Raw genomic sequence first — 70,847 nt, forward strand, 5'->3', positions numbered from 1 at the left:
TCAACCCCATGCTGCTTTTTCTCCTAGTGAGGGTAGAGAGAAGGAAGTGATGTCGGTTGCTTATGTACTACTCGAACTGTCTCATAGCTTTGTGAAACACTTCTTTATCCCCATTTTTTAGATTTATTTTTAAAATTTACGTATGCATACAGGGTGCGGAGGATAAGAGGGTTTGCCAGAGACAGTGGGGAGCAGAACAGGCGGATCCACTGAAATACACTGTTGAGGGGAGCAGCGGGCAAGACAGGAGAGGTCTGCTGCACCATGTGGGTCACCTCCCTAGCCAGGGGAGCAAACTCATGTTGCGGGTAGCTTGATAGTGCTGAGACTTAACCCCTTGTGCCACCAGGGAGGCCTGTATCCCCATTTTTTGATAGGTGGTTTTAGTGCCAGGGAGTGAAGTGACTTGCTCAAAGTGGCATCAAAGACTGCCTTTTTTTCTTTTAAGTTTAACCTTAATTTATTTGACTCCTTGTTAACTTCTAGTTGACTGCTTTGGGTTTCTGGTCTTGATCATGTGAGACCAGACCTTAACTGTTCTAGTTCCTAAGCTTTTTAGGATGACAATAGCTAATAGTTTGGGTGCTGGAGGATACAGCAATCAAACACACACAGACATACGTTCACCTCCTGGAGCTTTTATTCTAGTCTAGGATAAAGACACTACACAAGATAAGTAAGTATGCTAGTGATGCCTGGAAAGAGTTCACCAGGGATCAGATAGATGTGAAAAATGAGCAGGATTGAACTAGTAGATGGGTTCACCAGAGAAGGCCAAATTGAAGTGATAGTTGATGTGAAAGATGGAGCTATACTAATATAGCTGGAAAGAGAAAGTGTATTCCAGGTGGATGGATCCGTGAATATAAAGGCTCTGACTTTGGGGCATATCCAGCTTTTTTTTAAAGATTCATTTATTTATGCGTACAAGAACTGGGGTATAGGCCAGAGGTGTAGGGGGTGGTGAGAGGATTCACCACAGACAGAGTGTACTTGTAATGGACAGATCAGAACAGGCAGATCAACTGAAATATACTGCTGAGGGGAGCAGCAGGCGAGTCAGGAGAGGTCTATTGCGCCATGTGGGTAGCTCCCTGGCTGGGGATCGAACTGGTGCTGCAGTGGCTGCAGATAGCTTCATAGGTTGTGTCTTAACCTCTTGCGCCACCTGGGGAGGTCCTGTGTCCAGCTCATTTGAGGAACAGTGTTTTTTGTTGAGTGTATTAACTCATTTAAGTCAAACTTGAGGGTGCTGCACTATCAGTATTCTGTTGATGGAGAAACAGGGACAGAGAAGTTGAAGGCCTTTTAAGAGTCAGCACTTGACACTTGCCTAGAACTGACCTTGTGGATCCCAAACATTTCCTCTCAGCTTGAATGGGGTTGGGAATTGTAAGACCTCTAGAATTTCACTTTTCTCTTCCACAGCTCCCTTTCCTTTCCTACTTTACATACAAATTTTTACCTTTGTGGAGCTTATTCTAGTATAGTATTCCGATGGTAAACAAGTAACCACATAATGCATATATGTTAGTGATATGGCTCAGGTGAATAATTTAAGACTGGGCATAAGAATATGTGGGAGTTTGACTTATTTGGGAATCTGAGGTGCACACCTGGTTTTTCTCTGTTGCTGGGGCACTGCCCTCTGCACACCATTGTTTGGCTAAGGAAACTGAAGGTGCATTTGTGTTCTAGAGTCACTTTGTACTGGAGATGGGAGGAGTTTTGAAGGGATGCCATGTAGCCCAAGTGCTCCAGACTGGACATGAGAATCTCCTGAGGAGAGCCCTGGCCCCATCCCAGAGCTGCTGATTCAGAATCTGGAGGGCAGGATTCTGTTGTGTAGCTGAGGCAGTTCAGGCACAACGTGGTTAGTTGTCTTGTCTGCTCCCCTGGGGAGTTGGTCAGAGGAGTGGTGTTCTTTGAGTAGTTTGCCATGAGGTACTGATGCCTTACTCTTGAGATTTCAAAGGTTGTAAAAAGGGGATGTTGAATTTTATCAAATGACATTTCAGTTCCTGTTTAATTGTGTTCTTGGGGCTTTTCTGTTGTTTGTGTGACCCTGGGTTTTATGCAGTACCCAAAGAGGAATGCTTTCTCAAGTTGCCTGGTTTTTTGTAATTGAGGTTTTGTAATTTGTTGGAAATTGGGAGACTTTGGTTAGCCAACTTTGGTTTTCCACTGAAGTGATTTTAATCATTTTAGGAAGAGCAATTTCTCTCTGAAAGGTGGCTGGTGAAAATGCTCTGGTTGAGAAGGAACTTCATTAGTTTGATGCTCTAGCTGCCTTAGTTAAGGGCTCTTTCTGGAAGCAAAGGAAAAATAAAAACACCAGCCACCTGGTTGTGGTTTTTCGGGCATGCCTCTTCTGGGTGGACAGCTGTGAGGTGGTTATTGCAGTTGGCTCTCATCTGTGCTTTTTACTAGATGATTGAATGGCTCTTATCCTTTGGTCTCCTTTTCCTACCCTTAGTGAGTTTTCTCTGATCTGGAAGGATGATGGAGCACAGTGACTTGAATATATGTGAGCCAGGGAGAAAAGCAGGCCCCCTGTCTTATCCCCTATCACTTCAGAGACGAATGTGGATGGGAATTATCCAAGTCTGATGTCTGCTTGCAGCCCCTTCTGGTTTCTGTAAACAAAATGGGGTAGATAGAACTTTTTGTTCATCATGGATTTTGAATTTTTTCAACTTGGACACTTACGGAACTTTGAGAGAATTTTTTAAAAAACCAATCCTTTGGTGTGTTAGTTGCAAACTGTTACTAATTGTTGGTGGTTTCTCATCAAAGGCAGATGACCAGTTTAGAACTGGAATAGAATTGTTTTCTTTGTCTTTTGTAATGTAGAAAATGAGAGTGTGATTCTTAGCCTATTAATGGTAAAAATCATAGGCTGAATGGATTTGATTTCCTGGGTCAGGTGTTGGTATAGCTGATGAGAGATTTTATTTTCCTATTATCAATTTAGCTTCAGGAAATCTTTAATGATGTCTCTGGCAAGGCTCAATAGGCAGTTAGGGATCTTTTATTGTCTTAGGTTGCATAAACTGTAGGAAAACTTGTCTGTTCAAACAAAACAAAGGGAGTCTCCTTTTAAGAGGCAGGGTATAGGAATGGAACTAAACAAGTTTCTGGGCATTTTCTCCTCAGCTGGGGTATGGATTCTTGGCCAATCTTCAAAGCCATAAAGTACTTGAGGATCAAGAAAAGACAGGGTGAGGGCCTATTAGATACAGATATCTAGATATCTAATATCTGTGGCGGGAAGGGTACAATGAGAAAGCTCTATGCTGATCAGTTTGTGTACCAGGGTGCAGAGGGTGATTCTTTTTGTGGAAGTCTACTCTGCCCTCCTAACTGCTGAGTGGAGCCACGTGGAGCTTTCAGGAAGCTGAAAGTGCATTGGTTGGGAGAGGCCTTAACTTTGTATTTGTCTCTGCCTGGAATGCTCCTCAACAGGGGAGGGTCCCATACGGGAACTGGATCAACAGCTGCCGGCTGTCCCTGTAATCACAGGAAGCTGAGGCCGGGTGCCTTTTGTATGGGAGCTCCACAGCCAGACAATAGTTTGTGCTGGCGGGGCCATGTGGCGAGTCACGTGACCTGGGACTGTTTTCTGCGGGGTCCTTACCCATCTGTTCTCTCGGCTCTTTCTGGGTTATCAGGCGCCAGTCCAAGTCCTCCCAGGCAGCCAGCTTCATGGCCAGAGATTACGAGCACTAACCTTCCTGGCAGGGGCGGTGTGGCTTCGCGTTTATGCAGATTAGCCATGTGTTTCTCACTTCAAGGCGTTCCACAGGAAAAGCCTTTTCCTGTGTTTGGCTCTCAGTGGGCGGTTCCCAGCTTACTGTACTGGGACTCAGCAAGCAGCAGGCGTGCACGAGAGGGATCACAGTACACTGGCCCCCTCCCATTCCACCTCCAGTGCTACGTCACCACAACACAACCGCTCGAGCTCTCATACTGTTGGTGTCATTCATTCGGTGCCAAGATTGCTTTAAAAAATTCCCTTGGCCCCAGTTCAAACAGGAGTACAGCTGGGATGTGTTAGATTTTAGGCAGTCTGCCCTCAATTTGAGATGAGTTATAAATAGCAGTGCCGACTTCCTTAACTACCGCTCTCTGAGGTAAAATGCAGGTTAATTACTGTGGGAATCAATTAGGGGGTTCTTTCGGTTAAAGAGCCAGGGATGTTTTTTTTTATTGTTATTATTAAAAGTCATACAACAGATCTGGCCAGGAATAAATTGAAAGCACAAGGAGTAAGAACTAATATTTAAAAGTCCCGAATTTGAGGTTATGGCTCTAGGTTTGTATTGGCTTCAGCTAGTTGGTGTTTAGGGTGACAGAACAAGCCGTAGTTGAGAGTCTGCTTTCTGATGAAGACCTTTTTGGCAATGTCAGCCCCATCCCTCTGTGCGCGTGTTCTTGCCAAACCTGGGTACCAAATCTGTCTCTTGGGGTTGCTTCCTGGTCACTTCCTTCTGCATCTTTGGATTGGGAAGAAGCCTGGAGCTTCTCTTGGTTGAACTTTCATTTCAACAAAACAAAGTTTCTCTTTCAGTGGTATCGTCCCGCTTGCGAGTTTGAATCCTTGAGCCCCTGTTCTCTTGCTCTCTCAGTCGTCATGGTCAGAAGTTGGGGGATTTGAAGACCAACGTGTTCTATTTCAGCAGCCCCCTGAGGGTCATTACAGCTTTCCTTGGTGCATTAAGAAGTTGTAAGGGATTCCATTAACCCACTGGCCTGGGGTGGGGTGGGGAGGGGGTGTCATTCCATTTGCTTGGAGAAGGGGAACGCGCCGTGCAGGTAGTTCGTCTGCTTGAGCTGTTCTCAGTGTAGTCAGAGGACCAGCCTGCTAGGCATCATTGCCTTTGATGCCCCTAAACTGCATCTTTTGATGCATTTCATTTGGCAGGCAGTTTGTAACAGGGTTAGTGATCTGGAAGGAGATAAGTGGAAGATGGAGATGGGGGGCTTTTTTCCCCTTTTTTATTTTTATTTTTTATGAATGCAGGAGAGTATATAGCGGGGTGCCTGACTTCCCTGATCAAGGGCAGCATTTTCCTCTCAGTTATGTGTCTATGGTAGAGTCTTTGCTTTTGAAGTGTAATCACAGTAATCTACTCCTGTGGTTTCCCACTGAAAGGATTTCCTCTCTTCTCCTTCCCAGAGTGGAATCTCTGGCTCATTGCAGCCTGGGTTTGGTGTTTCTCAGCCTCTTTCTTGGTGCCTGCAGGCTGCTGATACTGCTTTTTCTCTCCTGCTTGTGGTAGGGCTTGTTCTGGTTTGAAGTTGTTACTTTTCAATAAAACTGATTAGTGACGAATTTATGGCCCATTTTCTGTTACGAGAGATTGGAAGATGATATTTCACCAGTAACTGCAAATCACAAATCTTTCATGATAGTTTTAAACATCAGAAGTGTAAGTTAGATCCTTGCCCATCTCATCTCTACTGATATAAGATGTTTAACTGACACGAGACTGGAGTAATATGGTTGTTTGAACTGACTGTATTTTCATTTTGCTAAGCTGCATATTCTGTTGATTTTAACCCTTTGGTATAGGGAGGGGGGTCAGAAATCTGATGAACAGGAGAGGGAGTATCTTTATTTTTAGAATAATTTCTTTGACTTGTGTGAAGATTTCCTAAAGTTGATGGAAGGATTCTTGTACCCTTCATTAACTACCCCCGGAGAGGAAAAGGTAACTTCTTTAGCCTTTGGTTTCAAGCCCTATGTTTGGGGCTGCCTATGCAACTTGAGGAGCTCTCTCCTATAAAGGCAGGTAAGAATATTCTCAAGAGTATGCTTGTTGTCTCTTGGCTATTCATTCTACCTTCTCTTTTTCTATTCAGTCCACATAACCTGATTTGGGTTTAGGGTGTGTCCCTGGCGCTGTGGCTGGTTTGATCTGGGCTTTCTCCATGTAGTGTTCCTTACCTGTTTCTTGCAGTAGGGCAACCTGGCACATTGAAGTTTCTGAGTTCTAGCTCTGCATTTGGATTTTGGGGATTGTATGGGGCACTTTCAACCTCTGACCTCTGGCTTCTCCAAACTTAGTGTTTAGAGATGCAACTAAACCTTATGATTCTGACTGAATTTATAACACAACTGAATTTACCTATAGAAATGTAAGAGACGAGAGAGAGTGCTGAAGAAGTGAGAAGTGGCTTCCTGTTGAGGGCTGGTTTCTATTAGAAGCCATTCTGGACAGGAGGGGCAGGGTCATGTGCCATTGCATAGAATTGGGCTTGTACTGTGTCCAGGGAAACTTGGCGTGAGACTGAAAAATGTGTATGGTTGGAGCACCCTGGAGTGGTTTGGAGACAGGCAGAAGCACTGTTTATCATTATTGATAACTACTATTTATTGAGCATCTAAATACCAGGCACGGTGTAGAGTGTTATGTGCATTTTAGATGAAGCACTGATGCATTTAAGGTCAGACAGTGATAGAGTTAGATTTGAACCCAAGTCTATGGATTTACTATGCCCTTTGTACTTTCTCTGCTATACTGTGCAGGATGTGGTAGGTAAGAAGTTCAAACTGTTGTTTAGAAGGGAGAGGTGAGAATGATTTATGAACATTGCTCTAGAACTGCGCAGCCCACTATGATAACCACTGGCCACATGTGGTTATTTGATTTTAATAAAAAGTAAATAAAATTAAAAATTCAATTTATGCCCATGTTTCAAGTACTTCATAGTCATCTATCACAGAAAATTTTAATGGACACTGTTTTCTGGATCACTGGTTTCAGCTGGCAGTATACATTAGACTAGCCAAGAATATTGAGAGCGGGGAGCACTCCCAAGGGCTCTAAGTTGGAGTCTCCAGGTAGAGGTCCAGACATTTGTGAGGCTTCACAGAAAATTCCAATCTGTAGCTCTGGTTAATAGCTATTGTTCTAGAAGCTCCATGGTAGCCATGGCAATGACTGCCTCATGCCTTGCTGGGAGACCTGGACTGACAGATAGCCAGAGTGGGCTGGACTTTCCATTCAACAAATGTATAGTCTCTTCACCAGGGAGCCTCATGGACAGCCTCTGCAGTGTGGGATGAGATGAGGATCTCATAATAGGCGGCGTGATATGGCCTTGTAAGCCCTGATCTCTTTTCAGGAGAGAATGGTGGTGATTGGCGTCATTGCCAGGTGTATCTGGAAAGACTATGTGCTATGATTACTCACTAGTCCAGTTGTTAAATTTGAACTTAGTAAACAGTCCCAAAAGAATCCACATGTTATCAAAATTATGATTGGGAACATTATTGGAGTTTCTGCTAGGGAGGCAGACTTGGGCAAAAGTCATTTAATTAGGGTTGTTGGAAATAGCCCTTTAATAGTATTGATCGTGGTGATGATTTGGGCCACGGTTTTACTATGATTCTCTGTAATTTAGAAACTAGGAAGATACCCTCATTGATCACTGTTACCTTTTTAGCTGAGATTTCAGCTGCTCCCTGAGAGAACTTTGCTTCTGTATTTTGCAGCTTGATATTTAGAAGAATAGTCTCTGACTTATTGGCTTACCCATTTTCTTTATTATAAAACAAATAAGTAGTATTCTTTCCCTGCCCCTTATTTTGGAGGGGTTTAGTTGTTTTTAAGTAAGATTTTAGAGCCCTTAAACTGTAGAATAATTTATTATAGAATAGCAACTAGAAGGAACCCTCGGTGTAATCTACACCAGGCATTCCTTGGACCAGCAGTATCACTATCACCTGGGAACTTTTTTTGTGTGTGTGTGGGACCCTCGCCAGCGGACGGGGAACGAACCGGCGCTGCAGAGGCTGCAGGCAGCCTCGCAACCCAGCGCTCAACCGCTGTGCCACCAGGGGAGGCCCTGGGAACTTGTTTTTAAGTGACTGTCATGGACCTAATTCTGAACCTGCAAAATCAGTCACTCTGGGGATAGACCCTAGCAGTTTGTGTTTTAACAAGCCCCTCAGGTGATTTTGATGCTTGCTAAAGGCTAAGAACCGCTGAACTTGATAGTTAATGATACTCTCACCCCCAATTTCAGATTCAGTATTCAAGTATTATATCAGGTTCAGGCTTGCTCTCCAACCTGAGTGTGTCTGTTTAAGGTGCTTGAAGAAACTCTTCCCTTGCTCCCCCTACCCCCCATAACACTAATAGATATAGGTAGAAGTTTCTGGCAGGAAAAGAATGCTGGAGCTGTTTCACGTAGCTCCAGTTAGGATAAAGTTTCGTCAAAAAAATGAATGACCTGTGTTTGCTTCGGCAGCACATATACTAAAAAAATGAATGACCTGGTTGAACCTCTTGCCCCACAGAAAGCTATATTTATAGCCAAATAGCTACATATCAAAACTTTGAGCTTTCATTATTGGTACTAGACTGTCCTCTCTATCTTGTTCTTTAAAGAGATGTTTTGTCCTCCTCATACCCTCAAATTCTTGAATATTAAAGGAATTGACCCTCTCAGTTGAGATGCATAGGGGTCTGAATTCAGAGTCAGAATTCCCTAACAACTTATAACATCATCCATTTGAAAGAAAGCATAAATTTAAGTGCTTATGCCATAGCGCAAACAGGCCACACATGTGTAAGGAGAAAAGAATCAACTATATCTAAAGAATAGAAACATCTAGGTGTTTCTTGTGTATTTGAATTCCCAACCATGATATTGAAGCATCAGTTTTAGTGTTACAGAATGAGATCTCATGGTAGGGGACAGCAGCACTGTTCTCTCCCAACCAAAGTACCTTTGTTCTCATTTTCTACACTATAGACTCCATAGATCCATTGCTGTACAACTGGTCTGCGCCTTGGATTTCCAGTAGTGCCCCTCTTCCTAAGTGGCAGATAGCTTATAAGATGCTTTCACAAACTTGGTGGTGTCTTCATTTTACATATGACAAAGTCAGGGTTCTGAGGAAGGTTAAATGACTTACCCAAAGGTTACTAGGTCTGTACCATCACTTTTTCATAGTAACTGGTTTCTTATGTGGCATACAGACACAAAAGACCTGTATGTCTGGATTTGTGTTAAGATTGGCTGGAGGCCATACAAACTTCAGGTTAACGAAATGCTCTTTATTTTGTAGCCATCCAGTCCGATGGATCAGATGGGCAAGATGAGACCTCAGCCATATGGCGGGACTAACCCATACTCGCAACAACAGGGACCTCCATCAGGACCACAGCAAGGACATGGGTACCCAGGGCAGCCATATGGGTCCCAGACCCCGCAGCGGTACCCGATGACCATGCAGGGCCGGGCACAGAGTACCATGGGCGGCCTCTCTTATTCACAGCAGGTAGATTGTGACTCTGATTACCCTAAACCTGTTGCTATCCAGGATCTGGTTTGTGAGCTGTAGAATCAGAATGAGTCTTTGGCAGAAGCCTTTTGAAAGGAGCATGGGCCAATTGGCTCAGCTAGTTACAGTGTACTACTTGTGCTCTAAGGAAAGCTGGTCCCTGGCCCACAGGCTGTACATGTCTTTTTAGATCTGGCTGGCCTGTTTGTACCCACCTAGTGGTAATCTCTGAAGGAGGTGGGAAAGAAGAAAGGCAGTGACTGAGTACCTGTTCATGACTACCAAGAAAACCATTTAAACTATATATCCTGGGAATGGAAGACCTTTGGCGTATAACAGTTTCTTAAGGCCTTCTACATGTAACTGTCTGGTTCAAGATCAATGTTGAGGAGGGACTGGGAATAGAAGAAAAAGTGAAGATTGAACATAACAGTGCCTTTACAAATGATAAGATTTTCCAAATCTCCTTTTGTATGGCCATGTACAACGTTTTCTCTTCATTATTAATTTTTGTTTTGATGGCATTTCTTCGTATTTATAGTTGAGTAATATTGATAATGGAAATGATGAGAGATAAAACATTAAACCTAACTTGTAAGACTTTAACGCAAAGTTTGTCCTATTGAAAACAACTTGTCACACTTATTTTAAAATGAGAAAATGGAGTAGAGGTGAGGTGGTTATTACTATTTTTCCTACTTACCCAAGTGTATCCCCGGTCAGTGCCTAGAATAGTTCCTAGTACAAGTAAGCAGGTAGGTTCTCAAATATTTTTTGGATGAAGACCAAATGAAAGAGAGAACCAGAGTAACTTAGTGATTTGCACATTGACTAGATTACTAAACCCTAGATTTTCAGTCACCAAGCCAGGCTGTTACTGACTTCGTTATGACTAGGATAACAGGTTTCTAGTGCTTATATCTAGGCCATGATAAAGTAGGCATTAATGAAACCAGCCACTCTTGTAAGTTATCCAAATATTAAGGAGTGTAAAATTGTGAATACAGTCTGCTTATAAACAAACACATAACCCAACTTGGCTGTCCTTCCTGGCTCAATTTAGATAAGGATGGTAGAAAAATCGTGGGCCTTCTAAATAGTGATACTTGACTTGCCTGCTTTCTATATTCATCCTTAGGGTATAGCTTCTGCCAGAATATCTCACCTTTCTTAATGTAGAAGAGTCAGTGCTAAAAGTATCCTTTCCTTTCCTACAGCTTCCTCCCTATGGACAACAAGGTCCCAGCGGGTATGGTCAGCAGGGCCAGACTCCATATTACAACCAGCAAAGTCCTCACCCCCAGCAGCAGCAGCCACCCTACTCCCAGCAACCACCATCCCAGACCTCTCATGCCCAAACTTCGTATCAGCAGCAGCCACAGTCTCAGCCACCGCAGCTCCAGTCCTCTCAGCCTCCATATTCCCAGCCATCCCAGCCTCCACATCAGCAGTCCCCAACTCCGTACCCCTCCCAGCAGTCCACAACCCAGCAGCATCCCCAGAGCCAGCCCTCCTACTCACAGCCGCAGGCACAGTCTCCCTACCAGCAGCAGCAACCTCAGCAGCCAGCACCCTCGACGCTCTCCCAGCAGGCTGCATACCCTCAACCCCAGTCTCAGCAGTCACAGCAAACTGCCTATTCTCAGCAGCGCTTCCCTCCACCACAGGTAAGATACCCTTGCCTTTTGCCTTTCCCTGTGTGTGACCACAGACAGCTTGGGGGTTGGTATCATGAGAACTTTGCCATACAAATTGGTTCTCTAATGTGCACTTAAAAACCAATTAAACTCTGGTAAACATGCTAACTGGATTGATTGAACTAATAAAGGCATAACCTTCTTAATTGCATAAAAACCTGTAGCTCTCCTCACTGATGAAGAAATAGGACAATGGAAAGTTGCATAGACAAATAAGAAACTAGTCTGTCAGAATATAAGAATCCAAGTGAGTTTGGTCTTTTTAAAAAAGCAGTCACTTTTGGAGGCAATACGGTACATTTGTTCCAACTTCTGTTCCATTCTGTTATTGCTCAAAATATTTTAGACCCCACCATTTGAAATTGCCATCAAAACTGACACGACTTTTTTTTAGAATATTATCAGTTGTGGCAAATTCTTTTATTTTGGGGGGTATATTTGATTGTGAGAAATAGCTAAGATTTATTTGCAGCCCTGTCTATGAACAGGATAGGAGAGGAAATCAAAATAACTTGGATTTTATTTTTTAAAGAGTAAAATGAGGAGAAGTGACTGGGTGACGGTACGTCTCCTAAAGATTTCACAAATTGGTGGCATTGTGGGAACGTCTTCTCCCAAGGTGATGTCTTTGAAGGATGTAATACTCATAAATGCAGAGGTTCTAGCATGAGCTTTTAAAATTAATTGGTCTCATTCCTTGATAGATCCTAGTGTTAGCTAGACAACAGCATCTAACCCTAAGGAACACCTTTCCGTAGGTGTTGATAAAGGGTCAATGGCTCCATCAGAAAGAAAAGGTTGACATTCTGCTCTTAAGAGCTACAGCTTATATTTTCTTAAATTTTTCTGTCGTCAGATAATAATGTGCACCATTGGGCAGTCCCTCACTGCTTCTCTTCTGTGAGAGAGCCCCTTAGCCCTTTCAGCATGAAGTACTGGTTTAGCAATACCAGACCTTCACAGCTTTTGTTTTTCTTGTTTAGGAGTTATCTCAAGATTCATTTGGGTCTCAGGCATCCTCAGCCCCTTCAATGACCTCCAGCAAGGGAGGGCAAGAAGATATGAACCTGAGTCTTCAGTCAAGACCCTCGAGCTTGCCTGTGAGTATCTCTGTCACCCCCTAAAAGATGATGGGGGCAGAAAGGCTAGAGGAAAGCAAAGAAAGCAAGTTTCCAGTTGAATGTTTTGGCAGTATTGAACTAGATGAATTGTAAGCTATTCAAGTTCAAAATTCTGAATAGGAATTTATGAACTGACCTTGTGGAATATCTGTTACAGTTGCCTGCCTGGGAAATAGGTTTGCTATCTATGTTTAGTTTTTTTTGGTCATGTTTTTAATCTTGGGCTCTTGGGAAGGATCTGCGTGAGGGACAGAGACGATGACAATGTTGGAAGCTCTGTTGGCTCTCCATCAAATTTGAGAGAAGTCCCTGTTGTTGTTTTTCTTTACTTTTGAGGTCTTAATTTTTAGGGTTTTGTCTTAGCATTTAGGAAGTAGGATCTGGGGTACCTTCAGTGTGGATTGTCACATGGAGTATGGCAGAGTAAATAAAGGCTGTTTTTTGGTGGTTGTTTGTGTGAATAGGTGCTTTTCTTCAGTAGAGTGCTTAGTGCCTAGATGCTTGATTAGAGTTTATGGAGTTGACTGACCATACCCTGATCAAGAACTTGAGGTTGCAGAGGCACAGTTTTTAGGTCTGCATTTTGACTCTGCCACTAAATTTGTAGCTTGGGCACATCACTTAACCTTTGCCTGCCTTATAGGTTTTGCATCTGTAAAGTGAACCTGAAAGCACCCACTTCATAGGGTGGTTATTAACATTAAAGGTTAATATAGAGAAAGTGCTGGTGCATTGTGGGCACTCCATAAATGCCAGCTATCATCATTATCATCTCAGAGGGCAGGAGGACTGTACTTGACACCTGAAAGACAGTTAACACCAATTATTTAATATAGTAGGCTTGTTTCTGGGAACGTTTATACCTAGTCTTAGTTCTGCCCCTGTGTATAGGCAAGTACTCAGGCCCCAGAAGTTAATCTGCTGGACACAGGAAGAAAATGGGCTGCTCTGAAACCTAGTAAAACAGTAGTTTGCAAACCCTCCAGTACAAATCCTACTGCAGTTAGGAAATAGAAATGGAGCCACACATGCCCAAATAAGAGTCTTTGGATATTTTGATTCTACGTGGATTTGAAGTTTGTTTTAGGTATTCTAAGACTTGGGGGATGTTGTTTCTGGACCTTAAAGGAATAGGTAGGAGGCAGGATCTGTTCATCATGAAGCCCCCTATGGCTTCCCTGAAGATCTCTGAGCAGTAACCTTAGTGGGGCAAAGTTTGTGAAGTTCCTCAGCACTTACCTGTCAGACTTCCCAGGCGAGGATATATAGCGCTGTTGATTGAGACTTCTGAGACTGTTGACTTTCTCAACTAAGGAATTGGAGGAAGCCTTTAAATAACAGAATCACTTTTTGTTCCCTTTCATTGATTGTTGTGATCCTTTTCTGAATCCTGTGCTTCACTGGAATGTACTTTTCAACCTGATTCAGTCAGAGATGTGTAACCATTCTCTTATCACCTACAGTCTGTGGCTAAATCTAGGCAAGGTGCTATTGTGGCAAGAACCCAATCTGTAGATATCTGATGATGCTGTAAGTTGCTCCACATGAAAAAGTTTGTTTGCTTTCAGTGACCTTTGGGCAGAATTGTATTGGGTGTGTTTTAATCTTGAGAAGCCTAGTGTACAAACACATGCATGAGGGTTGAGGTGAGAGCCTAGCATCATTGAATCCAAGGCCTTCTGATATGCCTTTGGAAGTGAAGATGTTGGCAGCCTTTTCGGCTCAGGGGGGAGGGTGGTTCCTGGGCAGCCTCTCACAGGGAACATACCCATATTCAGGCTGCTGCTGTAGATTCATCCAAATGGGTCATTTGCTCTGTGATAGGAGCTCCATGTGGGAGGTAAACTGGCTGGGTTATTGACATTTTGTTTGTTGAATTGCTTTTTATCCCTCTGCTTCTTGGACCAAGAAATCAAAGGTGCTTATTCTTTGAAATTTTGGTTTGATGCCAAATTTGCCTAGCCAAGCTGGGAAACAGTCATATCTTAAGAAAGGAGAAGTCAGGATTCCCTATATCCTCTGTCCTTTCTTAAGCAGCTATGTTAAGGGATTCTTAGCTTTGTCAGTGTGTTACTTCACTCAGCAAATATTTATAGCACACCTATTTGTATTTGGCTCCGGAGTAGATGATAGTTTTCCACATCACTCTCTTTACTTATTCACCTTACCCACTTAGCCCTAAAGGTATTGTGATCCTTAAAGACAGTGTGGTTTCTGATCGTAATTATTACAAAAATGAGATTTTGAGTTCTTGCTCAGCTATTAATGCCAGACCATTTTGCGGATATCCTGGTCATGTTATCCTTTTATTTAAACTTTTATTCCATGGGCCTCCCTGGTGACCTAGAGGTTAAATCTCAGCGCTATCACCGCTGTGGACTGAGTTCGATCCCCGGCCAGCGAGCTGACCCACATAGGGCACAGCAGACTCCTCCCGTCTATCCTGCTGCTCCCCTTAGCAGTGTATTTCAGTAGAGCCACCTGTTCTGCTCCCCACTCTGTCTCTGGTGAATCCTCTCACTCCCTGTACCTCAGGCCTACACCCCAGTTCTTCTATGCAAAAAAAAAAAAAAAAAAGCAAACAAAAAAAACCTGTTCCATTTCTTTTTTACTGATCTTAGAATAAAATCCCAAATCCTTGATATTACCACAGTATCAGAAACATTGATTGCTGTTCCTTCCTGCCCAATTTTCAGATTTAGTAGGTCTGGAGTGAGGTCTGAGAATTTACATTTTAACAGATTCCTTGGTGCTGCTGATACTACTTGACCAGGGATGTCACATTGGAAACCTTTACTTCATTCTTGCTTGCTCTTTGCTCTCAGCTCTCTGTTTCTGCAATGCCCCATGCTACTTCTGCATTCAGACATTGCATTCTTCCCTTTGCCTAGTATATACTTTTCCTTCCAACTCCACTTATTCACATTTCAAACTACATCTTCAAGATAATTCCTCAGAAAACTCTTTTCTTATCAAGCATCAAAACTCAATTATAGGGCCTCCCCGGTGGCGCAGCGGTTGAGCGCTGGGTTGCGAAGCTGCCCGCAGCCTCTGCGGCGCTGGTTCGATCCCCGGCTGCTCTCCGGCCACCGGAGGAGGGTCCCACATGGCGCGCAGACCTCTCCTGCCGCCCGCTGCTCCCCTCAGCAGTGTACTTTGGTCCTTCTGCCTGCTCTGCTCCCCGCTCTGGTGAATTCTCTCGCCCTCCCGCGCTTCTGACTGTACCTGGTGCATGTATAAACAAAACAAACAAACAAACAAATAAATAAACATGCCTCTATTAAAAATAAATAAATAAATAAATAAACCTCAATTATAATAACTTCTGTGATGCTTTCACTGATCAAAGGCAGTTTTTTTATTTTACTTTTTTAAAAACCTGAGATATTTAAGTCAAATTTAAAAAGCATAAAGAATAATTCAGGGGCCTCCCTGGTGGCACAAGAGGTTAAGTCTCAGCCCTGTGATACTATCGGCAGCCACTGCAAAATGAGTTCAATCCCTGTCCAGGGAGCTAGCCTATATGGCACAGCAGACCTCTCCTCTCTCGCCCACTGCTCCCCTCAACAGTGTATTTCAGTCAGTCTGCCTGTTCTGCTCCCCACTCTGTCTTTGGTGAATTTCCCCCTCCCCCCCACCTCTGGACTATAACCCCACTCTTATATGCATAAATAAAAATAAATCTTTTTTTAAAAAAAAGAATAATTCAGTGCCTCAGCACCCATCTTTAGAACCCTAACCTTGCTGATACAGGTAAAAACACACTTATTCTGGGATCACTTTCCAATTGTCCTTCTACCAAGAGAAACACCATCCTTCACTTGAGATATGTTGGATCTATGTTACCATAGCATTTTGCTAACATCTGTACTCACTAGGTGGGCAGCTCCTGGAGGGCACGCACTGTATTATTGACCTCTGTGCCCCACTAATATCTCGTGATTTCCAAGACCAGTGGTTTTCTACATTGGCTGTGTGATATCTGGGGAGTAAATAATCTTTAAAACTAGGGCCTCCCTAGTGGTGCAGCAGTTGAGCGCTGGGCTGCGAAGCTGCCTGCAGCCTCTACAGCACCGGTTCTATCCCCAGGCACTGCCGAGGGTCCCATATGACGCGCAGACCTCTCCTGCTGCACCTGCTGCTGCCCTCAGCAGTGTATTTCAGTAGCTCCACCTGTTCTGTTCCCCATACTGTCTCTGGTGAATCCTCTCACCATCCCCACACCTCTGACCTACACTCCAGTTCTTGTATGCATAGATAAATAAAAAATAAATTAAAAATAAATAAACAACTGATTGTCAGGTTCACAGAGTTCTGATTTGTTTGATGTGGGCTAGGGCTTAGGCATTTGGTTTGGTCCCAGGTGATTTGGATTTACAACCCTTGTAAAGCTCCACTACTGCAAACTGTGCCAGGAGCCTTTGCCCTAAGAGACTATTGTAGCACCCATGCTTCTTGTCAGTGCTTATCTCAAGTGTCATTCGTTTATTTAATGCAAGCTCAGTGAGGACTAACTTGCTCTTTCTCATGGCCACCAAAGTGCCTGGCATACAAAAGACTTCAGCTGACTGAATGAAAGAACCTGAACAATATCCATTATGTTGCTCACCCCAAAAGTATACATCTGACAGGGGACAGTTTGATCATATTTTTACTGCCTACAGAGCAGGTATCACAGACTATTGCAATAAGGCCCAAAACTGTGTTTTAGAGGATGGATTAATTCATTTGTATTTTCTGGCAGTGACCTTAGGAAGAAATAAAGCTAAGGCTTGTCATCTGTCTTGTTAAAAAGTTCTTTTTTTTTTTTTTAAAGATTTATTTATTGATTGATTGATATATACATACATACAAGCACTGGGTACAGTCAGAAGCGCGGGAGGGTGAGAGAATTCACCAGAGCGGGGAGCAGAGCAGGCAGAAGGACCGAAGTACACTGCTGAGGGGAGCAGCGGGCGGCAGGAGAGGTCTGCGCGCCATGTGGGACCCTCCTCGGGTGGCCGGGGAGCAGCTGGGGATTGAACCGGCGCTGCAGAGGCTGCGGGCAGCTTCGCAACCCAGCGCTCAACCGCTGCACCACCGGGGAGGCCCAATTGTTAAAAAGTTCTTATAAGGAATGAGTAAGCGGAGCTCTAAAGTATTTCATTAAGTCTTTAATTTTTGGGGCTGGGGGCAATTTTTTTTTTTTTAAGATTTATTTATTTATGCATACGAGTGCTGGGGTACAGGCCAGAGATGCCGGGGGTGAGAGGATTCACCAGAGACAGAGTGGGGAACAGAACAGGCAGATTGACCGAAGTACACTGCTGAGGAAAGCAGCAGGCAAGTCAGGAGAGGTCTGCTGCGCCATGTGGATTGCTCCTTGGCCGGCCCAGGATCAAACTCATGCTGCAGAGGCTGCCAATTGCTTCATAGTGCCGTGCTTAACCCCTTGAGCCACCAGGGAGGCCCCACTGGGGGCAGATTCTTTAAGGGACTCAACTGGAAATTGGTATCTGACTTTTGATTATAGTCATTTTGAGAATAACAGAGTTGCATCTTTAAAAGCTTCTATTTAAGTCATCTATCGAAGTATATGTGGTTTCCCTTGAAAAATGAATGTTTCCCCAATTTTTCTTACTTGAGGCGTGTTTGTAAATTTATATTTCGGTCTTCAAAGTATACCTGGGATAGAATTTTCTGTAAGTGCCTGAAAATAGATAAAGAATTGCTAGTCCTGATCTGGAGAAGTGAGCTAAATCAATGCTTCTGAAATTTAACATGCATTAAAAATCATTAGCGATTAATTCAAACAGATAATTGATCTCTACCCTGACCACTTTTGGTTCAGTATGTAGGGTGAGATCCAAGACTGCATTTCTAACAAGCTCCCAGGTGGTGCTGAAGTTCTAAAGACCATACTTAGAGTAACAGTCCTTTGAAAGGGTGAGAAAAAATTCCTAGAGTAGGAAGCCACAGTGGTAACTTGAATACTAGTGGTGACTTATGCTGTAATTTGACTCTTGATGATCTGGTGGGAAGGCTATGACTTAAGAATGGTGGAAAGAAGAGACCTGGGAAAAATGGGTCTTACCTTGCCACTGCAACCTTGGCAGTTTCTTACTGGAATAGGGCAGCTCTTAGCTGCCAGCGCCATCCTAGGAGCTGTCCTCCACTCTGTGCTCATCACTGGATCCCTTCCTTTGTTGATCAAAATGATTCTAGTCTTACCTCAGGAATGGCTTTTGAATCTGGTGTCTACTACACTTCCCCAATTACCTGTGTTTGTTTTCAGACCTCTGTTCTCTCTCACTTGGTGTCTTACCATAGACTCCTGACTTCTGTTTCTTTTCCTTTCAAGTCTGTCCACCAGAATGAACATCTTTTTAAAAAAAATCAAACCTGGCAAGTTACATTGTTGCTTTAAAACAGCTGACTTATGGGCCTCCCTGGTGGTGCAGCGGTTGAGCGCTGGTTTGCATTGAGCGCTGGGTTGCAAAGCTGCCCGCGGCCTCTGCGGCGCCGGTTCGATCCCCGGCTGCTCCCCGGCCACCGGAGGAGGGTCCCACATGGTGCGCAGACCTCTCCTGCCGCCCGCTGCACCCCTCAGCAGTGTACTTTGGTCCTTCTGCCTGCTCTGCTCCCTGCTCTGGCTCTGGTGAATTCTCTCACCCTCCCGCGTTTCTGACTATACCCAGTGCTTGTATAAATAAATAAAAATAAATCTTTAAAAAAATATATAATAAAACAGCTGACTTACCTGTTGGCTGCAAGTTTTAGCCCAAGTGTGACATAAAAGTTCCTTTCGTGGAGGATGAAGATATTAAAAAACAAAAACAAAACAAAAGCCCCAGTAGGTAAGTTCCCTGTCCCTGGAGTAAAACCTTGGTGAGCTGTTTGCTGTGGGTCTTACATAGAAGGCAAACACGCAGTAGACAGGTGCTTGGACTTCATTGACTTTAGAGGTAATCTGAACTCTTCATACCTATAATTTTGGATATTACATTTGCTCTCCTGAAGGGCCCTCCTCTGTTTCATTAGTAATAGACAGAAGAATGTGTGCCTGAACGTTATGGTGGAGGATGCCAGTTTGGTAAAGTCAGTGATGCATGTCTGCCTAAGTGGTTGGGGAAAAGACCTCATGGAAGAAGTTCAGAATGAGCTAAATGTGGATGTACTTTAGTGGTTGGAAAGGGGAAACACAGCCTGAGCAGAGACCACAGATCAGGGTGGGAGGGTATAGTATTGATGATATTTGAGGATTTAGGTCAAGATAAGGCTTGCTGAGATGGGTAGTAATAGGAGGGAAGCTAGATCCCAGGGGTTGGGATACAGGTAGTCTAAGTAAGATATTTGGATCTGATCTTACAGGCCTGCAAATATATAATTGGGCAATAGCATGATTAATACTAATGATTTATAAAAGCAATTCATTGGTATGTAGTTTGAAATCCATTGGTGTGTCGTTTGAAAAGTGGAGAGTCTGGAAGCAAGCACATTATTAAAACTGTTTAAATAATTCTGACTAGAAATGTGTAGTTCTATCCTTCTGTCTCATTCGCATAGCTACTTAGCCTTAATTGTGAGATGTGCAAGAAAAAGATCTATAGAACTGAGAATGGGGCCTCCCCAGCGGTGCAAAAGGTTAAGTCTCAGCACTGTCAGGCTATCGTCAGCCACTGCAGCACAAATTCGATCCCTGGCCAGGGAGCTACCCCCATGGCACAGCAGACTTCGCCTGTCTCACCCACTGCTCCCTTCAGCAGTGTATTTCAGTAGCTCTGCCTGTTCTGCTCCCCACTCTGTCTCTGGTGAATCCTCTCACCCCTACACACCTTTCCTAGATCCCAGTTCTTGTATTCATAAATAAATAAAATAAATCTTTAAAAAAAAAATAAAAAAGAACTGAGAATTAGTGGATCCTTTGGAAGATTTAACAATCCTTATTGGGAGAAAAAAGAGAGATTTCATCGACAAAACTAGAAAGGTTAATAGAAAAACTGAGTTTTGAGAAGGTCAGTATAATGAAATGTCTAAAAACAAATGCTTGCTTACTAATTAGAGATAGGAGACTAAAATTTGGGTAGAAGATGAGTTGCGAGTTGTCTGTGTGATGGTTAGTAGTTACAGCTTGGAATGAGGTGGGCCTCCCAGGCTGTGGAGTACAGCAAGAGAATCCAGACTGCACCCTGGACAGTGCCTGTAGTTGGCTGTAAGATGCACCTGTTAGGTAAGTGGAGAGATCAGAGGAGACCAGGATTGTTTCATATTTCTGGAATCCAGTGGAGGGAAGGGAGGAGAATGAGCCACATCAAATTCATATTTCAAGGAAAATGGGTTGTTACAGTTGTCATTAAGCACGTTATTTGGATCTTAATTTAGATGGGGAGAGGACCTGATTTCTGAAGGCTTGTGGGAAGGAAACCAGCAAAGGAAGTTGGATTAGCCCAAATAGTCTTCATCTCAAGACCTGCATGTGTGTGAGGTAGATGGATGGGAGGGTGGAGATGGTGGCAGAATATTAAGAGTATAGACAGTGGAAGAAAAAATGGATTCGAAGGCACTCATGGAGTTAGCTTTAAGGGATGATACCTTGACCAAAAGACTTATTAAGAGGCTGCTGTTAAAAGATCTGGATCATATTTGTTTCCTCTGATGAGGAGTGGAGGTTACTGATACTCAGAGTGAGGTGAAGAACAGATTGGGATTTTTAATGTTTGCTAAATATATGTAGGTATTATCATCACTTGGGGGGTTCCAAGTCATTCTTTGATTTCACTTAACAACATAGTAGCTCTTAGCACTCATCTTTCCCTTCTGTGATGTTCTCAGACCCTGAGAGCATGACTTAACAGTGATCTGGACAAAGGAAATGAGAGGGAGATTTGTTGTTCCTATAGAATTCAAACCTTAGAGGTTAGGAATGAGACCAGGAAAAGAGCTACAGCGAACACCAGCTGTCCTGGAAGGGCAGAGATTGAAATGTACCAGAATTTGAATCACCTCTCTCTGATATTTAATATCCCACTCAGTAGAGGAAAGACAGGGACAATTTGATTCTCTTCGCTTTTGCCAAAAGCCTCATAGCTTTGCCTTTTAAATTTTACTAGATTTGTCCTAAAATGAAGGAATGTAAACGTGTATTTCACTTTTGATTTCCCAGACTCCTTGTGATGCAGACACAGATGCATATGTGGGAAAGGCAGCTGATAGATGGTGGGAGGGAGAGGGGAAGATGGCCAGATCTACAGGGCAGGACTGCTAGAGGTCCTCACCAGGGAATCACCTCAAATTTGACGTTAGGTCGAATGAAAGTTGACCTAAGTTTGGTTCTTTGGATCCCCTTGTGTTGAATGGAATCAAACCCTGTTCTGTGCAATTCTTTGAACAGTGCCCTGATTAAAGCTCATTTGAGTCAGATTCTGCTGCTAAAAACGTGTGGTCTACTATCTAGCAGTGCATACTTCACCTGAAAACTTGCGAGACATGCAGATTCTTGGGCCCAACTTTATTGAATTCAGCACTGTTAACAAGGTCCCCAGGCATTTCTCTTGTCTAGTGATTAGAAGTAAGAAGTTAGATCCTAAAAGCTGAAAGTAAAATTTTCAAGTGAAATAACAAGCTGAGGACTTACGGAATATAATAAATTTTACTGTGTGTAGTAAAATTTAAGTATTCTCTGGGTGTGAGGAATGGGAATAGGAGACCACCACCAGTTTTGTGGGTGCTTTTGAGAGGTCTTGGCTCCCCATGCCTGTAGTCCAGAATCATTGTGGGACTCCAAGGCTCAGCATACCTCAGCTCTGGCCACTCAGGTGTAGTGAAGCTCCTCACCGCTCCTAGCCCTCCCTTCCCGTTGTTCTGTTAGATGTTCCCCTGTCCCTCACCATGCCCAGCAAACTTCTACCTTGACTTCAAAACCTAGTTGAAATAACTTCTCTGGTACTTCTCCCTTTTCTTCAGGCAGTTTTTAATGTTGGTGCTGGTGCTTGAGTGCTCGGACCTGTTTCGGGTGATGCTCATCAACCTTTGTTGAGTAGCCCCTAGGCTCTTGCCCTACCTGAGCGGGGGAGGAGGTGGGGGGCAGCTTTTTGTTATCTAAGTTTACTTGGGAGGAGTGACAGAAATCCTCAAAAAGCTGAAAGAAAATTACATTTGAAGAATTTTAATTTTACACTGTTGGTGTTCCTTTTTGTTAACGTTTCGCTGTGAAAGGAGGCAGCACTAACAATGTTTGTCTAGGTTTTTGGTGGCTTATTTGCAAAGGGATAACACAGATGCTACTGGTGATTTTGGTACCAGAGAAGCTAGGCTGTTCTGAGGTTGGCAGCCTGTTTTTTTTTTTTGTTTTTTTTTTTTTCATAGCTAACTATCTATCTCCTCTTGATTTGTAGCCAATTTATTCAGTCTCAAAAAGGAAATCCCCACCCCTGTCACTCCTACCCAGCCTGCTCAGAGCAGCATGTGTGTGTGCCCTGTGCAAGTAGCCATCCCGTCTCTAGAACTCCAGTTCTCTAGCAATGCTGGCCCGTCGTGTCTCCATCTTAGTCACACTGCCCCAGCACTGACTGCCTGGTGCCTGCTAGAGCCTGTGCCTCTTGCAGCACATCACTTAGGCTTGTTCCTGGGCCCATTTCCTGTTTCTATTCTAGTCACTGGAGGCTCAGCTCTGCTTCCTGCCTGTGTGTCTCACACAGATTCCTCTTGGTAGAACCTTTTGTTTTCTTTGGAACAACTTGAATCTGAAAAGCCAATTGGGCATTACCTCTAGTATGATGGCTCTTGGGGTCAGCTAGCCCTACTGAGGACCCGAGGAAGTACCCTCTCCCACCAAGGACAGCACTTGGATTTGACCTTGGTTTTTTTCCGTTTGTCCCTAGCTCTGCTACAGGAAGCTAGTGGTTGGTTGCTTAGACCAGAAATTGGTGTAAGAAGATAAGCTGGGATCTTGTGCAGGCCAAGTTTGTCCTCATTCATTAGCCATGCAGGGCTATGGGGACCACTGTCCCCTGGTTCTTTTGCTCCAAGAGTTTGTAAACATGTCCTGTGCTGAAGAAGACACTTAGTGTCCATTTTAGCCCAAGTCTCCCTGAAGCCCAGTGAATACTGTTTTGGGTTGGGCCAGTAGTGCTATCCTAAGCAGAGTAAAAGCCTGAAGAGAATAGAGGGATGGGAAGAAGCTTTGTGCTGACTCAACTTTCCAGTTGTATGAGCAGTTCAACCCCCCAACACCTAAGAGTGGGAGGGAGAAAATGCCAAGGAGATTGTAAAAAGAGGAAGAAGCAAAGGAGGTTGTACTGGGCAAATATATTTTAAATTTCTAAACCTCCCCCACATTGCCCATTTTCCTCAGAAGACACTACCTTAGCAAAGAATATGCTTGTTAATAATTCTGTTCTCTCTTTCACAACTACTCTTTGAGGGGATCATTTGATAACACTGTGTCATTGTTTTCTTAAATGAACTAGGTATATTTCATAGAGAGGGATTTAATATAGAGAATTGGGCTAACAAAATTGTTAGAAGGATTGAGGGACACTTTGGGCCTTTTGGGCCTGTTCCAGAAATTGGTCCTAGATTTGACCCACCAGGGAAACTCCTAACTCAGAGACATTAGGAGAATTATTGTTTTACATCTGTTATCCAGGGGGTGGTAAAGTGGAATCAAGCTGCAGCTGCTGCCACCAGAACCCGCACCTAGTTAACTGGAAAGATAAAACAAAAATGTTCCTGCAGAAACAAGTGAAGGAGACAGAAATATGGTCTCTGCTATACTTTGATCTAATCTTGAGCCTGCTGAATTAGCAGAACCTGAATTATATCTAAAACCCATCTGTAGGGGATTCTGGGAAATGTAGTCAAACAGACAGCATGAACCAGTCCACAGAATATTCACAACACTAACACAGACACCCTGCCTACCTCTTCTCCCTTTCACCCCCACTTTACTTAATAGGAACTTAAGGTCCAGAAAGGGCAAAGGACTTGTCCGAGGATATTCAGAAACAAGAGCATTGATTTCCCTGATTTCCAGTGATTTTACTGTTAGGACCAACTTATTATAAAGGATCGGCAAAAAGCTCCTTTGAGAGAAAGAAGAAAGCCACATTCCAAAAACAGGTGTTGTGTTTTTGTTTTTAAGATTTATTTATTTATACAAGCACTGGGTACAATCAGAAGCGCGGGAGGGCGAGAGGATCCACCAGAGCAGGGAGCAGAAAAGACAGAAGGATCGAAGTACACTGCTGAGGGGAGCAGCGGGCGGCAGGAGAGGTCTGCGCGCCATGTGGGACCCTCGCCAGTGGCCAGGGATTGAACCGGCGCTGCAGAGGCAGCGGGCAGCTTCGCAACCCAGCGCTCAACTGCTGTGCCACCAGGGGAGGCCCTGGTTGTTTTGTTTGTTTTTTTGTTTTTGTTTTTTTGTTTTGTTTTGTTTTTTAAGGTTGGTTTATCCATGCATACAAGAGCTGGGGTACAGGCCAGAGGTGTGGGGGGGGGGTGAGAGGATTCACCAGAGACAGAGTGGGGCACAGAATAGGCAGATTGACCCAAGTACACTGCTGAGGGGAGCAGCAGGGCAAGTCAAGAGAGGTCTGCTGTGCCATGTGGGTTGCTCCCTGGCTGGCCGGGAATAGAACTTGTTCAGCAATGGCTACAGATAGCTGTATAGGTTGTGTCCCAACACTTGTGCCACCAGGGAGGCCCCCCAAACAGGTTTTGTCTTCTATATTCTCTCTTTAAAGATTTATTTATGTATGCATACAAAAACTGGGGTACAGGCCAGAGGTGTGGGGGGTGAGAGGATTCACCAGAGGCAGAGTGGGGAACAGAACAGGCAGATTGACTGAAATACACTGCTGAGGGGAGCAGTGGGGGAGGAGGAGAGAGGAATGGTGACCTCCTTGGCTGGGGGTTGAACTTATGCTGGGGTGGCTGCCGATAGCTTCATAGGTCGTGTCATAACCCCTTGCGCCACCAGGGAGGCCCTATTCTCTTTTCTTTGGAGAAAGGAAAGAAAGAGGTATGGGGTTAAGATTTCCAGGCAAAATTGTAGCGTCTGGATTTAGGTCTACTCCCAGGAGGATTTAAGACACATTTACTGTAGAAGGAAGAAATCTAAAAAACTAGAATTTCCTGAAATTCTTGAGTCAATGTATGGATGAACTCAGTTGCCTTGGTGATAATGGTTTTCCTTCACCCATCCCCCTTTCCTTTTTCTTTCCTGTTGGTTCTTTTATAACCTTCCACAGAGCTAGCTGGGAGATTATCGCAGTAAAGAACATGCCTTAGCTTCTGCTATTGTCCTCCCCAAAAAAGCCAACCAAAAGCAGAAAGCCAGTTTCTTTTCTGTCCTTGGGGACTTGAAGTTTTTGAACCAGAAATAAACTAAGTTCTAGAAATGCTCTATGTACAGAAATGCTCTATGTACTAGGGCCACCCCACACTGGAGTAAGAATCTGTTCCTAAGAACTCAGTCCAGAGGGCCGCTGGTAGTTGAGCTGTCTACACTTACCTGACAAATCAAGCATAGAATCAGCTCTGTATTCTTTTACTCATGTGTCTAAAACACTTGGTATTCAACATGAAAGCTGTGGTGAAGCTGTTTTGTGATCCAGTGTTGTCCCTTTGGGAAACAGTGCTTGATCTCTTGCTCCATCGACTTCTGTGGCTTGAGCGTATTCCATCTTCCCCACCTGGTGTCAGCCTGGAATTGGCTGGTATTGTGACATAATTTCTGATTGCCATGAGGCAAAACTCACTTCTGAGCTGCAGCTTCCCTCCTTTTTAACCTTTCCAAGGAAGCTAAGAAGCCATGCTTTATTGTAGGTAGGAACTAGGGGTTGAAGGCTCAAACAGGCAGCAAACCTATCCCTTAAGGTCACCTTTGATGTGGAAGGAATATTGAATATTGTTTATTTACTGAGATGAATGGAGGTGATTTCCTGACATTTCGGGAAAGGTAAAAGTGAGACACTTATTTCCAAATAAAAAGAACTGGTGTTTATAGAGATTCTTATCAAGAATATTTTCCAGGGCCTCCCTGATGGTGCAGAGTGTTGAGCACAGCACTGTGAGGCTGTCCGCAGCCTCTGCCGCGCTGGTTCAATTCCCAGCCAGCCAGGTACCCACATGGCGCCCGCTACTCCCCTCAGCAGTGCTTTTGGTCCGCCTGCCTGTTCTGCTCCCCACTCTGTCTCTGGTAAATTCTCTCACCCTCCCACGCCTCTGGTCTGTACCCCAGCTATTGTATAAATAAAAAAAATAAGTCTTAAAAAAAAATTAGTTCCCACCATCATTTAAAAAAAAAAAAGAATATTTTTCCCTTTCAACTTTCATTTCTACAATTTGATTATGTCTCTCCCTATGTTCAGAGTTGTTCTTTTGGTTTTAAAGGCCTTTTGGGATTGGTGACTTTTCTGGCTTAAAAGTCTGTCCTCTCCCCATTTTCAGATGTTTGTTCCCCACTTCTCTGCAATCTTTGAATTTTCTCTGATCCAATACACCATGGTAAGGAAGATCACTGGTGGATATGAATTTAGGACTTTAAATACCAACCCAAGGAAGTCAGCCAGCCCCCTAGACCTCAGGCTGTGTTCAGTACAATGCCAGCTTTGCCTTCCTGCTGTGCACATTACCTCCTTAACTGGCTTTCTGGCTGCTGTAATCCTCAGGGGCAGGCATATGAGGGGACGCCTAAGGCAATACCCCTTTCCCCTTAAACTTCTTATACCTAGAACTCTGCTTGCTTTTCCGTGTTCATTTCCTCTCTCCCTTTCCTGTCTTGCTTACTCAAGCTCTCAGATTAAAGCTGATGATCATCGTGGAACAAAGTCTGTGTGGTTTGCTTTCCTAACAGGGAACACTTGACTTTGAGAAAGGGAGTCCCTACCTTCTTTGCCTTCTTTGGCCCTACAATGCTCATTTCCTGCTGGGATTAGAACAGCCCTATTCCATAAATACGTACTGCTCTTGACTGCTGTAACTCAAGCCCGGCTCTGACCCAGTTTCATTATTTTCAGATTGAATCTGCTAGCTAGTGACCCTTAAAACACTCTGTACATTTATGGGCAAGAGGTGGTTTCTGCCTAGAAAAGATGTCCTCTCCTGCCCTTTGTTAGGGGGTGAGGATGTGTGTAGAAAGGCTGGCCAGGTAGGTAACACAGAATTATTGCACAGGCCTAGTCACCACCTTGATAAACTAGAAGGCAAGGTTTCAACCAAGCAATGCTCTATGGGAGTTCTAGAATCTGTCGTCCACCACCCTCATCCCCCACCCCCACCCCTACCCCCCACAAGATGGGAACCTGGGTTTTTTAATGTCACATCTCCTGGTTATTAGAAGAGTCTGTGTGGGAGTGTTGGGCAGTGGATTAAAAGGTTCTCTGGGGCCGTGAGTCTGTCCTGCGGCTTCCTCTGTACTACCCTTGTAGCTTTAGTTCCTTCTCCCTTGTATTTACTCCTGTGGAATTGGGGCTTAAAATTTCTCTGGGGTGGGGGCCACCTGTGGGGAACACAATCTATCTATTGCCAACTCTCATTGTGTTTGGTGTTTGTTTTATTGGTTTGGGGAGGGGGAGGTGCAGGGGAGATGTTGAGCAGAAGCACTCAGTGTGATTAAACCTCTAGCCAAGCAGATCTGTAGGAGCAGAATATCGACCCCTGGAAAATCAATGGCTGCTGCAGTGGCCAAGCTGCTGTTTGCTGGGGCTCCCACCACAGGAATGCAAGCAGCCCAACAGCCTATCTTCTCCCCCTTTTTCACCTTGGCAACACCCTCAGCCTCAATATTTTGTTGAGGTGCATTAGAGTGGCAAGTTTCTATATTTTTGTAATTAAATTGAAATTTCTCCAGTGACACAGAGTCCCACCTCCCCATAGCTTCCTTTCCAGACTTTTCCCCTGCGCTGCAGTTCTATCAAGAGCTTTTACCCAAATGGCCAAGTCCCATTCGGAGTTGTACTTTTCAGTTTTAGAAAAGAAACCCAGTTCCATTGATGCCAGCATCCAGGAGTGTCCTCCCTTCCTCAGTGTGGAGGTCTAGAGTTTAGGTACAAGTTTAGAGTGGGGGAATAAGGATGAAAGGAAAAAGAGGACACTAACAGATTGGGTCTAAAGAGGCTTCTTTTGAGTAGGTTGTTCATTGAGCAACGCCTTTCAAGTAGTTTGTCTTTTGTGAGCCTGGCATTTTTCTGGTCACTCATAAAATAGGAGAATATAGTCTGGTCCTGCAAGCTAGTAGGGAAAAGCACAGATTCAGCACAGGGCCATCAGCTCTGTAACTCTAGGCCTAGAGTGCCTTGGAGAGGGACGCTGGACCCTGTCTGTGGGGTGAGGGCAAGACCAGAGAAGTTGTATTTGACTGTGGAGACTTTGTCTCCACAAAGCTGTTCTCATCTTTGAAGTAGTTGCTGTCTTGTGGTATATCTTCAAGCAGTTGGTCTTCCCACCCAGTTCTACTCTTCCGTCTTGGGGAATTGGTCACTCTGCTCTGTATTTGAGGACAGACAGCTCTGCTAACCCATTGTTGGAGCATGTCTGTGGGCAGGGGGGTGAAGTTTGCTTGGCTTCTGCCTCCAGAAAGGTACTTACCCTCTCACAGTTTGGGGAGTAGGGCCCCTAAACAAATTGCAGTTGTCCTACAGTTTGGAAGGGTGCCTGCCAACTAGGTTCAAAGACTAGGTTGAGTGACGAGGAAAGTGTGAGGGTGGGATGTTTGTTTGTTTTAAGAAAAAGAAAGTGAGGGTTGAGATGGCCTGGGTTGAGGCCGCCCAGAGACCAGGGACGTTTGATTTCTCTCTCGGGGGGCCACAGCCTTGTGTAATGAATAGGATTAAACTGTATTGGCTATTGTTACCAGCAGAGACCGGATACCTGCCTTTATGGAACTTCCTGCTTTTTCCTAGACTCAAAGTGACTCTTCCCTCCCCACCTCCCCTTGTACCTTAACTACCCTTCTAAGCACCCAGAGGTGAGAAAAACCAGAGATAAGAAAAAGTAGACTTAAGAGGGTTCTTGGTAAAAAGCAACTGATTTGAAATAAACCATGAAAAATATGAAAGACTAGGAAAGCTGGGCCTTCCCTGGTGGCACAGCGGTTGAGCACTGGGCTGCGAAGCTGCCCACAGCCTCTACAGCACCGGTTCGATCCCCGGCCGCCGGGCAAGGGTCCCACATGGCGCGCAGACCTCTCCTGCCATGCCCGCTTCTCCCCTCAGCAGTGTACTCCATCGGTCTGCCTGTTCTGTTTCCCTCTCTGGCTCTGATGAATTCTCTCACCCTTCCACGCTTTTGACTGTACCCAGTGCTTGTATAAATAAATTTATAAATCTCAAAAAAAAAAAAGAGAGAGAGAGTAGGAAAGCTGGAATGCATAGCATTGTAGACTTGGATAGCTTGGTTTTAGTCTTCTACAGAGGCACGAAGTGAGGCCTGGTGACCTGGCCTCACATAACTAATCCTTCAGCATGTGTGGAGACTTCTTGTGGGGTACGGAGCCTTTGAAGGTGGCGAGTTTGCACCTTATGGTGGAGTGAGTGTGAGCTTTGGAATCAGGAATGTGGGTTTGAAGACTAGCTCTTTTGATCATAGCTGTCTTTCCTGGAGCAAGTAATTTAATGTCTTGAAATGGGTAAGACCTACAACAGAAGACAATTGTAAGAATTAAATATGCGTCTTGACCACTCACCTTGGGGTAGAACATATGATAGTCATATATTTGTGTCAGTTCTTCTACTTTCAACAGGGAGACATAAAGGGACTTGCTTTTATTCCTCTTTCCAACATCCTTTGAATTTGGAGATTTGGTTTCCCAGAGCTTAATTTCTGAATTCTTATGTGTATATATAGTGATCTTTTCTTGACGATGGGTCTGTGAAAAGCATACTAGGGGAGGGACTCCCCTGGTGGCACAGGCGGTTGAGTGCTGCACTGTGAAGCTGTCTGCAGCCTCTGCAGCACCAGTTCAATCCCGCCCCGCCGGCGAGGGTCCCACATGGCGCTGCAGACCTCCTGTGGCGCCTGCTACTCCCCTCAGCAGTGTAGTTCATCAATCTGCCTGATGTGTTCCCCACTCTGTCTCTGGTGAGTCCTTTCACCCTTCCACGCATCTGGCCTATACCCCAGTTCTTGTGTAAATGAATGAAAAATCTTTAAAAAAAAAGAAAAAGAGGGCCTCCCCGGTGGCACAGCAGTTGAGCGCTGGGTTGCGAAGCTGCCCGCAGCCTCTGCAGCACCAGCTCGACCCTGGCCACCGGGTGAGGGTCCCACATGGCGTGCAGACCTCTCCTGCCGTGCCCGCTGCTCCCCTCAGCAGTGTACTTCGTCAGTCTGCCTGTTTTGCTCTCTGCTCTGTCTCTGGTGAATTCTCTCACCCTCCCGCACTTCTGACTGTACCCAGTGCTTGTATAAATAAATAAATAAATCTTTAAAAAAAAGAAAAGCATACTAGAAGAGTCTTCTGACTTGTCTCTGCAATGCATTTCCCACCCAGCAACCAGAAGGTATCAGGAAGAAATTACCTATTATCCCCAGAAAAACAGTCTATTGTAGAATAAGAGAAGAGAGAGTTTGAGAGTTTTTGGAAACTGAGGGTTGGGGATGGGAAATACAGTGCTCCGAGCCTGGAGTAGCTATTTCTGTTATTCCAAACTGAGTGTGGTGCAGGAGGAGATGGTGCTTGCTCTAAACTGTAAAAGGATGGTGCCTGCCTCTGAGAATTTTCTCCCTCTGCCTTACCACCTGCTTAACCCCTCACCTGAAAGTGCCCAGTGTAAGAGGCAGCCTGTTCAGTGTGTTGATTCTTTCTTGGCATTTCAGCTAGCACCAGCTAGCCTGCTCTCTAGGCAGGGATGGAGGTTAATGTGTTGGAATGAGCCCACTTGCTGGATCAGAAGTACCATGTTTTGTTTTTTTTTTTTTTAATAGAGGCATGTTTATTTATTTGTTTGTTTGTTTGTTTGTTTTTTGTTTTGTTTACACATGCACTGGGTACAGGCAGAAGGACCGAAGTACACTGCTGAGGGGAGCAGCGGGTGGCAGGAGAGGTCTGCGCGCCATGTGGGACCCTCCTCCGGTGGCCGGGGAGCAGCCGGGGATCGAACCGGCGTCGTAGAGGCCACGGGCAGGTTCGCAACCCAGCGCTCAACCGCTGCGCCACCAGGGAGGCCCGTACCATGTTTTTTTTTAACTGCAGTCCCTACCAGTTGGGTGTAGGTCAGCTCACCCTTGCTTCCATTCAACAAAGACTGAGAAGAAAGAGAACCTAGGGCCGAAACTTTATTGTACTGAATATTCTTTAGAATTGTTTGCTTTAGACATAGCCCCCTGCTCCACCCTTGACAAAAAGGTGGAAGCTTTATGAAAAACTAAGTAGTTCCGTAATTAAGTTTGTTGTATTCCCCTTTCCTTAAAGTTTGTCAAAGCTGTTGCTTCCTTTCCTACCATCTGCCTTTCTTCAAGGGTTAGGTTTCCCAGCCTCTTCCTTGTCCACCAGGATTCCCTGCCATTCTCCAGCATGGGAGCAGCCTCCTGCCATGGCCATGAATTTGTTAGGCACTTGACAAGTTGTTAGTGCAGATTTGGTCACTTCAGGCTGTGTATTTGGACTTTTTAGCCAAGGGTTGACATTCAGGTGGGTACAGCTGAGTATTGAGTTTCCCATCACACACACTAACTTCCTAGTCCAGGCTTGTGTATAGGGCTTACCTAGTTCTCTTGGTGGGTGGTTTTCCTGTCAGTAGCCACCACAACTTGGCAAAAACTTTTCACAACAGTGACACTATGAGAACTCCATCAGGGGGTTAACAAAAACACATTCCTCAAGGATTCAGCTGAATATGAGAAATGCTGAATCTGAGCATTACCATGAGCCTTTTCTCTAGACTTGCCTATTGGTGTTATTTAATCTGCTCAACCAAATGAACTGATGTCATTCTCGTGAGACTGGCAGGAGATTGTTTAAACTCCCTTCTCTAACCCTGATCTGCTATCTTCCTGCTTGAAAATGTACTCCATCAGCCAGCCAGTTCATGTCAGAACTTGAAACCTTTCCTGTGAGAGCGACACTAGCAGCCCCCACCCCCATCCACAATGAGGTATGGACTCTGTGATTTTGGGCATGGTTTTGTTATGGTGTGAAGAGAAGGTGTTAGCTGCTGAGTCCTATTTGTCAGCAGAGCCTGACAAACCCATCCTGGCACTCGCTGGGGCTGGGCAGCCAATCACAGCTGGAACGGTTATCGTCATGGAGTCCCTGTGGGCTTCCTCTATCAGGTCATATCCCAAAATAACATTGGGCAGTATTTCAAGTGAAGAAACGAAGGCTTTTGGGGCTGTAGCCAGCCTGGAGTGTGAGATTCTGTGTGAAATAGTTGGACCTGCTCCAGTGCTTTTGATCTGCATGGTAGATGAGCAATAAAATGCATGAAACACGTTGGAAACACGTGAGGAAATTCTCCCTGGCCCTGCTGCTTCCCTGGAATTGGCAGGGCACCGAGTGGGCTGACCCTCACCTCCTATCTCCCAGCAAGATTATGCTTGGGGGAGAGCAACCCGGAAAAAGATCTTTCCACTTGAGGGGCATTGCTATAATTATTTTCAGTGTTCCTCCCAGAAGGTACCTGTTAGGTGGGCCCTTGGGGGGAACTGAGTCCCCAAATGCTAAAGGTTGGTCATTGTCATTCATGCTTCCCCCACTGGAAGAATAGGGTCTTGGATTGATTGAACTTTGTGTATTGAGTACATTGTGGAAAACTGAACTTACAGGCACACTGCGGTCTGACTCAACAACCAGACATCCGGCCTTTTATGGAACAAAAGACCTGAAAAACTGGCTTTTTGTAGGGTAGAAAGCAGAGGTGTGTCCTGTGCAATAAAAGGACATGGAGTTCGGAGAAAAATCTGTTCATGTATATAGAGGGGAGACTTCCTTTGGAATCTTCTGCCCTAACTGCTCCTTCCTGTTTCCCAGTAAAGACATTTACTGTGATTAGCCACTGGGATGGTGATGGGATGTCTTACGTCTTAAACTGCTTATATGTTGTCATAGCTCTCATTCCAGAGTACTGCTGCTGGAATTGCATAGTCCATATGGCCTTGACCATATGGTACCAGTGGAGTTTTATGCATATACCCCAGGCGTGTCACAAACTTAGATTTGTCTGGCCTTCTCATTGTAGAAGTGAGAAAACCTAAGCTGATCTTGTTGCCAGCTTGCCTAAGGTCACAACTGCTGAGTGCCAACAGCTGGACCTTGTCCTCTTTACTGAAAGGTGTGGTGCTTTTTCTTCAGTCCATGTAGTGTCACAGCATAATGTAGAGAGAGAGAACTTAAGACTCTGGCGTTCAGCAGACCTGGGTTCAAAATCTGATTTCCTCCACCTACTTGCTAGATGACTTGGGCATGTAACCCAACCTCTCTGAACACCAGCTCTCTCATCTTTAGTATGTTAGTGGTGGTAGTCATATCTGCTTCTAAGAATTGTAGAAAATTAACTCATAGATACTCAAATATTGTTAATATTAATAGATCATTTGTCCCATACGATCCTAAAAATCTGGTTCTTAATTTTTTTTTTTTCTTTCTTAAATCAACTATCCCCTTGCTGACCAGTTGCTATCTGACAATTTGAGACACTGGCTCTTGACCAACCAAATGCAAGAGATGAGAAGACTAATGCTGCTTTCTTCCCCACTATTATGCTGTGCCCAGGCATCCTAGCCCTCATGGGGCTGCTGTTGTCAGTGGTTTATTTAGTATTTTTCCTCCAAGGTGTTTAGGGCACTTTACCAAAATCAACAGCTCTCCTGCGAGCCTTTGTGAAGAAAGCCACGCGTTGCCACCACAGATGCCTCCAGGGTCTTGAGAACCCACACAAGGGGCTACCAGTGTTTTCTTCAAGATCCCAGGATGCCTCAACTAGACTAGGAAATTCACTTGTGGGTCTGTAGAGAGCCTGGTTTTTAACAGATACGTAACTGAAGGAGCATCCATCCATGCACCCTGCCTGGACCCTGATGGCAGTGCTTGATGGGGGAAGGAGGATGTTGGTTTTTTGGTGGGTTTTTTTTTTTTTTTTTTTCCTTCCTCATCAGCTCTCTAGGTCTCCAAGGATATGCACCTCTATTGAAGGCTGCAGAAAGAGCAAAGGGGGACTTCGCTATACTGTCTGAAATGTTTTTACCATGAGAATATTCTTATTTTACTGGTATAATTAAAGGCCAAAATGTTCAAAACATGTAAGTTTTAAAAGGTATTTGTATAGAGCCAAGTTCTTGTCTTGCAGATGGACTGTTGATTCTTTTTCTATTCCAAAATACACTGATTTTATTAAGCAAGTACTTATTATCAGAAGCTGACAGTTTGATGAGGAGTAAAGACTAAAGGAAGGAATGCTTAGGGGACTTACTGGTTCCTAAAAAACAGCCTTTGGGCTGTGTTTTCTATTACAGATCAGGGCTTATTAACAAGTGCTTCGGAAACCTTTTCTTGCCTACAGAATCATCTTGCTGACTCTCTGAGTTTATTTATCCTTAGCTCAGAGGCCAGATGTCTCCTGGTAGAACTTAGACCTCTACATAGAGATTGAATCTTCTCTGCTGGGATGAACCCAGGGCTCTTTAGTCCTTTAAGAGGAAGGATACCCTTTGGTGTTACCTAGAGAGGGCTTTTTGAGTTCCCTTCCAGGCTGGGACTAATCCTTATTTCATTTGTAAGGTGTGTTGTGGTATATAAGGCTGCTGCTTATAGGAAAATCAGCATTTTCTAACTTCTCAGCTAACACTGATAGCTGGACCAGATAAACACATCTCCCTGACTGCCTTGACTTCAGAGTAAGTTTTGTTCCCATAGAACTCCGTAGAAATGCTCCCAGCCTAGTGAAATAGCCATCTGGTTTGCAGAAGGTTCAACCAACCTGGATACTTGGGGAGAGCCTAAAACTCCATTGTTACGTTAGACTTTGGGGTCAGAGTCACCTTGAACTGATCTTCTGAAGGTGAGCTTGTTGTAGGAATAGGAATAGATTCAAATCAACCCATTTTGGATCTCCTTCCTCCCCAGATATGTCTGTTTAAGAGAACTCTTTTCTTGGGCCTCCCCGGTGGCGCAGCGGTTGAGCGCTGGGTTGCGAAGCTGCCCGCGGCCTCTGCGGCGCCGGTTCGATCCCCGGCTGCTCCCAGGCCACTGGAGGAGGGTCCCACATGGCGCGCAGACCTCTCCTGCCGCCCGCTGCTCCCCTCAGCAGTGTACTTCGGTCCTTCTGTCTGCTCTGCTCCCCGCTCTGGCTCTGGTGAATTCTCTCACCCTCCCGCGCTTCTGACTGTACCCAGTGCATGTATAAACAAAACAAAAACAAACAAACCAGCAAACAAATAAAGCATGCCTCTATTAAAAAAAAAAAAAAAAAAAGAACTCTTTTCTTGACCATTAGAGTACTAGGGTTTTTTGAGACCTCAGCCCAAACCCAAAGACTCATTCTTTCTTTGGGGTATAGTTAGTTCCTAGTCGCAAGTTAATGTGTAGTGTCTAGCCAGCAGCATTGCTAGACAATGAACATGGGGCAGGGGTGGCGTTGTGGGTACATTCCCTGAGTGACTATTTTTCATATGGAGCTTCTGATTGCTAATCTTAGAATTTGTTGACCTAGAGTGAACTCTACTGATTAATTCAAGGCAAGAGTAGCTGCCAAATAAGTCAGTTCTCAGTGAAGAATTTAAGACTAAGAAAACTGAGATTGTTCACTTGGCAAACATTTATCTCTCTTGTAGGTCAGGTGTTAGGAATATAGTCCTAGACCTTTTTGGCAGTCAAGGAATTGTCTTTTCTGTATAATATGTCCTTTCCCACCTCCTACCCCTTATGTTGCGAAATACAGTAACTTGAAGTAATTGAGCCTTTGGTAAACATAGGTTATAATAATCTGACAGTGAGGGGATCTGCAAATGTTGCCCAAACTTGTTAACATTCTGTATTAGCTCTGGCGCCATCCTGGCAGTGTTTCATAAAGTTCCCCCCCCTGGAAAATAACTAGTTTCATTGGAAGAACTACCCTTTTATGACTAGAAGTTGGGGCTAGGAAAGACCAAAGACCTAGATCTACTTTTGAGTGGATAGACTAGGGGGCAGCAATGTGCGGTTTTTTGACTGGTAACTTGTTTTTATAAATAAAGTTTTGTTGGAACATCGGCATGCCCTTTTTTTTTTATGTATTTGTGTGCTCTCTGACTGCTTTTGCACTTTGATGGCAGAGCTGAGTAGTTGTGTGTGACAAAAACTACATGGCACACAGACTAAAATATTTTGTTTGACCCTTAATAGTTTGCCACAAGTAAAGCTGCAATAGTATCATGATTGCTAATCTTTGTGCAGAATGTTTGCTCTTGGTTGTTTAAGGAAAATGTAATAGGATTGTTGAAAAAGAGTCTTTCTGCCTAATATTGCTAATCCGTGTCCTTCTGTGTTTCAGGATCTTTCTGGTTCAATAGATGATCTCCCCATGGGGACAGAAGGAGCTCTGAGCCCTGGAGTGAGCACATCAGGGATTTCAAGCAGCCAAGGAGAGCAGAGTAATCCAGCTCAGTCTCCTTTCTCTCCTCATACCTCCCCGCACCTACCTGGCATCCGAGGCCCCTCCCCGTCCCCTGTTGGCTCTCCTGCCAGTGTTGCGCAGTCTCGCTCAGGACCACTCTCGCCTGCTGCAGTGCCAGGTACTCTTGAGAGTTGGGCTTTGGGGAGAGGGAATGGGAACTGTCCCCCAACAGTAGCAGGAAGCCTCACTTTCCATATGTCTGTAAGTTTCCCTTCAGCGTTTAAAGAAGGATAGGAGCCCTTTGGCTGAATCTCTCTATGTATGTGATACTGGGGGATGCCTGGCCTTCCCAGGAGCCATTTCCAGCTCTGAATTGACCTCTAGAGTTTCCAGGCTTAGCCAATGATTGGCGTACTTCTTTCTGTGTCTGGAGCAGGTAACCAGATGCCACCTCGGCCACCCAGTGGCCAGTCGGACAGCATCATGCATCCTTCCATGAACCAATCGAGCATTGCCCAAGATCGAGGTAAGAACCTGGGCTTTGAGGAGGGGTAGAGGGCTAAGACAGACACTTGATTATCCTGTGTAAATAACTTTTGGAAAACTATATAGCCATGAAATTTAAGATAATAATCCCAGCAACAAATTGTGAAGATAGATTTGGCCATGTTGGTAGCTCCAGAATTGTATTCCCCTGTAGCCATTCTTTGTTCCTTAGTGTTTGTATTTGATATATTTCTCCCTCCTTCACCCCCCTGCATTGTCCCTACCTAGGTCGTCATTAGTCTCCATCCTTTAAATGATGCACTGCTTTTTTTGTTGTTTCTGTCATTGCTATTTTTCTTTTGAAAACTCCATTTAGTGCAAACAGTTGGCATGCCCTGGTTAGTGTGGATGTCATGGTGGGGGAGGAGTAGGTGCTTACAAGGACATGTTTGTATAGCAAATAAAATAGAGACTTTATGCAAATTACTGCTAAAGAAATGGTAGCTGGTAAACTCCTAGGAATAAGGGAGAGCATTCATTTCCATTGTACCTGGGTCATGACTGTATGGACACTATCCACAAATAGGTTACATCCAGAGGAACCCCCAGATGCCCCAGTACAGCTCCCCTCAGCCCGGCTCGGCCTTATCTCCACGTCAGCCTTCCGGAGGACAAATGCACACCGGCATGGGCTCCTACCAGCAGAACTCCATGGGGAGTTACGGTCCCCAGGGGAGTCAGTACGGCCCACAAGGTGAGTATACGCCCTAGTTAGAAGTGCATAGAGGTTAGACAAGAACAGTTCCTTGTCTGATACAAAGCTGTCTGGGTTATAACAGTAGGACTATCTTTCACCTGAAACCCACGAAGGCCAGCCCCTAATGTAGGACAGAGTTGTCATCATTGGGAAGACTTAGAATACCCCTAGCCTCTGTTTCACCTATAAAATGGGAATAAGACTGAGCAGAGACATTTAATAGGCAGAATCAGACCTAAAGGGATCTAAAGCTGAACGTCTTGTACAGAATGCAAGATAGAAGGCAAGATGAGTATTTAGAAAGAAAAGAATCTGGCAGTTGAAGGGCCTGGAAAGCAATAAAACCAGCCTGCAGTTGGCCTTGCTCTGTGCTGTGCTGTCTTAAAGATGAGGGAGCAACTGAGGCCTGCCTTTATATGCTCTTATCCTCCCTTTTATTTCTCTTTATTTTCTTTTTTTAATGGGGTAAAGACTACCTTTGATTTGGTCTTTTTCCGAACCAAATATTGAATGATTTCTGTTTATTTTCTTTGGAGTTTTACTGTTGAGCAAATATTGGTGAGTTGCTAGTGAATCACTAACCATATCTCTGCATCTTCTCTCCTTCCCTTCCCAGGAGGCTACCCTAGGCAGCCAAATTATAATGCCTTGCCCAACGCTAACTACCCCAGTGCAGGCATGGCTGGAAGCATGAACCCTATGGGTGCTGGCGGTCAGATGCATGGGCAGCCTGGCATCCCACCTTACGGCACACTCCCTCCAGGGAGAATGAGTCATGCCTCCATGGGCAACCGGCCTTATGGCCCTAACATGGCCAATATGCCACCTCAGGTTGGGTCAGGGATGTGTCCCCCACCAGGGGGCATGAACCGGAAAACTCAAGAAACTGCTGTCGCCATGCATGTTGCTGCCAACTCCATCCAAAACAGGTAAAGCCTGGGAAATTAAGAGGGTGTCAGTGTAAGCAAATACATGTAATTTTGGTAAATGTACATTTTATTCAGTGTTTTTTTGTTTTGTTTGTTAGAAAAAGTAGGTGTCCTTATAGTGTTAAACACATGACTTGAGTTAAAAATTTCTCCTACTCTGTGTGATCCTGTGTTTTTGACTCTGGTGCTAACGTGCAGAAGGCTCACACTATTTTTCAAGTGTCTGCTGTTCAAGGACCCCTTTGATACCTACAGTTCTTAAAGTGATTCTTGTCTTATTGGGATGTTGATGAACCAAAGCAGTATTAGAGTGATTGATTGTAAAGAAGTAGATTTGATGGTACTTCAGAATGATGGAAAAACAATTTATGGTAGGTCCATCAAGAAAATATGCAGAGGGCCTCCCTGGTGGTGCAGGGGTTAAAGTCTCAGCTCTATCAAGCTGTCAGCCACTGCAGCACGAGTTTGACCCCGAGCCAGGGAGCTGACCCACATGGCACAGCAGACCTCTCCTGTCTCACCCGCTGCTCCCCTCAGCAGTGTATTTCAGTAGATCCGCCTGTTCTGCTCCCCACTCTGTCTATGGTGAATCCTCTCAGCCCCACACCTCTGGCCTAGACCCCAGTTTTTATATGCACAAATAAAGAAGTCTTTTTTTAAAAAAAAGAAAGGAAAGAAAATATGTTGTGTCCCTTCCAGGTGGTATGTTGTAAGGGCTTCAGTTTAGTTGGTGTTTCGCATGGCAGAGAGTGATAAAATTGAGTATTGAATTTATTATGCTTTTCACCACAACTTGACTTTGGAAATGACTTAGAGGGAGGCAATACTTAAGACATTATTGGGTTTCAAGCTTTGAGGAGTGTATCATTTCTAAGTGATCTATGGTATCCTGTTTGGAGCTTGAATCCTTCTAGGATTTTTTTGTGGCGAGTAGAAGAAAAGATCATGGTCACGTCATGCACGGTTGTGATTTGCGGGGCCTTGTCCTTGTAGGCCTAACTAGATGATCTTGGTTGAGAGTCTTAACTTAGTTCAAGTCCAAATCTGAAAGCTCGGTGTCTCTAATTCTTGTCTCTCATTTTCCATCTTCTCCCTCAGGCCACCAGGCTACCCCAATATGAATCAAGGGGGCATGATGGGCACTGGACCTCCCTATGGACAAGGGATTAATAGTATGGCTGGCATGATCAACCCTCAGGGACCACCATATCCCATGGGCGGAACCATGGCCAACAATTCAGCAGGTAAGTCCTCTAGTCATTGCTCACTCCAGGGATTTTTTCCAGTGATCTTCATGTCTCAGATCTATTGGACTTGAGAAATTTTTTTTCTCTTTTATAGGGATGGCAGCCAGCCCAGAGATGATGGGTCTCGGGGACGTTAAGTTAACTCCAGCTACCAAAATGAACAACAAGGCAGATGGGACACCCAAGACAGAATCCAAATCCAAGGTAATAATTTTTATCCTCACTCTTCTCAATTTTCTCTCTATCCCATTGTTTCCGATGATAGGAAGGGAAAAGAAAAACAGTGACTAAACTCCAGCCCTTTGTGGCACCCACTAGATCATCTCAGAAAAAGCTGCTATTGCCGCTCCTTATCATGAAGGGTCCCAGAATAAGAGCTCATTGAATTAGATTTGTGTTGGTGTAAGCAGACCTCATGTAAATAGCATGATGATAAAACTGGCTGCTATGGAGGAAATGCCAGACCCATAGTCTAGAATCCTCCATACTGACCTCTGTGGAACTGCCCCCATCCGTGCATTGATAGATGTGCCATGGGGGCCACTGGTTGCTCTTCTCTTCCTGAACCTTACTCAGAGCAGCAGGAGTGGTTGTTGCCCTGGGTTCTCTAAAGGAGGAGACAAGTCAGGTGGGGTGTGAGTCCTGGACTTCCTTGTAGCTTGGTCATCAGTGTGCTGCCTATAGACTGTGTCACAGTCTGACAACCTGCTCAGCATTTGAGTCACTGGAAACATTTCTACCCTTGGTTGTGCCTCATTTTCCCCATTTTATAAAGTAGGGGAAATAAAAAAAATCACTGCTGCAACCTCCTATGGACCTTCACCTCTGACCCCCAGGTGGGAAACCTTTTCCTTCTTGAGAAGAAGAAAAGTTTCTTTTTATTTTAGTCCATCCCATTATCTCAAGGTCACATTTTTAGTTTCTTGGATTCTCTGAAATAGTCTCTCAAAGTGTATCCAGGATCTAATGACCACCTCAAATTAAGAAGCTTTACTACTGGGCCTCCCCTGGTGGTGCAGCGGTTGAGCGCTGGCCTGCGAAGCTGCCTGCAGCCTCTGCAGCGCCGGTTTGATCCCCAGCTGCCAGTGAGGGTCCCATATGGTGCATCAGACCTTTCCTGCCATGCCCACTGCTCCCCTCAGCAGTGTATTGCATCAGTCTGCCTGTTCTGTTCCCCGCTCTGGTGATTTCTCTCACCCTCCTGTGCTTCTGACTGTACCCAGTGCTTGTATAAATAAATAAATGAATCTTTACACTTGATCTTAGCCAAAAGGCCGAGAAGCGATAAATAAATGAATCTTTAAAAATAAGCTTTACTACTGCGCTTATTGAGGGGCATGTAAGACCTTTGGTATAGGCTCTGATTCCAGTCAGTTCCCATAAATCTTGACCTGCCCCTTTCAGAAATCCAGTTCTTCTACTACAACCAATGAGAAGATCACCAAGCTATACGAGCTGGGTGGTGAGCCTGAGAGGAAGATGTGGGTGGACCGTTACCTGGCCTTCACGGAGGAGAAGGCCATGGGCATGACAAATCTGCCTGCTGTGGGTAGGAAACCTCTGGACCTCTATCGCCTCTATGTGTCTGTGAAGGAGATTGGTGGCTTGACTCAGGTGAGTGCCTGGCACTTGGCTTCTCCTGTGGTTTCAACAAGTTTCTCTCTGAATACGTGATTGAGTCTCCTGACACCATGCAGTATGCAGGGTCGTTACCCTCTCCTGCTCTCTGTGTCACGTACTTGACAGGTCAGGGAGCATGGGGCTTTCAGAAGATAAGGCAAAGCCAGGAGGCTGAGACTTCCCTGGGTAGAATGAAATACTTGCTTTAAGTTTACCGTATAGCTGCAGTCCCACAAGGGTGCGTAAATTGGGGGGAGTCTGTGAGCGTTCTAATTCCTCGAGAGTCGTCTTGGTATAGTAGACAGAGACACAGAGTATTGGGAGGTGTCTTGGCCATTTACAACATACTGAACTTCACCAAAGTGATGTCTCATAACTCTCAGCCCTGATTTTCTTGCTTGTAAGGTAGGGGCAGTGTATTCCCTGCTAGACTGCGCAAAGCTAGAAATAATGAAGTTTTTAGCAGAATTTCTGCCACATAAATTGGTTGGCAAGATGGTACCAGGGCAGTCAGAGTAGTTGCTGACCCTTTCATTGCAGGAAGCATGCCAGTGAAGATAGGATTTTAGGAGCTATTTATCAGAACTAGTTTGTGAAGGCTGAAGTAGGTAGGAAATTGTTTACTCTGTATGGGAGACTTCAGTGAAAGCTGAAAAGCTCTGAGCCTAATGGCACCCTGATCCTTGTCCCTGCCCTACTCAGCTCTGGTTTACACTCAGCCTCGGAGGCAAGTAGGTGAGGCAGCACACTGGGCCTGCAGACTGTCCTCCTGTGTTTCTTCTATGTTCATGAGACCAGGAGACGGCTGCTGGGCCCGAGTTTGTGGTTGAGCTGGGGGGGGGGGGGGGGGAGGCGTGTCTGGAAGGGGATATATTCCAAAGCTTCTAAATCAGAAGAGGAAAACAGCTGTCACCAGCAGAAAAGAAAGTGATTGGAATAAAGCCAACCAAGAGTCAGTTATGAATTCCTTCTCCCTTCAGGCTTTGCTCCCCTCCCCCACAAAGGAAAACAAAACAAAACAAGACACGTGTACCCTGCCACATAACTGGCGTGGGAAGCAAAGCCACTGAAGGCTTCTGAGGTGACCGTGGGCTTATTTCTGCCGTTCGCCATGGTATTGAGTTCTCATAGCTAGGCCTCTCCTTCATTTAGGGAAAAGGGAAAATGGGCTAGGTTTGGCATACTTTCTAATTGGATGGGCTCCTGGATTCCCTGAACCAGTGAATGAAGTGCAGGATAAAGTGGGTGAAGGATAGACTAAAGTACAGAGGGGGACCTTCCTGGTGGCGCAAGGGGTTAAGCACCCCACTATGAAGCAATCGCAGCTGGCCAGAGAGCAACCCACATGGCAAAGCAGACCTCGCCTGTCTCGCCCGCTGCTTCCCTCAGTGTATTTCAGTCAGTCTGCCTGTTCTGTTCCCCACTCTGTCTCTGGTGAGTCCTCTCACCCCCTCCACCCCCATCTCTGGCCTGTACCCCAGCTCTTGTATGCATAAATAAATAAATCTTAAAAAAAAAAAAAAAGGAATAAAGTACAGAGGGAATCCTAAGACCTGGGCCTGTGTCATCCACTTTTCAGAAGGATTCAGACCTTTTGATGCTCTGGTGTAATTGAACTCTAATGACAGTGTGAGTTCTTGGGCCTCCCTGGTGGCTCAGGGGTTAAAGTCTCCATGCTTATCAAGCTATTGCCAGCCACCGCAGCATGAGTTCGATCCCTGGCCAGGGAGCTGACCCATATGGTGCAGCAGACCTCTCCTGTCTCGCCTGCTGCTCCCCTCAGCAGTGGATTTCAGTAGATCCTCCTGTTATGCTCCCCACCCTGTCTCTGGTGAATCTTCTCACCCTCCTCCCCTGCAGGGTTCTCTTTTGGGGGTACTGAGAACTGATTCTACAGTAGATGTATACCTGGTAACATCATAGGGTGTGGGGGAAGGAAAACCCGGTGAAAGATGCACCCCAACTCTTCTGGTTGGTTGTACAGGTCAACAAGAACAAAAAGTGGCGGGAACTTGCAACCAACCTCAATGTGGGCACCTCAAGTAGTGCTGCCAGCTCCTTGAAAAAGCAGTATATCCAGTGTCTCTATGCCTTTGAGTGCAAGATAGAACGGGGAGAAGACCCTCCCCCAGACATCTTTGCAGCTGCCGATTCCAAGAAGTCACAGCCCAAGATCCAGCCTCCCTCTCCTGGTAAGGATCTGGTGAGCGGCCCCACCAAGGCTGCTTACCTTTTAAGGGTCACCTCACCTTTATAGTCTAGGCTCCTTACTCAGCAGTGCCAGCCACCAGGGATGTGTTCTCTGCTCTACCCTGCCACATGGCTGAACAGGTTGGCAGACTGAAGAGTGGGCAGTGGCGACTCCCTTGGGAGGTAGTCTGCAGCAGCCCTTAAGTTTTAATTTTCATTGTGCACCTGGCATCTTGCCAAATGTTTGTAAACTAGTGAGTGGGAGGGACACCAGAGGAGTAGGGAAATCTGACAAATAGCAGTGAGGCAGGGCCATCTGGGAGCTTTGGCCCACTGATGTCAGCTCCTTAGAATGCTGCTCAGACTAGAGCCCTACATTCCCCAGGGAGCTGAGATGTTAATGAATGGGAAGGGAGGGGGTTGGAGAGGCTATGAATGGAACTCTGCTGGGAGTGCTTCTGCCCACCCTCCTTTCTGAGCGGAGACCGGGGCCTGGGCAAGCATGGGGAGGGAAGAAGGCCAGGGCTCCTAGAAGGTGGGTGTAAACACATGTGCCCTGGGGTTGACCTCTGAGGATGTAATGAGTGCCTGAGATGACTCATCAGCTGGAAAGGCCTAGGCAGTGGGATATCTGCTGCTAGAGATGGTAACTATTGGAAACATTAATTACTGGTAGTTCTGTGCTTATCAGCTTAGAGGAACAATCAGAGCTGAGCGGTGATACTGCTTAGATGCTTGAGAACAGGCTCTGTTAGACTCCTAAATTGCACTGCAGGTTTGAGTTGATAGAACTTTCCTACCCAGGATTCCAGGGGCTCTGACTTGGAGGTTAGACAGGGCCCTTGGGAAAATTAGAAGTCATCAGGGATACAGAAACTCAAGGAATCACTAGGATGGTGATGGCATCACCACATCACTTCTGTTCTCCAAATGAGAAACAGTAGCAGAGAACCATAGACCCCTCAGATTCCCCCTCTTTATTACTTGGCCTTGCAAACCCCCAGCTGACAAGGTAGTTTGGGCTAAAGAACCCTAGCTTTAGCCTTATTAAGATCTTTTCCAAAGAGATCCCAGGGCATTTGTGTGTTTCCGTGGGACTTCACTTTCCTGCTCACCCCATATCTCTATCCACAGCGGGATCAGGGTCTATGCAGGGGCCACAGACACCTCAGTCAACCAGCAGTTCCATGGCAGAAGGAGGAGACCTGAAGCCACCAACTCCAGCATCCACACCACACAGTCAGATACCCCCCTTGCCGGGCATGAGGTAAGGCCAGGAGCAGAGGTGGTACTTCAGGGGAGCCAGAGCAGAAGTGCATGAGCTGAGGATTCCCTCCCTGCTCTGCCTGCCTAGCCAGTGGCTCCTATTTTCCCTGAGTTATAAAAGGAATAACTGTTATTGGCCTAATTTGAGATTTGATTGGCTTTCCTCACTCGAGCAGGAGCAATTCAGTTGGGATTCAGGATGCCTTTCCTGATGGAAGTGACCCCACATTCCAGAAGCGGAATTCCATGACTCCAAACCCTGGGTACCAGCCCAGTATGAATACCTCTGACATGATGGGGCGCATGTCCTATGAGCCAAATAAGGATCCTTATGGCAGCATGAGGAAAGGTAACCAGTCGGTGTTGGCTTTGTGCCCTTGAGGTCAGGGCCAGGAATTGGGGGCGTGGGGGTAGCTTAAGACTACTTCAGGATGCTTGTTGAGCCATCCTGTGATACAGGCATTTCTGGACTTCACCCCTCTGTCCTCACCGCCACCCCTCTATCCCTACCTCTCTTGTCTCACTCTCCCCAGTCTTAACCTTGTCGCCCATAACAAGTATGTGTCTTTGTTGGTTGCAGCCTGTCTAGAGCTCAGTTTTGAACCTGTCAGAAGAACAGTTGAATTGACCCAAAGTTCTGAAGAGGGCCTGGGCTTTTGGGCTGGCAAGGGATAGATGCTAGGCCTGCTGACCTGCCAGCTTGCTCACTGCCATTCTTTCTGCACTCAGCTCCAGGGAGTGATCCCTTCATGTCCTCAGGGCAGGGCCCCAACGGCGGGATGGGGGACCCCTACAGCCGAGCTGCAGGCCCTGGGCTGGGAAATGTGGCGATGGGACCTCGACAGCACTATCCCTATGGAGGTCCTTATGACAGAGTGAGGTAAGCATGACCCCACTCCTCTCCACCTCAGCACCCCACTGCTATAATCGATTCAACCTAGTTCTCCAAATTTGTTTAGGACGGAGCCTGGAATAGGCCCTGAGGGAAACATGGGCACTGGAGCCCCACAGCCGAATCTCATGCCTTCCAACCCAGACTCTGGGATGTATTCTCCTAGCCGCTACCCCCCGCAGCAGCAGCAGCAGCAGCAGCAGCAGCAACGGTGAGTGTTGCTGAACCCATTGCCGCCATGACTTAGACTCTGCTGTTTCCCACCCTGATCCTGTTTCTCTCCCTCCTACAGACATGATTCCTATGGCAATCAGTTTTCCACTCAAGGCACCCCTTCCGGCAGCCCCTTCCCCAGCCAGCAGACCACAATGTATCAGCAGCAGCAGCAGCAGCAGGTGAGGAGGAGATGCGGTGGCCTGCCACATGGGTTCCCCTTGGAAAAGGCAGCTAGAAAACAAAGTTGAAAAGATCTGAGGAAGCTCATTTGAGATCCTCTGGCATTCTTTTCACCCAAACAGCCGGTTTTGCCTAAAGAGCCAAGCCCTCAGTCTCTTCTCTGTTTGAGTCCAGTCCAGGCCAATTTCTAGTTTTCCAGAAGAACTAGAAATACACCTTATTTTGATTTTTTTGAACTTTTCTACATTTTTCTACTTAGAGCAAGGGAGAGCCAGATGGGAATAGAAAATGGTTGTTGCTTTGAAAACAAACTTCAAAAGTTACTTTGTAGTGGTAATTCCTTTGTTCCCTTGGAGTCTGTGTCCTCTCTTCTAGAGGGGCAGGAATAAGCCATCGAATTTTGGTGTAGCTGTGGGTCTGGAGTCCCAGAGTGCAAAGTATTAACTTACCCTCTGCTTCTCCCTGTCTTAGAATTACAAGCGGCCGATGGATGGCACATATGGTCCTCCTGCCAAGAGGCATGAAGGGGAGATGTACAGCGTGCCATATAGCACAGGGCAGGGGCAGCCCCAGCAGCAGCAGCTGCCCCCAGCCCAGCCCCAACCCTCCAGCCAGCAACAAGCTGCCCAGCCTTCCCCTCAGCAAGATGTGTACAACCAGTATGGCAACGCCTATCCTGCTGCTGCCGCTGCCGCTACTGAGCGCCGACCAGCAGGCGGCCCCCAGAACCAGTTTCCATTCCAGTTTGGCCGAGACCGTGTCTCTGCACCCCCTGGCTCTAATGCCCAGCAGAATATGCCACCACAAATGATGGGCGGCCCCATACAGGCATCAGCTGAGGTTGCTCAACAAGGCACCATGTGGCAGGGGCGTAATGACATGACCTACAATTATGCCAATAGGCAGAGCACAGGCTCTGCCCCCCAGGGCCCTGCCTATCATGGCGTGAACCGAACAGATGAAATGCTGCACACGGATCAGAGGGCCAACCATGAAGGCCCATGGCCTTCCCATGGCACGCGCCAGCCTCCATATGGTCCTTCTGCCCCTGTGCCCCCCATGACAAGGCCCCCTCCATCCAACTACCAACCCCAGCCAAGCATGCAGAATCACATTCCTCAGGTATCGAGCCCCGCTCCCCTGCCCCGGCCAATGGAGAACCGCACCTCTCCTAGCAAGTCTCCATTCCTGCATTCTGGGATGAAGATGCAGAAGGCAGGCCCTCCAGTACCTGCCTCACATATTGCACCTGCACCCGTGCAACCCCCCATGATTAGACGGGACATCACCTTCCCACCTGGCTCTGTTGAAGCCACACAACCTGTGTTGAAGCAGAGGAGGCGGCTCACAATGAAAGACATTGGTAAGGAGACCGCCCTGATTGGGTTGTTTAATCTCCTCCTTTCCACCTGTTCCATAGTTCTCTCTCCATCCCAGTATTCTGGATGAGGTTCAATCTGGCCCATTGTTGACTGAAATAGATAGGGCCAATGACATTGGGTAAGGAAGAAATCAGCTGATCTCAGGCTTCATTTGAAGGAATCACTATGCAGTGATTCACTGAGAGATCCTAGGAGCCCAAGGGACAGGTGTGTGTCATCTGCCAGCTAGGAACTGCCTCCTCCTGTGTGTGATCTTCAGGGTGGCCTAATGGGCCAGGCTGGGGGCGTGGGGAATCTCCAGCCAACTGGAGCTGGTGGATGGAAACATAGAGGTTTATTTCAGGAACCCCAGAGGCATGGCGGGTAATGATGTCCCTCAAGTCTGGGCTGCTGGCAGAGAGCACGTGGGCACTAGACACCATTAACATTCTGCTATATGATGACAACAGCATCATGACCTTCAACCTCAGTCAGGTAAGTATAGGTAGGTTCCTGGGGAAGATTGGAAAGGGAAAGGGGAGCAGGGGGGTGAAGATCTTGAAGTCGACCTTACTGAGTAACACAGGGAATTAAGCCAACCCCTGCCAACACAGTCTCCTCTCTCACTCACGCTGTGGCTCTCTGCTCTTCCATGCCAGTACTTTGTACTCACCTTAGACCCAGAATACTAAGAACAGTAATTGTTTGAGGTGTCAGGATTGACTTTGAAGGGAATTGGAGAAAAACTTTCTTATATTGGTGAGAAATGCAGATTCTGTTGATGTCAGTGTGGGTACCATATATTCTAGACTGCCAAGAACCTATGGTCATTATCAGTGAGTAGAGCAGTTCTTTATTTTTCCCTTTCTTCATGTACTCTGAAAGAAGGAAGCAGGCTCTGTTGCACCCATTTTCCTAAGGGACAGAATTGGAAGTGTAAAGATTTGTGAGAATGGGCCTCACTAGTGGTGCAAGGGGTTAAGTCTCAGCACTGCGAAGCTATCTGCAGCCACTGAAGCACGAATTTGATCCCCAGCCAGGGAGGTGACCCACGTGGCGCAGTAGACCCTCTCCTGTTTTGCCCGCTGCTCCCTTTGGCAGTGTATTTTAGTCTGTCTGTTCTGTTCCCCACTCTGTCTCTGGTGAATCCTCTCACTCCCTGCATTCTGACTTACACCCCAGCTCTTATATGAATAAATAAATAAATCTTTTAAAAAGGGGGGGGGCTCCCCGGTGGCGCAGCGGTTGAGCGCTGGGTTGCGAAGCTGCCTGTAGCCTCTGCAGTGCCGGTTCGATCCCCAGCTGCCAGGTGAGGGTCCTTCATGGCATGCAGATCTCTCCTGCCGCCCGCTGCTCCCCTCAGCAGTGTACTTCGGTCCTTCTGCCTGCTCTGCTCCCCGCTCTGGCTCTGGTGAATTCTCTCACCCTCCCGTGCTTCTGACTGTACCCAGTGCTTGTATACATAAATAAATAAATAAATCTTTTAAAAATAAAATTAAAAAATTTAAAAAAAATTTGGGCGGAGTGGTGTGGTGGTGGTAGTGCTTCAGTGATCTTCCTGCAGAGAGGTACTATAGACCCTCTCCACTAGACGTGCCCATGAAGCTTTCCCAGTAACTGGGAAAGACTCTGCTATACCATCCTGCTCTCTTTTGATCATCCTTCTACCTGCCAGCCTGTCTATCAGGGAACTGACTAGAGGGCATTATTATTAACACTCACCATTCTATGTCCTCACTTTGTGCCAGGTCCTTAATGTTTTCCTTCATATCATCCTCATAACAGTCTTCTGAGGCAGGTGTGGTCATTTGGAGATAACGTAAATAGGTTCAGAGTCTTATCCTTGTCCAGGTTCACAGCTGCCTTTCTGGCCCCTAAGGTTGTCTTTGTGTCCATTGTGTAATACTGCCTCCTCTGAGAAAGAAAAGGAACAAATAATGATTGAATAATTCCCATTTGCCAGATATTTTACACAATCCGTTTAAACCATAGAACAACCCTCTGAAGTTGAGGAATTTCCATTGTTCCCAGTGGAAAGATGGGAAAATAATAGCTTAGAAAAAAATTTTTTTCCAAAGATGTATTTATTTATGCATACAAGAGCTGGGGTACAGGCCAGAGATGCGGGGGGTGAGTGGACTCACCAGAGACAGAATGGGGAACAGAACAGGCAGACTGACTGAAATACACTGCTGAGGGGAGCAGTGGGCAAGTCAGGAGAGGTCTGCTGCACCATGTGGGTTTCTCCCTAGCTGGCCGGGGATCAAACTCATGCTACAGAGGCTGTGGGTTGCTTCATAGTGCGGTGCTTAACCCCTTGCGCCACCAGGGACGCCCCAGCTTAGAAAAATTTTTTTTTAATACTTTTTTTTTTTTTAAGATTTTTTTATTTATTTATACAAGCACTGGGTACAGTCAGAAGCATGAGAGGGTGAGAGAGAATACGCCAGAGCAGGGAGCAGAGCAGGCAGAAGGACCGAAGTACACCGCTGAGGGGAGCAGCGGGTGGTAGGAAAGGTCTGCGCACCATGTGGGACCCTCCTCCAGTGGCCGGGGAGCAGCCCGGGAATCGAACCAGCGCTGCAGAGGCTGCAGGCACCAGCTTAGAAAATTTAAGTCCTATATGCAGCTAGTGCCCAGAAAAGCCAAAATTCAAACCTTGGGAGTACAGAATTAGCCCAGAATTTTCTTTAGGAAATACAGAATTTCCTTTTCATTCCTATAAGCCCTTTTGTCTTCCATTCTACTAAACTGGTCAGCCAAAGAGTAATCTAATTGGAAATGACTTTTCTCCTAGAAGTAAATGGCCTGTACAGAGTCCAGGCTGCAGTTTGGGTCTGCTTAGCACCAGCTTGGACCAGTGTATGGAGAACTGAAGCTTTGTCCCAGTGTTTGTGTTCCAGGCTGTCCAGGTTCAGCCTCCTGGAATGTTGGGGAGCTTAATAAGCACATGAACATCTGTCCATCCTGCAGTCCCTCTCTCAGCGCATGCTGGGAAATGCCATCTCACCTTAACTAAACTTGGGCTCTACTTGGATGTACACAGTGTCCCAAGAGGAACAGTGTCAACCGCCAATGTGTAGGAAACTGGGCCCCGTGCAGAAAAGCAGAAATTGGTTAGGAAAGAGATGGTAGCCCTGGTAGGTAAGCTGCAGAGATATTCATTCAGCATTTCCATCCTGGGCTTATGTGAAGGTAGGTTCGGCAGAAGGAAGAATTTTTGTGCTTGGCATAGGTGTGATTAAGCTTGCTCTGTGGAGAGCCTTTGGGAAAGGAGAGACTGCCTCTTCCAGTTGTACAGATGTAGCGTGACCTAGAAGGGGAGAGGGGGAATAGGAAGAAGACCTTGGGATGTCTCTCAAGTCAAGGATTCTCTTCTTAGCCCTCTTTATTCCTTTAATTTATTTCTTATTCTTTCTTTCTTAGCTCCCAGGGTTGCTAGAGCTCCTTGTGGAATATTTCCGACGTTGCCTGATTGAGATCTTTGGCATTTTAAAGGAGTATGAGGTGGGTGACCCAGGTCAGAGAACACTACTGGACCCTGGGAGATTCAGCAAGGCATCTAGTCCAGCCCCCACTGAGGGGGAGGAGGAGGAAGACCTTCTAGGGACTAAACTAGAAGAGGAGGAAGAAGAAGTAGTTGAAAATGATGAGGAGATGGCCTTTTCGGGCAAGGACAAGGCAACGCCAGAGAATAGTGAGGAGAAATTGATTAGTAAGTTTGACAAGCTTCCAGTCAAGATCGTGCAGAAGAACGACCCGTTTGTGGTGGACTGCTCAGATAAGCTTGGGCGCGTGCAGGAGTTTGACAGCGGCCTGCTGCACTGGCGGATTGGTGGGGGGGACACCACTGAGCATATCCAGACCCACTTTGAGAGCAAGACAGAGCTGCTGCCTACCCGGCCTCATGTGCCCTGCCCACCAGTCACCCGGAAACATGTCACAACAGCAGAGGGTACACCAGGGACAACAGAGCAGGAGGGCCCCCCACCTGATGGCCCTCCAGAAAAACGGATCACAGCCACTATGGATGACATGTTGTCCACCCGGTCTAGCACGTTGGCTGAGGAGGGAACTAAGAGTGCAGAAGCCACCAAGGAGAGCAGCAAGTTTCCATTCGGCATCAGCCCGGCACAGAGCCACCGGAACATCAAGATCTTAGAGGACGAACCCCACAGTAAAGATGAGACACCACTGTGTACCCTTCTGGATTGGCAGGATTCCCTTGCCAAGCGCTGCGTCTGTGTCTCCAATACCATCCGAAGCCTGTCGTTTGTACCAGGCAACGACTTTGAGATGTCCAAACACCCGGGGCTGCTGCTGATCCTGGGCAAGCTGATCCTGCTGCACCACAAGCACCCAGAGCGGAAGCAGGCGCCACTAACTTACGAGAAGGAGGAGGAGCAGGACCAAGGGGTGAGCTGCAACAAGGTGGAGTGGTGGTGGGACTGCTTGGAGATGCTCCGGGAAAACACCTTGGTCACGCTCGCCAACATCTCGGGGCAGTTGGACCTCTCCCCGTACCCCGAGAGCATCTGCCTCCCTGTCCTGGACGGACTCCTCCACTGGGCGGTCTGCCCTTCAGCTGAAGCCCAGGACCCCTTCTCCACCCTGGGCCCCAATGCTGTCCTCTCCCCCCAGAGACTGGTCTTGGAAACCCTCAGCAAACTCAGCATCCAGGACAACAATGTGGACCTGATCCTGGCCACGCCCCCCTTCAGCCGCCTGGAGAAGTTGTATAGCACCATGGTGCGCTTCCTCAGTGACCGAAAGAACCCGGTATGCCGGGAGATGGCCGTGGTACTGCTGGCCAACTTGGCGCAGGGCGACAGCCTGGCAGCCCGGGCCATCGCAGTGCAGAAGGGCAGCATCGGCAACCTCTTGGGCTTCCTGGAGGACAGCCTCGCTGCCACGCAGTTCCAGCAGAGCCAGGCCAGCCTGCTCCACATGCAGAACCCGCCCTTTGAGCCAACTAGCGTGGACATGATGCGGCGGGCTGCCCGTGCGCTGCTGGCCCTGGCCAAAGTGGACGAGAACCACTCGGAGTTCACGCTGTACGAGTCGCGGCTGTTGGACATCTCGGTATCGCCCTTGATGAACTCGTTGGTTTCACAAGTCATTTGTGATGTACTATTTTTGATTGGCCAGTCATGACAGCCGTGGGACACCTCCCTCCCTGTGTGTGTGTGCGTGTGTGGAGAACTTAGAAACTGACTGTTGCCCTTTATTTATGCAAAACCACCTCAGAATCCAGTTTACCCTGTGCTGTCCAGCTTCTCCCTTGGGAAAAAGTCTCCCCTTTTCTCCCTCCTCCTCCCCTCCCCACCTCCCTCCCCTCTTCTCTTCCTTGCCCACCTTACTCCCCTCAGGACCCCACCCTATTTGAAAAGACAAAGCTCTGCCTACATAGAAGACTTTTTTTATTTTAACCAAAGTTACTGTTGTTTACAGTGAGTTTGGGGAAAAAAATAAAATAAAAATGGCTTTCCCAGTCCTTGCATCAACGGGATGCCACATTTCATAACTGTTTTTAATGGTTAAAAAAAAGGAAAAAAATCCAAAAAAAACCTCTGAAGGACAAAAAAGGTGACTGCTGAACTGTGCGTGGTTCATTGTTGTACATTCACAATCTTGCAGGAGCCAAGACGTTCGCAGTTGTGAACAGACCCTGTTCGCTGGCGAGGCCTGTGCAGTAGCGTGTAGACCCTTTCATGTACTGTACTGTACACCTGATACTGTAAACATACTGTAATAATGTCTCACATGGAAACAGAAAACGCTGGGTCAGCAGCAAGCTGTAGTTTTTAAAAATGTTTTTAGTTAAACGTTGAGGAGAAAAAAAAAAGGCTTTTCCCCCAAAGTATCATGTGTGAACCTACAACACCCTGACCTCTTTCTCTCCTCCTTGATTGTATGGATAACCCCAAGATCACCTCTTAGAACTGGTTTTAACCTTTAGCTGCAGCGGCCGCGCTGCCACGTGTGTATATATATGACGTTGTACATTGCACATACCCTCGGAGCCCCACAGTTTGGTCCCCCCCTCCCCGCTACCCCTTTATAGTATGACGAGTTAACAAGTTGGTGACCTGCACAAGCGAGACACAGCTATTTAATCTCTTGCCAGACGTCGCCCCTCTTGGTGCGATGCTGTACAGGTCTCTGTAAAAAGTCCTTGCTGTCTCAGCAGCCAATCAACTTATAGTTTATTTTTTTTTCCTGGGTTTTTGTTTCGTTTTGTTTCTTTCTAATCGAGGTGTGAAGAAGTTCTAGGTTCAGTTGAAGTTCCTGATGAAGAAACACAATTGAGATTTTTTCAGTGATAAAATCTGCATATTTGTATTTCAAACAATGTAGCTAAAACTTGATGTAAATTCCTCCTTTTTTCCTTTTTTGGCTTAATGAATATCATTTATTCAGTATGAAATCTTTATACTATATGTTCCACGTGTTAAGAATAAATGTACATTAAATCTTGGTAAGACGTTTGTGAGGCCTTTGATTGTTTTCAAGCTCTTTCACAGCTTGTCCCTCTGGGGGGTGGAGGGAGGGAGGACCCTGGGCCTGTTCTTGCATGTGTTCTTTGCTGTGCTCCCTCCCCTGAATGGTGTCATCCGGACCGTATTCCCCTTCACTGCCAAGTGTAAGTCTGAATTTAAGAAAGCTCTGAGATTATTTCACCTGCAGAAGGAGGTGCTAGGCATGAAAAGTGTGTTAGCCTCAAAATAAAGTGGGTTTAAATAGCCAAAGAAGGGCCTCCCTGGTGGCACAGCGATTGAGCGCAGTGCTGTGAAGCTGTCTGCAGCCTCTGCAGCGCTGGTTCAGTTCGCCTCCGGCCAGGGAGATCCCCACATGGCGCAGCAGACCTCTCTTGCCTCGCCCACTGCTCCCCTCAGCAGTGTCTTCGCTCCTTCTGCCTGTTCTGCTTCCTGCTCTGGCTCTGGTGAATTCTCTCACCCTCCTGCGCTTCTGACCTGTACCCCAGTTCTTGTATAAAATAAATCTTAAAAATAGCCAAAGAAATGGGGCCTACTCTGGTGGCGCAGCGGTTGAGTGCTGGGCTGCGAAGCTGCCCGCAGCCTCTGCAGCGCTGGTTTGATCCCCGGCCGCTGGCGAGGGTCCCACATGGCGCACAGACCTCTCCTGCAGCTCCCGCTGCTCCCCTCAGCAGCGTATTTCAGTCCATCTGCCTCTTCTGTTCCCCATTCTGGCTTTAGTGAATCCTCTCACCCTCCCGCGCTTCTGACTCTTCCCAGTGCTTGTATAAATAACTAAATAAATCTTTAAAAAAAAAAAAAAAGACTCTTCCCAGTGCTTGTATAAATAACTAAATAAATCTTTAAAAAAAAAAAAAAAGCCAAAGAAATGGATGAGACTAGAAAAATAAAACTTAGGAACCAACTGGGAAAGAGAGCATGTTTTTCCTAGAAATTTTAAAAAATAAAACAATCATTTAGTTGGCAGTAACCTCCAACTTAACCATTTTTTTCTCTAGACGATCTCTCCCCTGGTTCCACATTAAAGCATGGAACTGCCTTTTTGACATATTTGCTTGGAAGTTTAATCTGAATACTCCAAGACAAGATGACCTATCTTCCCGTAGACACCTATTTCTCTCGTAACTTCTCAATATGGCGACTCTTATCACTGTATCAAAAGAATTCTCATTTCCACATTTAGGCGGTTAGCGCTATTCAGAAAATACTCAATCCAGTCACTACCAGTATAGTTCAAGACACTGTATCTTTCTTGAATTCTTAAAATGTCCTCCAAACTGGCCTTGCTGCTGCTTTGCCTGGTTGAATGTAGTCTCAATACCGCGACCAAATGTCCCTTTTAAAGTATGAAATCAAAATCCTCTTGTGCTTCTCACTCTGAATTCTTGCCCTGTTAATGACCTTTGGGGGCCTCAGTTACCTAGTAATTTCCTGCTACCCCTCAGCCAGGCTTTCTTCCACTGTATATGCAGAGCTGTTTCTATCTTGGGGCCTTTGCACTTAACTGTCCAGAATGCACTTACCAGAAATCTCCATGACTCAAGTCTTCCTCTCCTTTAGGTCTCTATTCAAATATATCAGAATCTTTCCTCTGATCACCTTATTTGAAACACCTACTGCTCCCCCACCTTATTACCCTTTTTTACCTCATTTTTTTTTTTTTTTAATAGCATTTGTTACCATCTGGTCTATAGTATATTATACTTAACCTGGCCTGTACTGGCTTCCACTGGAACGAAAGCTCTGAGTGCAGGGGGCTTTATTTGAGTCACTGCTGCATTCCTGTTCCTATAGCACAACCTGGCACAGAGGAGCCACTGAGGCACTTGTTGAATGAAATTGTAGATGTTGACCAGATGCAGCTTTTATGAGGCTAATGTTGCAATGCATAGTTTCTCTGTTCATCTGCTTTTGGGAGAAAACAATGGAGAAACCAGAAGCAATAACAGAAAATGCTATTATTGTGGACACTCAGAAGTGACACACTTTCTACTGAGTACCCACATGTGTGCCAGACATGGCACATCGAATAATTCTACAACAGCCCATGCCTGGGAGGTGAGTATTCCGGCTCCCGTTTCACAGCAAAGGAAAGTAAAGTGGTTGGGTTCACAAACCAAGCAAAGCCCCCTTAAGCCAAGGCCCATGCTCTTCCTAACACCACACTGTACCGCCTTCCTAGGCTGGAGCACAACCAGGGGTAACGGTCTAGTTGTGGAGCTCAGCACACAAGATGGGTTTTTATTGTATTTATCAATAGCGTGTAGTCAAATTGCCACCAAGATTTTCAAGCAAGTGTTTGTCAAACTAAGTGCGGTGGTTAATATTTAAATCAGACAGGATTGAATAAAATGTCTCTCTGTTGAGAGGGGGAAATAGACTTGGCTAAACCAGCCAAGAGGCCTAACCAGGACTCTTCCAGAATAAATGAAGTGGGAAGCTCTACATATCTGGATTTTGGTGAACCATGTTGCCAGTGACTGCTTTTTGCTCCAGGCCTCTTGAACTCCTTTCTGGTCTAGAGAGTGCATTTCTGGGCCATGTGTGGACTATTGCTTCGGAGTTCGGTTTCCCGGGTTCCTGTCATCTTCTGTCCTGCAATGCAGGGAAAGTCTAGCCTGATCACCAGTTTCTGATTGGAGTTAGCAGAGGCTGAGAGAACTGCTAGCCACTGAGCTGTGAGTAATTTGCTTTTGAGAAGTAAATAGAACCTCTCCAGTAGAGAACCCAGGGGTGTGGCTAGTAGTTCTTTTCCCAGGCTCCTCCCTCCCCACCCCCCAAATGACCTTAACCTTCTTTCATAGCTGGAGAGCAGCCAAGTCCGGCCTAAACAATACTCTCAGCCTCATTGGCTCTCTTGCCTTACAGCCACTGCCACCCCCAAGTAGCTGAGGCCTTTCCCACTATGCTTCAGTAGGGTCAAGGTTTTCTAACTACTAAAAGGCAAACACCAAAGGGTAAAAAATATCTAGTGTCCATGGGCTTTAAAGGATCAGTGATTGGCTCCTTTAAGTGGGAGACCCGGTAGGGCCTTTGCACTGGGGTTGATGGGCATCTTTAAAAAATAAGGCAGGGGGCCTCCCCGGTGGCGCAGCGGTTGAGCGCTGGGTTGCGAAGCTGCCCGCAGCCTCTGCAGCGCCGGTTCGATTCCCGGCTGCTCTCCGGCCACCAGAGGAGGGTCCCACATGGTGCGCAGACCTCTCCTGCCGCCCGCTGCTCCCCTCAGCAGTGTACTTCGGTCCTTCTGCCTGCTCTGCTCCCCACTCTGGCTCTGGTGAATTCTCTCACCCTCCCGCGCTTCTGACTGTACCCAGTGCATGTATAAACGAAACAAACGAACAAACAAATAAATAAATAAAACATGCCTCTATAAAAGAAAAAAAATAAAAATTAAAAAAAAAAAAAAAATAAGGCAGGTGCCACCCCAAGTGTGAAGATGTATGAAAATGTCACCCAGCAGCCTTGGAAACTGCCAATAAATGCCTTTTTAGCCACAGGGGAAAGAAGTAGCATAAAATTGGGGTTTTGTGCTGTTTGTTATCACAGGTATTAGCCCTGCCTACTAACGGTTGGCAGGAACAGAATCAGAAACCTGTGGGGTCATGTTTGTCCTATAACGGTGTGGCCTTTAAGTCAATGCCACTTGACAGGGTCGCCTACTCCATTCTCATAGGATTGAGGCCATAGATAGTTCAGTGTCTGGAAACGGAGCTACCGAGAATAGATAACTGGGCTCTTCCTCTCCCCAGGTTGGGGCCATGGTCATCTGCAGATGTGGTGACAGGAGCAAGGCAAGGCAGCTGGAGAAGAGAAATGAGTTGTCAGGTTTCTCCAGAGAGGTGACTGCTCCATGCAAACTACCACACTTGCTTCTCCACAACCTCAGTGGAAAAATCACCTATTCCTATTTTTGTTCAGGGAGTTACAACAACCCTCATTCTTGAGGACTTGATGCCAAGTACTATAAAATTCATGAGGTAGATATTATGATTATCATTATGAGAACAGGGGCTATGCCTTGCTCAATGTCACAGCTTCATCCTGCCATGTAGAAGGTACTCCTATATTGTTCAATAACTCCAACAGGTAAGAGAAAAATTTATTTTTTTTAATATTTATTTATGCATACAAGAACTGGGGTGTGGGCCAGAGGTGTAGGGGATGAGAGGAATCACCAGAGAGTGGGGAGCAGAACAGGCAGATTGACTGAAATACACTGCTGAGGGGAGCAGTGGGCGAGTCAGGAGAGGTCTGCTGCACCATGTGGGCTAGCTCCCTGGCCCGCCAGTCCAACTCTTGCTGCAGTGGCTGGCAGTAGTTTGAAAGCACTCACTGTCTTTAACCCCTGCAACACCAGGAAGGCCCAAGAGAAGAATTTAGTGGAGGAAATGTAGGTAGGTGCTGTTAATTCGCAGCATAAAATTAACATAAAGACTCTGAATTGTGGAAAAAAGGAGAGAGAAAGGGGTAAGTCTAAGAAAGCTTAAAATAGTACAGAGTGGTAGGAAAATCCAGTCTGGGAGACTGGAGACCTGAATTCAAGCCCCACCTCTGCCACTAGCAGTGTCACCTGGCCAGTCTCTTCCCTTTTCTTTCCTTTTTTTTTTTTTTTAATAGTCATCGAGGTTTTTTTTAAAAAAGACTTATATATTTATGCATACAAGAACTGGGGTACATACCAGAGGTGTATAGGGTGAGAGGATTCACCAGAGACAGAGTGGGAAACAGAACAGGCAGATCTACTGAAATACACTGCTGAGGGGAGCAGCAGTGAGACAAGAGAGGTCTGCTGCGCCGTGTGGGTCAGCACCCTGGTCGGGGATCAAACTTGTGCTGCAGTGGCTGTAGATTGCTTAATAGCACTGCAACCTAACCCTTTGCACCAATAGGGAAGCCCTCTTCCTCTTTTTGAACCTGTTCCCACATCCATAAAATATAGGTATCAATTTTTTTTTAAAGATTTATTTATTTATTTATGCAAGCACTGGGTACAGTCAGAAGCGCTAGAGGGTGAGAGAATTCACCAGAGCCAGAGCGGGGAACAGAACAGGCAGACTGATGAAGAAATACACTGCTGAGGGGAGCAGCGGGCAGCAGGAGAGATCTGCGCACCATGTGGGACCCTCACAGGTTGGCTGGGATCTAGCCGGCGCTGCAGAGGCTGCAGGCAGCTTCGGAGCCCAGGGCTCAACCGCTGTGCCACCAGGGGAGGCCCCCGACTAAAATTCTTAACAGGGCAACCAGGTGGTGATAAGTGCTCTGAATAAAATAGAACAGGGAATAGGGCCTTCCTGGTGGCCTAGGGGTTAAGTCTCAGCACTATACCAGGACAGCCTGAGTTCAATCCCCAGGCAGTAAACTAACCCACATATGGCACCTCAGACCTGTCTCACCCACTGCAAACAACACAAGCACCAAACAAACAGAAAAACAAAACAAAACAAAACAAAACAGGGCAGCAGGGCAGCCTGGCGATAAGAGTGATCAGGGAGAGCCTCTCAGAACAGGTGATGCTTCCGCTGAGACCTGAATATAATGGACTGGCCCAAGAGGAGGCTGGCAGCAACGTGTTTCAAACAGGAACAAGAGCAGAGCCAGGCAAATTCAAGAAAGAAATGCTGTACTCTCTTACATTCTAGAATTGTAGAAAGTGATGCTTGCTTGAATTGTTTAGTTCAGGGATTTATATTGTTTCTTGGTGGTTCGGGATATTTGCTTCTAAATGAAAGTGGCTGGGAAGAGGAGAGTCTTACTGGTGTTCTGGGTTACAGCTCTGTCTCCCTGACTCTCCCACAGTGCTGGTCGCTCGGCTGGCTCCCTGTGTAGACGCAGGCTCCATTTTAGCTGCAGACTCTGAAAACAGCCTAGAGAGCGCTGCCTCCTCCACGACTTACTCACAGCCTTGGAGGCCCAGAACTCCCTTCCATCCCACTTAGTCTTCTTCCATTCTGACAAGCCAGGGCTTTCAGAGAACAAGATTCAGCTTCCTTGTTTTCCTGACGGAGCAGAAGCCAGAAAATGAAACAGGAAACAGTGCCAAAGGGGGTGGGGGATTGCAGAGAAGGAAAGGAAGGAGAAATTGCAGGAAAGTAAAGCTGAAGACCTGTTCAAAGTTCTCCCTTGAAAGGGTGACAGTTGAGCTTTTAAAAAACATTCTGACTCGTCATAGGAGTCCCCTGTCCTTTCTACAAGTAGATTTTAGGGGGACTTTAGTATGGATAGGGAATCTTAAGAATGCATGTGTGTTTTCCTTGAGAATTCACAAAGCAAGAACAGTTCATTTCTCAGTTTTGTCTTTGCAGAGAACAACTTAGAGCCTCACAGACTTCTAGAGATTCAAGCCATAACCTCGGCCCCAGTCCCAAGTGTGCCCACAGCTTTGCCCATTCATTCACAGGCCTCTGGAGTTGAGAACAAGTGTGTGTCGCTGAAAAACCTGGAGGTAGAGTCATTCCACACTCCATTTTTTTTTCCCTTCTCCAACACACAACTGAAATGTGATTTAAACTTTACCCACCTTTTACACACAACAAATACCTGAGGGCAGCTTAGGTCTCTGGGACTAAAGGAGTTATAAAGAATCAGGAAGATACCCTCCCTGCCCACCCCCCATCCTCAGCCCCAGCCCCCAACTGATGTGGGCTGGTTTTCTTTGCTTGGAAAGATAGCAACCTCTCTTTGTTCCCACCCACATTAGTAGCTGTTGCAGAAGATAAGCCCCTCCCTCAGCCAGGGCTGTGGCCAGAGGCTAACCCAGACCCCTGCTTCGTTTGCAGGGCAGATAACTGAAACCACAGAAGGCTTTGGAATCCTGAGAAACAAGAAATCCACCAACGGAGAAGGATTTATTATCTGTTTCCTTTAAGGAGGGTGCAAAGTTGTTCTAACAGTTTCCGTTACAGGGGTACCAACTGGCTGCCCCTCCCTAACAGACGGTTTTGTTGAGTTAAGGTTCTCTTCTTCTTTTTTGGCCTCACTTCCTAGGAGAGAAACTACTTGAATGAGGAAGGAGACCTGGGGGGGAGTGTTCTCTGAAGTTTCTTTCACCCTTCTCATTAGCCATCTGAAGTGGGGCCGAGGTTTTTTTTTGAAATAGGAGAGACGATCCCTGGAGCTGGAGAAGGGGAAAGTCAGGGGGATCCCCCACTTTCTTCACACCCGCGACGCAGGGTGCCACTGCTGGCCACAGAAACCCCAAGGCTTTTCTTTCTATTTAGAGAACATCTGTTGTGTGCTGGGCCCTGTGCAGAGCTGCTGTTGCGTGACAGCTAGGAAAGTGCGGCTCTGGCTTCTATGAAGAGGCCGCGGGGCAGCCCACAACCGCGAGAGCCTCAGAACACCTCGGGAACTCAGTGGATGTTTGCAGGATGGAACTGGGGCAACAGCACCGACTCTGGAACGGCCGCCCCGGCGGACTAGCTGAAAGCGGGGGAGGGGGACACAGAAGCGTGAACTGTTCAGTTGTCAGCCGGACGGGCAGGGGCCACCGCGGAGGGGCACCGAGTCCTGGGGCTACACCGTCCTCGCCCAGCTCTTCCAGAGTCAACATGGCCGTCGCGGAGGGGGCGGGGCAGCTCCGAGTCCGGGCAGGAGCGGGGCGGGGCCGCCGTCGGCGGAGCCAGTGCGCAGGCGCGGGCCGCTCGGGGCCCCGGATGGAGGAATTGAGGTTCGGACACCACTTGAGTGGTCGAGATGGGCCGGTGGTGGGGACGCGGCGCTAACTCGGGAACCTGGCGCTCGGGGTGGGGAGGGAAGTTGTCAAACGGAGGCTACGGAAGATGAAGTGGAGGCTGCGGAGAAGCGAGAAGCCCCGCCCCTCCGCCATAGCGGCCTCTGGGTGCCGCCTCTTCCTTTACCGCCTCCCGCCCTCCCCTGCCTTCCGGCCTCGGGCACCTCCGGCCCCTCTCAGGGGTGGTCTCTGGGCTGTGGCCCCTGGGCTGTGGCCCCTTTGGGGAGAGGGGCCCGATCCGAAAGAAGCGACCTATAGAGGTCTTCAGGCCCGCGTGGGCTGGCGGAGCGCGGCCCCTGACGGCCAGCGAGGCCTCTGACTCTGAGGATTCTGGGTCCCAACGACTTGCCCACCCCACGAGCATGTTTGCCTCAACCAGAGAGTTCAGGGCTCCAGTTCAACAGGCTTCCCTAAATTCTCAGATAGGGCCTTCCCCGCCCTAAGCAAACCCAGCAAGAGCATGCGCTATCCCTGGGCAAGGAGTGGACTTGAGTTGGGAACTGGGAGGCGCGTCCTGGCTGAGTGCGTCCCCTTTGGCCCGGGTGAGGTCTAGGGGGAAGACCAGGAGGGTGCAGAAGCAAAAATACCACCTCTCTAAGTACAACTTTGGGTGTGTCACTCGACCCTGGTGAGCCTCAGTTTCCACACCACATCCATAAAATGGCGATGGTAATTATACTGGCCGTACAGAGTCTAATAATGAGATCTCTATGGAGATTTTTATTACTCACCTCTCTGGGGCATATTTATCTCACGGGAAATCAGAGTAAGACTAGTTGCTCTGTAAGTGTCCTGCCAGTTCAGAGAGTCTGATTTCGCAAAGAGCTTGTTGGGAAATGAGGGTGGCAATTAGCTGAGAGGGAGAACTCACTGGCTTTCTTTTGTTTTTACTTGGTTTACCTGAACGGTAAAGTGTAGGCTACAAGTCTCCTGTGGTCGCGGAGGCTAGAATTTGACTTTGGAGAGAGGAAAGGAAGAACGGAAGCCTGGTGAAGAGGCAGAGGTGGGTTAAGTGCTTTTTGTTACCAAGTTTTCTTCTGCATGTGGGCGGGAAGGCAAAGCAGGAAAAGAGTGAATTCACCCTAGGATAGAGAAGGAGCAGCTGTGTGAGGTCGGCTGTGCTTCTTTCTAGGCTTCCTCTGGATTCTGGGAGTCAGATGTTGGAAATGTTGGGTGGATTCACAAACTCCCGCTGCTCTCTGGGGTTTTCTGAAGCTCGCCTTTGAACTGAATTTTGATGAGCAAACCAGTGTGGCGTTGGTGGCCCCTCCCTTCCTCCAGGCCTCCTGGTGATGGGTAAGCAGCAGTCGCCCCCTTGTGCTGAGGAAAAAGTACTGTTGCTATTGACCAATCTTGCTCCCTTTCCCGAGAAATTTTATTTCCTTGTGGCTTCAATGACTTTGTCCTCTTGTTCTTAACATGAGATATAGTGGGAGGAACACTTTGGGCACGGATTTTGTATCCAGAATCAATGAACTAGTGATGCCACATCCTGTTCTTACGTCCACTCAGTCAGAACACTGGCTTAAAATGCCTGTTTGTATGGTAGACGGTGGGGATATCGTTGGGAGAAGATTGATTCTGCCCCCACAAACAACTTAAATAAGCAGTAGCAATAAAGACGTCAAGGCTTCTGTGCAATGAGAGGATATAACAGTCTAGTGAGAAGCAGAGGAAAATTCCAGAAATGAGAGCTAAACATATTAGTCAAATAAGAAGTCTACCAATCTTCCTTGTTAATTTCTCACCTTAAATGCTTTTCCTTGGGCCTCCCTGGTGGCGCAGCGGTTGAGCGCTGGGCTGCGAAGCTGCCGGCAGACTGCAGCGCCGGTTCTATCCCTGGCCACCAGGCGAGGGTCCCACATGGCGCGCAGTCCTCTCCTGCCAGCGCCCGCTGCTCCCCTCAGCAGTGTATTTCAGTCAGTCTGCCTGTTCTGTTCCTCGCTCTGGCTCTGGTGAGTTCTCTAATCTTCCCCCACTTCTGACTGTGCCCAGTGCTTGTATAAATAAATAAATAAATCTTAAAAAATAAAATAAAATAAAATATCTAAACCTAAAAAAAAAAAAAAATACTTTTCCTTTAAGAATAGTTCTTTACCCCAAATTGATGAGCTGTCTCTGATGCTCTTGCCCTGCCCTCCCTTCAGATTTTTCAGACTACTAGTGTTCGAACATTCTAACATGATTGGGAGTCACGGCTCCTTAGTCCAAGGAATTGTTTAAAAAAAAAAAAAAAAGCCTTAAAGTGCATTCCTTGCCTCAGAATGGCCTTGAAATTGTTTATACATTGCTGTCATTCCAATAAAGACATGGGAAATGACAGTTCTTCATCCCTAGTAGTCAACTCTGTCTTCCCCCCTGGCTGAAGTCCTGCTGAGTGGTGGTTTTCCTTCTTTGCTTAATTTAACAGACCAGCTGAGCACACATCAGAGGGCTAAGCTGGAGGGTACAGACAGTGTGGTCTTCGAGTTCAGTCCTGTGCCCCACTTTAGGGACTCTGGTTTGGGACCTAGTTTATTATTCTGGGCAAGAGTAAAAGAACGCACACCAAATAATAGCAACCACAGTATGAGTCAGTAGTACTTGCCACTTTCCTCCCTTTCACTGTCATGACAGTTTTATGGGATACTATGTTCCCGTTTTATCCATTAAGAATTGAGGCTCAGAAGGGCTAAATGAGAACTTGTGAATGACAAAGTCAGAACTTGAACCCAGGACTTGCATGCAACAGGCTTTTAAAGATTTCCTGCAAACATAGCTTTCTGCTTTATACCTGTTAGTGTGGAACTTTTCTCACAAGAACACGGTGCTTGAGGCTGACGCTAAGTGGTCCCATCTGTCTTCCAGATGCTTTTCCTTCATCTGGGAAGTTAGGTGGTTCACTTTGCCTTGGTAATACTGAAGATAGTCTCCATAAAGAATGCTTTCAAAAGTTTATTTTCAGCCCATGTGTGATATTTCCTTCTTGTGTTTTGGTATTTAGAAGCCTGAGGGAACCAGTCCTGGCAGCAACACTCCTGAATTCCTGGTGATGGGAGGATGTGGCCCTTGGACCCATTCCAGAAAGAGGTGCTGAGGTTTGCGGTCAGCTGCCGTGTCCTGACTTTGGTGCTGCAGGTCAGTCTCTGATCTTTTGTCCTGAACATGCAGTTTCCATGTGATGGGGCTAGAAACAGAGAATAGCCCCATCTCCTTTCCACTTCCAGCTATGCCGTACTAGTGGTTGGAATCATAAAGCTGTGACTTTTTAGCTGAAATGTGGGCAGAACTCTTAGAAATGGCCTTTAATTCCTTCTAAACTGAATCCCTTGTTTTTACACAAGAGGCAACAGAGGACCAGAAAGGTTAAATGGATTCCCTAAAGTCACATAGCAAATAACAGAGGGACAGAATCAGACCCAGGTTCCTTAACTTCTGAACTAGTAGTCTTTCCAACAGACCATGATATTTTGTAGCCAGAGATGTTTCAAGGTGTGACAGCTGAAAACATTGCCCTGGGTCATCCTACCAGGTGGCTGAGTACTTTATGAGTCAGTTGAATGGGGAAGAGGTAGCACTGTCCTAAAACTGTGTATGCTTAGTCAGCTTCCCCCAGCGCTTCCCCCAGGTGCCTCCCTTTGTTGCTCACCCATAGACAACCCTCAGGATGCATTTGGCCTTTTGCAACTCCCTTTCCCCCCAAGGCTACCCTTGATATGTATTTTTTTCAATCAACCAATCAATCTATTTTTTTAAGGATTCCTCTGTTTACACATACAAGAACTGGGGTATAGGCCAGAGGTGTGGGGGGGTGAGAGAATTCACCAGAGACATAGTGGGGAACAGAACAGGAAGATCTAGTGAAATACACAGCTGAGAGGAACAGCGGTTGAAAGAAGAGGTCTGCTGCGCCATTTGGGTTGCTCCCTGGAAGACTGGGGGCTGAGGATTGAATGCATGCTACGGTGGCTGGTGATAGCTTGATAGCGCTGTCTTTAACCCCTGTGCTACCAGGGATGCCCCCCAATTTATTTATTTTGTATTTAATTAATTTATGAATAGAAGAACTATAGAGGCCAAAGGTGCAGGGGGTGAGAGGATTCACCGGAAACAGAGTGGGGAGCAGAACAGGCAGATTTACTGAAATACACTGCTGAGGGGAGCAGTGAGTGAGACAGGAGAGTTCTACTCCACCTTATAGCTTAGCTCTCTGGCTGGGGATTGAACTCATGCCTCAGTGGCTGGTGATAGTTTGATAGGGCTGAGACTTTAACCCCTGTGCCAACAGGGAGGCCCCTGTCTCTTCCTTTTTACCTTCCTCTTCCACCCTTAAAACCTATGCTATCAGTTAAATCCCCAATTATTCTTCATTGCTGCTGTCCTCTCTGTTAATGGCAGCTCATTCCTTCTCATTCCTGAAAGTTGCTTCTGATAAATTGTCACTCTTTCCAGCACTACCTTTGGTACCTTCGTAGTTTCAGTATTAATAAAGATGATAACATCTAACCACTGTCTCCTGTCTTTCCTGTTCACTCTCTTTGGTATCCCAGCTCTAAGGATTCTTCTACCCCTCAGGACTTGTAGTTCATTGATTCTACCACCATTTCACTGTCCCTCACCCTCCTCATGTCTTTAGTTCCCCTTATTACCCAACTTAGATTCCATGGTCCACCACACATAACAAAACTCGCTTCTTTCTCCCAAGCCTAACCTTGGTTAAATTCAGTTCTCTGGGGGCCTCCCCAGTGGCGCAGCAGTTGAGTGCTGGGCTACGAAGCTGCCCGCAGCCTCTTCAGTGCCAGTTCGATCCCCGGCCGCTGGCGAGGGTCCCACATGGTGCACAGACCTCTCCTGCCATGCCCGCTGCTCCCCTCAGCAGTGTACTTCGTCAGTCTGCCTGTTCTGTTCCCTGCTTTGGCTCTGGTGAATTCTCTCACCCTCCCGTGCTTCTGACTGTACCCAGCGCTTGCATAAATAAATAAATAAATAAATAAATAAATAAATAAATAAATAAATAAATAAATAAATAAATCTTTTGGGAAAAAAAATTCAGTTCTCTGGGCCTCCCCAGTAGTGCAGTGGGTTGAGCGCAGCGCTGTGAAGCTGTCCACAACCTCCACAGCACCAATCGATTCCCCGCCAGCCAGGGAGATTCTCACATGGCAAGGCAGACCTCTCCTGTCTCGCCCGCTGCTCACCTCAGCAGTGCTTTCAGTCCGTCTGCCTGTTCTGCTCCCCACTCTGTCTTTGGTGAATACTCTCACCTTCCCGTGACTCTGGCCTGTACCCCAGCTCTTGTATAAATAAAAATAAATCTTAAAAAAAAAAATTCAGTTCTCTGCCTACTCCATGCCTGTATCTGTCCAGAGAAAAACACACAACTATACTAACTTGTCATCTTTGTTTATTCAAGATCACTAGTAAGTCTTTTGTGTTACCTGGCAGTCTTAGTGTATTTCCTTAACCCATTCACTGTCCCATTCTCTCAAAATTTTCTGCACCTCAAAATCACATGGGGGAGCTTAAAAAAAACCAAGACCTCAGTGTCTACCCCTCCTGCATTCCCAGTTAAATCATCCCTGGATAATTCCAGTGCACAGCCTATTTTGAGAACTGGGGTAATGGATGATTTAGTTTATCTCTCAGTGACTTAGTTTTCCTCTTGGCTCTCTAACACCTCTTCCCCAACTTCCTTTTCTGAGTGAAAACTCAGAAAAATAAAAGCAATCAGAAACGACCTTGTATATGCTCCCACCACATCCATCAGCTACCTATATCTGCACCTCTGTGCCTTCACTGCTGAAGGTATTCTGTCCTCTTGGAGATGAACTCCTCCAGTTGAGTAGCAATTCTGTCATCTTTGATCTGCTCCAGCAATTCTCCCCTATCTCTGCATGTTCAGTGACTTCCATTCTACCACTGATTATACATGTGGGCAAACAAACATTTATCTCTCACCTGAAAAATAAAACAAGATTTCTGCTCACCCCACATTATCATTCACCTTATTTCCATGCTCCTCGTTACAGTACAACCCATCCAAATTATTGTCTGTATGCATTGTCTCTTTTCTCCCCTTGTCTGCTAAATCCAGTCTGGGGAGACTTCTTGCTCCTCTGCTCTGCTGGACTAGTTCTTGTCACAGTCACCATGACCGTCACATGGCTAAACGCAGTGGTCAGTTTTCAGTCCCATCTTACTTGACCCATCAGCAGCATTTGACAGTTAGTTGATCACTTCCTTTCTTGCCTCTCAGATAACGTTCTCTCCTGGTTTTCCTCTCCCTGACTGTTCCTTTTTATCTTCATTGCTGGATTCTCACCCTCTCTCAAGCCTTGGAATGTTGACCTGTCCAGTACCCAGCCCTCCAATCTCTGTTTTTCTCAAGATGCACTTCCTCCCTCGGTGATCTCATTCAGTCTCACGCCTTTAAATACCATCCATGCACTGCTTGTTCTCCTGCACAGACTTGCATATTGCACTGCTTAGTTGACTTATGACCAGAATATAAAGCTCAAACTAAGCTAGTCCAAAAGTGAACTCCTGGGCCTCCCCGGTGGCGCAGCGGTTGAGCGCTGGGTTGCAAAGCTGCCCGCAGCCTCTGCAGTGCTGGTTCGATCCCCGGCTGCTCCCCGGCCACCGGAGGAGGGTCCCACATGGCGCGCAGACCTCTCCTGCCGCCCGCTGCTCCCCTCAGCAGTGTACTTCGGTCCTTCTGCCTGCTCTGCTCCCTGCTCTGGCTCTGGTGAATTCTCTCGCCCTCCCGCCTTCTGACTGTACCCAGTGCTTGTATAAATAAATAAATCTTAAAAAAAAAACAAAAAAAAAATTCTAAAAAAAAAAAAAAAAAAAAAAGTGAACTCCTGATTCCCCCCCAACAAGTCTGTTCTTCCTCATTTTACTAAGTGGTAATTCTTTTCTTCTAGTTGCTCGACCAAAATCCTAGTTCTCCTTCATCCCACAGGCTTTCTTCAATGCCATCATCCCAGATCACAGTGCAGATGCCTTCACTCCTCCTCGCCTCGCCCCTTCAGGCTCTGTGGACCAAATTGTGGAAGGGCTTCTGGGTGGCCTGTCTCACTGGGATGCTGAACACTTTCTGTTCATTGCTGAGCACGGCTACCTGTATGAGCACAACTTTGCCTTCTTCCCTGGCTTCCCTCTAGTCCTGTTGGCAGGAACTGAACTGTTGCGACCCCTGAAGGGGTTGCTGAGCCTACGGAGTTGCCTGTTAATCTCAGTAGCATCCCTCAATTCCTTGTTCTCCGTGCTGGCTGCAGTTGCACTTCATGACCTGGGCCGTCTGGTTTTGCACTGTCCCCGCCAGGCCTTTTATGGAGCGTTGCTCTTCTGCCTCAGCCCCGCCAATGTCTTCCTGGCGGCGGGTTACTCAGAAGCTTTGTTTGCCCTCCTGACATTCAGCGCCATGGGGCAGCTGGAAAGGGGCCGAAGCCGGACAAGCGGACTCCTCTTTGCCCTCGCCACCGGCGTGCGCTCCAACGGTCTTGTCAACACTGGCTTCCTCGTGTATGCTCAGTGCCGAAGCTTTTTCTCTTCTCTCATGGTGCTGAATCCTCTGAGAAGCCTCTTGAGGCTGCTGGGCTCTGTGTTACTGTCAGTGCTCACACTTGGCCTTCCCTTTGCCCTCTTTCAGTATTATGCCTATTCCCAGTTCTGTCTGCCGGGCTCAGCTCGCCCCATCCCCGAGCCCTTCCTGCAGTTAGCTGTGAACAGGAGCTACCGGATAGCTGATGGAAATGTGCCGCCTTGGTGCTCCTGGGAGCTCCCCATCATCTACAGCTACGTCCAGGACATCTACTGGAATGTTGGCTTTTTGAGATACTATGAGCTCAAGCAGGTGCCCAATTTTCTACTGGCTGCCCCAGTGACTGTGCTGGTTGCCTGGGCAACTTGGACATATGTGACCACCCACCCTTGGCTCTGCCTTACACTCGGGATGCGAAGGAACAAGATCAATAAGACTCTAGAGAAGCCTGAGCCTGGATTCCTCAGTCCTCGGGTGTTTGTATACCTGGTCCACGCTGTAGCGCTGTTGCTGTTTGGTGGTCTGTGCATGCATGTTCAGGTGAGGTGCCTCCTGGCTGGGTAAGGGTGTGAATATAGGCAAACCCTTTGGCCAAGGACAAAGAAGACAATTGACTTCCCAGTTGAGTGACCTGTAGCTAACTTATTAATTCAGCACTTATTTGGGGGCATTCTTTCGCCAGACTCTGGGTGAGACCCCTGAGGATGGAACGTGAGTAATGTATGATTTCTGCCCTAGTGGGTCTCATGGTAGAAATGGGGAGACAGACCTTTAACAGATAAACAGACACTACAGTGGGTTGGAGGAGGGGTTGCTGTTTGAGATAAAGTATCATGGAAGCACAGAGGGAAAAGGCACTGACTGACTGAAGGAGTTAAGGGCGAAGCATCACACGCTGGGGCTAGAAGAGTAAGAAAGAATTCCATTTAAGAAGCTAGGAAAGAACATTCTGGGCAGATGGGAAGACATGTGCAAAGAGAGTTGCACAAGGACCTGATCTGACTGCCATATAGGAACAAACACAGAGAATATCCCTGGGACCTTCCCCTAACACACAGTTATACCCAGAATGTCTACTTGCGTGTTGACTTTTGAAGGTACTCTGAACTCTGGCAGGTGCTCAGTTTTCAGTGGACATGTCTTGTGCAATGTTTGGGTGCTGGGGGTGGCTAGAGAGGGCTGGAGGAAGGGCTTGATTGTACATTCAATTCTTTTTCTTGGCTCTAGTCCCAGTTCCAACATAACCCCAAGGAAGGCTTTTTGTCCCCTTGCTGGCCACTCCTTAGCAGTTTCTGCATCTTGGAGGCGCACATTGCTGTTGTAAACCTCT

The 70,847-nt window shown here is 46.5% G+C and overlaps 2 protein-coding genes across 8 annotated transcripts in view; both read left to right on the plus strand.

Moving 5' to 3' along the window:
• Positions 1-9,088: 9,088 nt before the first annotated feature.
• Positions 9,089-52,920, plus strand: ARID1A (AT-rich interaction domain 1A; the record flags this gene model as incomplete). Of its 3 annotated transcripts, none has more annotated exons than XM_084241674.1 (19): positions 9,089-9,295; positions 10,516-10,965; positions 11,979-12,095; positions 36,560-36,800; positions 37,059-37,148; positions 37,695-37,862; positions 38,482-38,794; positions 39,893-40,038; positions 40,136-40,245; positions 41,446-41,655; positions 43,646-43,853; positions 44,986-45,118; positions 45,291-45,466; positions 45,847-45,997; positions 46,077-46,220; positions 46,302-46,404; positions 46,877-47,768; positions 48,131-48,261; positions 51,193-52,920. In XM_084241674.1, the coding sequence occupies exons 1-19, from the start codon at positions 9,095-9,097 to the stop codon at positions 52,918-52,920; spliced, it is 5,712 nt and encodes a 1,903-aa protein (XP_084097800.1). In that variant the 5' UTR covers positions 9,089-9,094. The 3 variants fall into 3 exon arrangements, with proteins under 3 accessions (XP_084097800.1, XP_084097802.1, XP_084097801.1); XM_084241676.1 differs by having other exon boundaries at positions 47,528-47,768; XM_084241675.1 differs by having other exon boundaries at positions 45,294-45,466.
• A 12,111-nt stretch (positions 52,921-65,031) lies between these two features.
• PIGV (phosphatidylinositol glycan anchor biosynthesis class V) overlaps positions 65,032-70,847 on the plus strand; it is a gene marked incomplete at both ends in the record, with an annotated part of 6,653 nt that continues 837 nt past the window's right edge. Inside the window, 3 exons of one of the 5 annotated variants that reach the window (XM_084243875.1) lie at positions 65,032-65,109; positions 68,936-69,022; positions 69,650-70,057. In XM_084243875.1, the coding sequence (XP_084100001.1) occupies positions 65,032-65,109; positions 68,936-69,022; positions 69,650-70,057 (573 nt within the window). Of the gene's footprint in view, positions 65,110-68,917; positions 70,058-70,847 lie in introns of all 5 variants that reach the window. The other 4 variants (XM_084243873.1, XM_084243874.1, XM_084243876.1 and 1 more) reach the window with 4 other exon arrangements.

Source organism: Talpa europaea (genome assembly GCF_964194135.1).
Source record: "Talpa europaea genome assembly, chromosome: 9".
NCBI classification, from domain to species: Eukaryota; Metazoa; Chordata; class Mammalia; order Eulipotyphla; family Talpidae; genus Talpa; species Talpa europaea.